Here is a 72,089-nt window from a genome sequence, read left to right as displayed (position 1 = left end):
ACAAAGCCATTGTGTCTGGTGGAGCCATGTCTACTACAAAAGAACAGGGATCTAACAGCAAAAGTTAAATCTTTTCTTTCTTCTTCCTTACACTTCTGGAACAATGTCAGCAATATGCTGTTTTGTTCAACTGCTCTGAAAATGTACATTCAAGGCAGAAAGCTTAAAATTGTGTTTCCTTGACAGCTGGCTCATCATGCATATGCTGCTGTGGAAAAAAAAAAAAAAAAGTGGGCTTTTGGTTTTTTAGGAAGTAAAAAGCTGACATATGTGCTCTTCGTATGTGTCGCATAAGGGGCATGTCCCCTATGGCTGGCAGCATTTAGGACCAGGGAGATGCCATTTTTAGATGGCTCAGACAAAGAGAGCCTTCTGTGAAGCTAAGCACATGATACGGTGTCAAGCAAGTAAGAATGCTGAGGCATGAATGGGGCTATATGTGTTGGAGAACAAGAATAGTTAAAAAAAGTGCCTTCCTGGCCTGGAAGGGGTTCCTATAGACTTCCCCATGCCCGGCATATTGGGGGAAGTCTCATAGCTTTATGTAGTCTGTAAGATAAGATATGGGAAGCCTCAGTCCTGGTGTTTCTATCAAAAACTTGATTTAGCTCTCAACAGTCTTGTGAAGTGTTTATTAGCTCCAGAGGCACTGCCTGATGCAGTCCACTGTGGTCAGGGTGTTTCTGATCAGATGTGTTTAAAAAACCCCCACCCAACACAGACACCATCACACCCAACAACTCCCCCCACCCCACTCCAGTAGTACAGGGGCATTATGGCCAGTCTGTAACCTCCCTGCGGTAGCTGCTCCAGGGACCCATGTCATCCCTGAACATAAATTGTTTTGACATTTGTATTTCAGCAGTTCTTAGGCGTTTGTAGAGATGGAGGGTGTACCAGATGCTGTCTTTAGATCCAGGTATAGGCTTTATAGGTGACCTGAGACACAAGACTTCATTCTGCCTATTTAAGCCAAACACTCAAATCAGGGCCTCCAAGGACTGTTTCATATATAGGGATAATAAAATACACAGTAGAAGTTACAATACAGAATAATAACACAGGCAAAAGTGAGAAATATTTGCTGGATTTCTTATAGCTGATAAAATTTTGACATATTATCAGGTGAAGGCAAAGGCGGTGATTGCTCTTTTACATGGTACTAGGGCTGGAGCTGGGGACAGACAGTGACTTGTAAACCTCCAGAGTTTTTACAAGTACATGAGCAGTTTGGTTTACTGTTTGTGCTAGTGAGTCTTGAGATAGGGGATAAAACCACCTATGTGGCTAGGGTGCAAAGAAGGTCCTGTAACATGGGTGGGTTGGTGAGCTTGGTGGGGTTTCTGTGGGGCTGTGAACTTCTTGGGTGCAACTGGTGAAGAGGGGGGTATGTTACCTCCGTTATTTATGTACCCACTTTGGGGTTCTCTGCATTTTGGAAAGGAGATTCTCTTTCATCTCAGCTTACCCTTTTTATACTCGGTAGCTGCTGCAGGACAATACTGGGATCTCCTGCAGAGCTCTTTTCTCCAAGAGGGAAATAATTTATAGCCATATCTTGCCTGTTCTAGATGTATCTCCACTGTGTAGTTCAACCTCATTGCCGGACATAGGCTGAGAAATGGAAGTTAGCATTGTTATGGGAGATGGGAGACGACAGACCTCTTGGAATAGATCATGCTTAGCAGTAACAACTCCAGCAAAATGGTGACTGGGTGCAAAGGAAGATCACTTACAGATAAAGAAATAAACTTAGGCTGCAGCTCCCAGCACTGAGAAAAAGTCAAGAACAGAACAGGACTCCCAAACTAAGTAGCAAAAGCAGGCCAGTAATTTCCACAGGGAGCTGCATCTCTGTTTTATGTTTCCATGCTGTGTAGTTTACTGCTAGTGTTAAACTTAAGCTAAATTTCTTTATGCTAGATATTAAACTTTTCAGTTACTTTCCTAATTAAGTATTGTATATAAGCACAACCTCCTCTGTACATGTCCTGGGTTAAATGAGTACAGTCATGTGAGTACCTGAACTAATATGTCCTTAGCTGTTATATCTACATAAGGTGACTGACTCAGTGTCTGCACTTCCATGTGATGGTACGAGTATCATTCTGTAGTTAGCTGATTTTATTTTGGCATCAGCTCCATATTGGTCTCTGAAATCTTAAATTACATTTCTGTGTGTGATACTCTGATGCACTGACACTAGTATTTTGCTTAGCACCATATCATCGCTGACTGAGTGACATAACTGTGGGCATTTACAGAAGTACGGTTATGAACACCAATTTGAGCAGGCTGTTGTGGAGCCTGCAACACTTGAGCTTGAAAACATAGTTCCAGAACTGATATTGTTTATCCTTGTATCAGGGCAACGGTGGAACAAACCTGAAGCCTGGTGTCTTGCTGCGTGGTAGTGAACTCGTGTACACAGCAGAGTTTTCCCTGACCTGGTGCCTGTGGCCACTCGTTTGGGTGGTAATAAAAATGGCTGTCAGATATAAAGCAGTGAGCAGTGCTCTGTGCCAAATCCTTCTGCTTTTTGTTCGTTTCCGGTGAACTGACAATGTTTTTTGGTAGCAAAGAGCTTCTGTAAAATAGAGGAAGAAGCTACCCTGAATTGCCCTTGCAAAACAAAGGAAGTCGCTGTGACCCAGGGTGGCGAAACTCTTTAAGTCACCTTTGGGCATTTTCTTCCAAAGGCTTCAAACCATTTCTTGCACCTGTGAATTGCTGATGCCGTTTATGAAGATTATTTTCATGTTCGAGGCTTCAGAAATAGCATGTCTGAAAACCGGGGGAGTCTACACAATTATTTCTGGCATTAATGCTTCTGTGCAAAACCATCTGGTGGAAAGCTTGGAGTGCTGAATGAAAGGTGTAAACCTGGATTAGCATTGATATGGTTTTCTATTGCATTTGGCTCATTCACATCTCACTGGATGTTATCCAGGTTCCCTTAGAAGAGCCAAGATTGCCATCATACAGCGTAATGCCATATGTTAAGATTCATATGACATATTACCTAAAAGTCATAAATTATTATACTGTGTCTCTTTACAGGGCTGTGATTAGAAATGTTTATGTAAATGCACCTTCCAAAGAAAAATGGCACATGATGTTAAACAACAGTATGCATGGCAGCTCTAATGAGATACTTTGACTCAGTCAGGATGTTGCCTTGAAAACAATCTTATCCCAGTATAATGAGAAATTAATGTCCTTTTTTAAATGCACTGATCTTAGATGAGTTTTTTTCTGAGGCTGGCATCACTGGGGAAAATACTCTGCACTCTCTAATAACAAGAGGGAAAGAAGTGATTCAAACACATAACTGCAGAGCGTACCATTCGGTGAATTAGAAATACCTGGTCTTAGAGTTGTGGTATATCTCATTGTAGTGCATTATCATAAGCTGCTGTGGACTGGACTTGGGGCATGCGTTCCACCCCTCATATTTTTAATTGCTAGGTTTCACGAAGACCACTTATGCAACAACAGCCAACAGTTGCTTTGAATTATTCAAGTCACTTGGAGGAGAAACTGCCTCTGTGTAAATCCAGCTTTACCAGAGCTTCCCAATGTTTGCCTTACGGCTGTGGACCTCTCTAGAAGTAGGCGTCTCTTACCCAGTCCTTGCCAGTGGGATTTCCCTGGACGTGCAAGTTTTTGGTCCTGGCTTTCTGTTTGTGTCACTTGACAGAAGTCCCATGTGCACAGGTGTATGTACAGACACATGCAACTTTCTCTTATATGACTGTAAGACAATGCTTTCACTTTGGCTTTTAAAATGTTTCCATAAAAGTGCAAGTTATCCCACCGTTTAACTCCTATTTTTCTTGTGTAACATAACACATTATGAATTCAGCCAGTGATAGGTGTAACATGCCCAATTCAGTTAGTTGTAGATTTTCTTAATTGCGGCTTCAAAGCAGATACAGAAATCAAGTGAGCAAGTATGAGGAAGCTTAGTTAGAAAGCTAACCGAACTGAGCTAGATGTTTGTGTATTGGAAAAAAACCCCACCATAAATAATGAATTAGATCGTTCTTTTAAGTCTCAAAACAGAAGACATATCACAATTCAGACTAGACATTGGATTAAAACAAAAACAACCACAAAACCCAGGAACCCATTTAATGCTACAAATAATGTGGGATTTTTTTGTCCGACAACAATAGATTTTTTTCAAATCAGATGAAAGGATCCAATCATTCTAATTATCACTAAGTCACTTTCTCTCTCTGAGAGATTACATCTGTGCCCTGTAGTGGGTATAACTGTACTGTGGCTTCTCCTGTAATCTGTTGCAATATTTGATAAGACTAATATAATGTAAAACAGTGAAGATGTAAAAGGAGGTGTTGTATCACTTTTGAGTCGAAGCATTCAAAGCAGCAGGCAAAACAGAGGAAACCATTGGTTCGTTCTGAAGCGCACATGAACTTGCACAGCGTTCACGTAAGCTATTTATCAGATTATGATTTATACTCGTCCTTCACATTGGGCATCTCTACAGTGGGTGCCCTCCGATGTGTCTGCAGACCATGGTGGCTGCTCTGCCTTTATGTTCTCTGATACCTGTGCGAATGCACAGAGGTGCCGCATGCGCGCTGGCATATTTTATTACATGCATGTGTTGCACATAGGTGTCTGTATCTGCCTTTTCTTGTCATCCTCACATCAGCATCAACGGATGCATTCCCAGGGCTCAGCGTCGCCACAGGATCAGCTCTCACATGATTATGTGAAGGATCAGCATGATCGGCTGTCACTGATTTCACTGACATCTGTCCCCACAGTGAGACAAGCTGCAACATGAATTATTGAAGACGTACACATGCAGATCTGTGTCATGATTACGCCAAACAATAGCTTTGCCACACTCCAGAGAGCTGAGGAGAGCCATGTGGACAGCTGCTTTAACCCTTTTTGACAATCTGTTACCATCTTTCAAGCACAGGAACTTTCTGGGGCTCTGTAAAACTTGGGTAGCCCAAGTCTTTGCTCCCTGTTCTCAACTGCTATTGCATATTTATTGTCCGACAAAGTTTTCCTCTCTGCAAGGCTTTGTAAAACAAGTCATTTGAATCTTGATAGGAGGACTTGATCTTACAACAGGCTGAAAACACTGAACCTGATGCAGCAAAGAAAGTAAGGGCCTGATTATGTGCGAGCGAAGGAGTACTTAAATGCCTAGCATGAGGCACGACGCTGAAGATTTGAAAAGCTTTGGGGCTATGAGTGCTTGGATCACTGCCTGATTGACTAAGTGGGTTAGGAATCAATCTTGAAAAACAGTAATAAACTTGTTGACTTCCGTCATTGGGCAGATTTAAAACCCATGCTGTATGATCACAACACTGCAGCTATTTGTATTTTATTGTCTTAATAGTGTGTAGGATGGCTCACAACTCACAAAAAGAAATTGCAACTATGTGTATGTATGTGCCAGCAGTTACCAGCTTTGGAGGTGCTGCAGCAGGAATAAAATGGGCAGAGGTTTGAAAAAGTCGTTCTGTAAGACAATTCTTTATGCTTGTTCTGTGCATTGAGTTTAAGGCAGAAGAAAGCACAAAGGCAATAATACCTGAAAGAGAAAAATGCTACATAATTCAAAATAAAATACAAATTATAAATAGAAAATAATTGAAGTTATCTTTTGGATGACTAGAAGCCAAATAAGGCACAAACCAGGAAGGTGTTGCATGTGAATAACTTGTTCTCAGTATTGGTGAAGATGTGGAAGTACTTGGCATTTGAATAGATAGTAATCTGTTGCAAAGGACAGGACGGTTTGGGTGGGCTGCTTCAGCAGCTGTGCCTTGCATGCAGAGGAAAAAAAGGGCTTGTTATCGATATATCAGGCAAACAAGTGTGGTTTGATCAGAAAAGGTCACTCATCGGCTATCGGTAAAGACGTAGCTAGGTTACAGTTTGACTGGCTGTGTGGGGTGGGAGAAGCTGTAATCACTGGGGTGAGGAGCCTGGTGTCAGCAAAGGGCACAGCGGTGGTACTGCAGGAGGATTCTCTCAGGATGCTGGCTGTGGATCTTGTCCTGTTGAATGTCAGTCTGGCCCTTGCGTGCCGTTGCCGTACGGTGTGCGTGGTGCTACTTCCTTCCTCATGGAAACACTAATTCACATTTTTAATGCTGTTCTCAATAACTTCCTTAACCTTTAGTGATGAGTGAGGAATTCTGACCTCATCCTGTCATTAGTCATGCTGTGACTTGAGCGCCTATGTGCAAGAGGATACACTTTAGGGATCTGTAATTTTGCACAAAATGTTTTTCCCAGTGCAGTTGAACTGTTAGCCGAGGCGATTATAGCAGTTTAAGATGCTTGTATACCCCTTCTCTCCCTGTTGCCAGATCTCCCCTGCAATTCCACTGGATGCAGAATGGCTCTCTGTAATAACAGCGGTTAAAAATGACTTCTCATAACTTAGAAGGGAATAATATCATCTGGGGAGTTTGGCAATGTTTTGCCAACTTCATGTCAGTACAATTAGAGGGGCTGGTGGAGAGAGATGGGAAAACGTTCAGAAGTTCACGAGCTGATGTTGCTGGCGGGCTATTAGTGATACCATTAGTACACTGTAAAGAGGCTGTTTTAAAGTCCAGAAATTTGGAAACTTACTCATCTAGATAATGATGTGCTTAATCTCATAATGTGGTGATAGGCATGTCTGACTTTGATATCTCAAGTCGTTTTTCCAAGGATAAGCTGATAGAATCATTTCAATATCAAACCACCTATACTGTGAAATATGCTAGAGTAAAGCTTGCTTTTTTTAACCCCTAGTTAAGTAAGCCGCTTCTGAGCCTGTGTAACTTCATGTGTAAGATTAAGCTTTGTTTCTGTTTCAGTGCAACTTAAGCATATATTTAAGTGAAGCAGATGGGTACGGGCCCGCTTCCATGACCGTGGAAGTCTGTGGGAGGCTTTGTGTTAATTTGCAATGGGTCCCTTTGTGCTTTTTGAGTGCCTCTGAATCACTAAACCTCTACACTGGGTTCATAATTAAAGGATTATTTAGAGCCGTGTGTGGCTCTGTGAGAAATTGACTCCACAGAGAGCTGTGGATAACCAAGGAGAAGCAAACAGTAGCCCTTACACTATTAAACAAACTTCCTATGATTATAACAGTTTTCCCCAGCATATCCAATGAACCTTTTATCCGCTGGTTTAGTTTACAGAAGTGAACAGTATTGGTGGATTTTGCTTCTTGCTCAGTGTAGGTGATGGGTTATGCTGTGTTGGTTGGTAAGGAGTGGACTGCTTTGTATGGTGTTTTTGTTTTTTTTTTTAATCTCACCATTTTCTGTTCCCACACAATAGATACTGATTCAACCAAAGACTTAATATGTCTCAAACACTGTCAAAAGGAGAGGATGAGCACCCTTAAAGGGCTTAGCAGGAGTCAGATGTGGCCTTCCACCTTGTTGCAGATGTAATTATAGTCCAGACCCTTGGACACAGTGTCGTGCATCAGAAGCTATGAATATTTGAGCTTTGCAGGAATGGATTATTCGCTCTAAATATACTCAGAGTAATTGTATAGCTCATATCCAGCAGGTCAGGATTACAGATTTCATTACAGATTTCAGAGATTGGAAGCCTTTATACAATTACCGTAAATCCAACTAAGAGGTAAAATCATTTCCTCAGGATGGAATAGGAGAGGATCCTGATCTGACATGACTTTCTCTGGGCTTCAATTTCATTAAGGAAAATAAGAACCCTTCTTCATTTTCATCTGGGTTTGATGTATCCTTAGACATATGGCTTATCAGGTGTGATATATGCTTGGGTCCTCCTTCCCTACATCTCTTAAAGATGTAGAGATCAATATTCCTTGGGCCTATGCTTGCTTGATTTCCACAAGATTCTGCAAACTGTTTTCTTTTGGACTGGTATCTAATGGCACATTTCTTGCAGATTCATTCTACAAGGAACCCTACCCTGACACCTTTGATTCAGCTTAGTTGCAACACAGAATGGAAAAAAAAATATTTAAGAAACACTGTGGGAAGGGATTATGCATGCTTTTTGTTTTGATTTTCACTTAATGTTTTAGCAGGTTTTTTAACATTTACAGTAAAAACAAACAAACAACAAAAGTCTTAAAAAATAATATTGTTTAATAATTAATTGGGAAGTTCTACAGTCAAGGTGCTTCGGTCACATGTCAAAAAATCCTTTTGCCCCATTCTGTTTCCAAAGTGAACTTCAGCTGAAGCTTATGTGATGCTATCAGAATGGCTTCTCTGAAGTTGCCAGGAAGATTTTTCTGAAGGGGATGAAAATTCTCACTGGAAAACTTACATCCATCTCTGGCTGGCTCTGCTGACACTAGTGGGCCTCTTGATTCATTGAGGTGCTGCTAAGTAGGAATTAAGGCATCAATCTCTCTAAGACCTTGTATTATCTTCCTTGGGGAAGAACAGTAGGGCTGTTGTGTGAGTTCAGTGGGCTACCGCTATGAAATAAGGGGAACTTCAGTTTCAGATGATCTAGTTTCCAGGCTTGCTGTGTGCATGGAGGAGAAACCATGAGACTGTAAGAGATTTTCCTAAACTTAGTGAACACTGGGAAAGAGGGTCGTTTGCTAAAAGCCTTATGAGCAGGGGCAAAATTACAGCCAAGTCGAAGAAGAATGCCTGCATGTTCATGAGAGCAAATTGTCTCGGAACAACCTATTGCTCTACATTAGAAAGTTTTGATAGTAGAGCAGATGTTTCTGGAACGACAAGGCCAGTGGAACTGGGTCTAAGAACTCTTTAACTACTAACAAATGTAGTAGTGGACAAATACATAGTGGGATTAAGTGACACTGTTTGCAGAAGACGACTGAATCAAAGAGCTTCTTCCTTTCATAATTTCACAAGAGTCTGCCTTAAAGTTGAGCATGTTCCTGAATTGCCTTTATAAATAGAAATATATTTTTAGAGGACAGGGAAAACAGGCTGGGTTGGTTTGGGTTTTTTTTCCAGTAGCTAGTTGGCAAATATTCTTTGTGTGATCTAGCAAATGAAATTTAACCCAAAAAAGGAAGAAGTCCTCAAGAAGGTATCAGGATTACAAAGAACAGAGGTAACTCTAGGGGTCACAGAAAGGAATAATGTACTGATCATACTTACTTAACAAAGTGCAGATACACAAATGTTAGACAGGTTGCTTGCGATGGCTCTGCACAGGCACCGCTGCTATGCACAGAGATTTAAACAAAACAAAACCAAAACCACAACACTTGAAAGGGCTTAGAGTTACACAAGTGCTCAACTGCTGGGTGCCTGAACGTAGGCAAACGTGACAGCGGTGCCAGAACACAGGAATATCTTTCATGCATGTGTGAATGTTTGCTGGTGACAGTTCATATTAGATAATATGATGTAAGAACACACAGAAGATGTTGTTGGACAGATCTCCAGGCCCATTGTTGTCTCCTTGTATGAAGAGTAGTGTGGGGCTTGTGCACAATTGCAAAGAAAGTGCCAGAGGAATGGCTGTGTGTCTCTAAATGTATGTCTCCATAGGTCTTTCTGTTGGACAGCTCAGTAATATTTTTCAGGTAGATGGCACTGTTCTGGGAGAATGAGCTGAAAAAATGAGGGATAATACTTGGGTAAAGAAAATTTTCTTATGGACTTGACGGTTTTTTCCTTGAAGATTTGTGCAAAGCAGATGCTTTGCATAGCTTTCCTGCTGGCATCCTCCACGTGTAGTATGAACCAGGCCTGTGCTGGGTTCTTCTGGTACATGCTCATCTGTGTTACTGTTGGCTGGTTTTGATGGCTTGTGTATTCCTTAAAAACATTAAAAATCACTTGAAGGACCCACTCCCCTGTGCTTACCAACATGAGTCTCTCAAAGAAAGGTGTGTATTCTGTCCATAACAGAACCAAGAACAGGTAACCCTTTAGGACCAGGAGTGTCAGTCAATAGGTTGTCTTCTATTCCACATGAAATAGATGGAATCCAGATTTTTATGGTAAGTGGCCTGAATTTGCCACTGAAGTGGATGCAAACCCTGGTAACTGTGGCTGAGAGATGGAACTTAGAGAAACGGGGTTGATTTTGGTTATGAAAACAATGATGGCACAGGAGCTGCATGATCCTGAAATTCTAGCCAATACCTGGTGGCACTCAAAGGCTGAAGAAGATATTTGGGGAGGCAGAATTTGCCATATTTTTGAAGTGATTTTGCCAATGTACAGTGTTTCAGTAAATTGGTCCTTCAGCAAATTCCTCAGCAGTAGCTTCTGTAAAAGTTTTCAGCCGTAGAAGCTCCTCAGATCAGTGAAGGCTCTTGCAGAGCTTTACATGATCCTGCCTGAGTGAAAGGACCTGGAAACATCAGTGCAGCCTAGTAGGCTGAAGGTTGATAGAACAGGGTATTAAATACTGATGCCAAGCCAGAAATAACTGCTTTTACCTATACATAGGTCAGTCAGTGTTTATATCTGTGCAGCAAGATATTGATTTTCTGCTTGTCAAAAAGGAAATATGCTCACGTAAAAGCTCATTAGGCTTAATGTTAAGATTGAAGATGCAGAAAGATGGTAGAGACAAATCGTGAACTCTGTTACTGTGTGTTACCTACAGACTATAGAGATGTGAGCAGAAGGTAACTCACGCTTCTCTTTGTAAGCATATGACTTTAGCGGACTGCTCGGATGCTTCAAGATTAGCATATGTCCAAGTGCTTTGTTGAATCAGGTCTTACTTAGGTGTGAATCTGAGAGGGCAGAGTATTCAGAGTGGTTTCTAAGTAGCCATGGGTATGAGCTGACTGGCACATGGGGTTTAAGATATAGGAGAGACCTCGCTGCTGCACAATGTCGTCTTATCCACATCTGTGGTACTGATCTTCCCTTCATGTGGAGTAGCGGTGGATGGTGAAAATTAATTCCATAAGGTGAATGAACAGGATTGTATGTTTCCCATCAAAAGAGCAGCATCTGTTGTTTTTAGCACTTCCCGGAATCACGAGTGTCTTAAATCAAACTAACAGTACGTTAAGGTCGTTTGAGGTATTAATACTCCATATTTCCATATTTCTTTCTTTTTTTTTTTTTCAAAAAGGACCTTATATTTAGTTTTTCAGGCTTCCTTATAGCTGGTGTTCTTTTCCATAGCAGCGATTTATTAATGTTTTTCATACTCCCTTGCCTGTGTCAAGCGGACATTTCTTTAAAAGCAGAACTCCAATGTCATAAAAGTTTGTGTGTGTATGTGAGTGTGAATGGACATACGCAGTACCTGCAGGTCAAATTCAGTGTTCCTGGCTGCTGTAGTAAATTCAGCCTTAAACATGTTATTAGCCTTTGGCTTTGGAAAGCCATATGGCCAACAAATCTGGCCAGAAGCAGACTGAATCCAATTCACAGAAAGCTGGTAAACCTGGATTTGTTGCTAAGAGTGTCCAAATGTTGACTTTAGTCAGCCAAGAAAATACTAGCAGCCAAAAACTATTATGATAAAGTAAGACTGATTGCTGTGTTTTCACCTGACAAACACAGGTGATGAATGTAAGGAGTGACAGAAATCTCCAGCATCTCTTTCGAGTAGTACAGGCTTACAGCTCCAAAGAGCACATCTAATTCTAGTGTTCTGTCGGTCTTGTGCCAGTAAGGCTTTTAACTGCCATCCTCTTTCTTCTGGTATCTTCCAGAGCAGAGGGAGACTCGGCTCAAACTTTGTTCTTAGCATCTGCACGAGCAAATGAAGAAGGCACTCAATCCCTGCTAAACGGAGTGGGACTTTGGCATCTAGTCTATTAATATTTATGGCACTGTTGACCAGTGGGGATTGAATTCATGGAACTGGCTGGAATCAGAATGCTTTTGTTTTCTCAGTTTTTTAATGAAGGAGATAGAGCTTTAGTTGTCATTATGTGTAAATTCGTTCCGTTTAGCTTCATGAAAGAGGGGGGTGATTTTTATCTTTCACTAGTAAGAGTTACTCTCTTAAGAAGCTTTCAAAATATTAACCAGTCGCTGAAGGTTCTTTGAAGAAAAATATGACTGCTCGTGTAAACAATTAATGGTTGTTAAGCATGGCAGTGTATATTATGACAAACAACACATGCTACATTATGCCAGCTGGTGTAATGATGTGATAATGTCTGACTCATTAACTCTGGCACACAGTTTACGATGCCCTTCTATGACAGGATTAATTGATTCACACATACATTAAAACAAAAATAACTAAACTGAAATTCAGCTGGAAGCCTGGCTTCTCATTTGTCATCGGCCCTGTTGGTGGTTGAAGCCAATTTGGGCCCGGTGCAGAGGGAGTCGGGGTTTGTCCGCTGACCTTTGTTTGGCTGCCTGGATCCATGTCCTGCAAGGAGGAAAGAAGTAACATGAGCAGCGATTTGACTGAAGGGTCCCTACCTTGGCTTTTGGTGCTTCTACAGATCTTCGGATCAAATAGGGAAGTTGGAAGGTACAAATATCAAAGAATTGCAAAGCCATGTTTTCCTGAGTAAGGACATAAATGCACAGCTAGTTGTTTACAGTACTTATGGAGCAAAAGCTAATTAAATATATGTTTATCAGAGGATTGATTAGATGTTTTGTTGCTAGTGGGGAATCTTCCCTCAAACCTGAACCTAAAACACACACAAGAAGAAAACCCTGAAGGATATCTCAAAGATGTTCAGGCAGTGGGAAAACTGAATTTGAGACAATTTGTTAAAGGTGAAACAAAACCAATGATTTTAAAAATGGAAATTAAAAAAGGCGTGGTGAAGTGACCTATGACTTACCTGTCTTGATGCTCCCTGACAGGGAGAAACCCAGTGTATTTCTGTTTTTAGCCTGTGTCAGTGATCAGCCTGTAGCTGATGTGATGAAACCCAGCTTTCATATACCCTTAGAGTATTTCAGACTGCTCCGCCTGTGGTGTGTGCCTGCTCTAGAAGCCACGGCAGAAGCGAAGGTGCTGGGAGTTGTGAGCAGGACTGCATTCTCAGTTTCGCTCCCACTGTAACATTGGGTTGCTGAATATCTGGCAGTCCAACAAATACAACAAGCTATATAATTTCTGTGAGTTTAGTGTGTAGAACCAGGCTGTCAGAATGTCACTTGTAGCAATTGGCAGATAAAAGAGTGTAGATTTCTCAAACTCCAAAGAGGTTTCTAAAGGTGAAATTGGAAAATGTCTTGCTGTTGTTATACAATGTTGTCGATTTTCTTTCTGCTGTATGTTGCTCATGAAGACATAAGTAACTAGGCTTGGAGTAATCATGTAATCTACATGTTTGCATTTGACAGATCCCTTAAAGAATGGCAGAAGGGAAAGAACAATATGTTTATTCATACTAAGTAATATTTTCATTTGTCCTGAGTAACAGTTTGTAGCAAAAGGAAAAGTACCAGGGCTTACCTCTGAGTTAGGAGCTGCTGGCAAATGGACACGAAGGGGAGAAAGCAGTGGGTGAGCACAGAAACTGGTCACTTGATTGAAGCTGCAGGTCTGACCGAAGGTTTAACTTAACCTATGCCTTCTTCCTGACTTTCCAGAAAATGGAAGGTGCTGCTAAAGTAAATGTGATCTAAGAAAAGAGACTAATCAAACTGCAAACAACAAAAAAATTCTAAGAAAGAAGCAGCATTATCCAGTAAGCTTTGAAATAAATGCAGAATCTTAATGTTCAGCATGTACTTAATTTAAATTTTTTAGAAGAGTTTCTCCTTGTTTATGGTATGATTTCCTGAAGAGGTTTGTTCCTGCAGTGTGAAGCAGGGTGTTCAGTTGCTCTGTTTCTGCAGAGAGAGAAACGACAAAGGGGGTGCATCCCAGTGCAGTCATGCAGAATGGATGCTTGAGCTTTACTACTGGGAGCTGGGATGTGGGTGAGACCTGGCTTCCCAGTTGCATGTTTTCTGACTTAAACAGTTTCACAAAAAGGGTCCCCCTTCCACTGAATATTCAGTGTTTGTGTACCTACCACCCCACACACACACCCCCAGTCTATGGATAATAGATGTTTTACACTTCTGCCATCTCCCCTGCCTCCAATTTGCTCAGAAAATTAAGTATTTTGATTGGGGTAGGTTAATTTATATTCCTGTGCTTTTTTTCAGCTGGGATCCAAGCACAGCAGTGTTCTTGACGATGCACTACTTGCTTAAGTATAACAGGGCAGGCAGTATTACTTACAGAGTTTTTCAGCCAGGTTTCTGACCTTGCAGAGGTGGTTGGTAGCATAGAGCCATCAAGTTCCGTTTGAAATGCAGTACTGTCATGGTGTGTTTGAATAGAGTTACCTCAGGTTTCGCCCAGTGTATTTCCACTTAGGCTTTGTGCATTAAGGAACTGTCAGAGCATCCTCCAAGCGCTGAAGCAGCCTTAGCCATAAGGCTAAGGTCCTGCAGTTCTGATGTCTTTTGTTGTTGTTGTTGTTCATCTTGCTTAATAATAGTGGGAAATGGCTGGCTTGTGATGGTTTCAACATCCTCGAATATGATGGCCTGAAAAAATCTTTGCGTTTTGATCTGTGGCGAATTCTTCATGCAAGTTTTGACTGAGTGTTATATTGATGAGATTTATTCTGACCCTAATATCTACTTGTACTAGGTCACTGAATAGGAAACCAGGTTACTCACTGTCCCTTGCTTATTTCTCTATATTGGCTCTTCTGTCTTTGAGTTTGCATTGGGTTTACATTAGTGGTGATTTGTCAACAATTGGGCAATATGCCAACACGAAGGATAATCTCTGTTTATGATGGTGAAGATAAGTGTGATTGTAATTATAGGCAATGCTTTGGCTATTTGAAGTATATTGGGCACGGAATGGTTTTAGCAGTACAGTTTCCCATGTACTAACTTTCCCTGCTAATGGCTTCTGATACCTGAGGTGGTACAGGTATTCCTACTGTATGCTCTGGCCTGAACTGTAGACAAGTCCACAGGGAGGTAAAATCCCTAGTTAAACATGAAATCCTTTCCTATGGCTTTAAGTCTTGCTACTCTCTCTGCAGTAATTTTTTTCTTTAAAAGGCTCTCATCTGTAAGTGTGTCTCAGGTTTAGATGTACATCTAAACGCAGAGAGAACCCTGAATAGCCCTTGGGTGGGCTCATGTTAATTTTGTTGGAATTTCTGCAGGCAACTGGAGCACTGAGCTACTGGTGAGTTTTCATCTTGCACTTATCTGAGCTGAAAGCTGAGGCTAATGCATTAACCTGGTGTCCCAGTGACTTGTCACGGTTACTTGATGTGATGTGGCTGACCACTACAGATGTATCTTACTCTTTCACTCAAAACATTCTTTTGGAGACTTCACACTTCCTGTACTGAACTGACAGGTCAGTGCGCAAGGAATAAATTGCAGCTCAGCATGGATTTGTGAACTTCAGCCACTGTGCAGGACAGTAGCTGCTCTCCTCTCTCTTAGAAGTTAAATGCTCCCGATAAGGGTGTCACTGTTCTGCTCATTTTCTTTTCTTTGAGGATGTTACTCTGTGACGAGGCATGGTTTATCGGGGACATTTTTTGACTAGATGATGTTAACAGTCTGACCTGAAAACCCAGTTGAGATAAAGGGCTTACAATTTTTGAGTGCACAAGGAAAACTGTTTCTGCCTGAAAGAGCTAACAGTCTTAAACAGTTAGGAGAAAAAGGAAAATAGGGTATTTCATCCCAAATAATTCCTGGGAGTCTGGCAGAGACAGATCCAAGATACTCCCTGTAACTGATGTACCTTGAACTGGTATTTAAGAAAATATTTCAAGTGTTTGCCCAGAAAAACATTGCGTTATTGTCTGTGTGGACCTTCACTGTAAGTATTTGCAATTTGGTGTATCATGGGATGCATCAGTTTTACTGGGCTTATAAATTGGGTGATATGCTTCAGTTCAGGGTTCAGATGACCGTGATTCTTTGAACTGGGTTTTCAGAAGAAACAAGAAACTATGATTACAAAAAAAGAAGTTATAAGTAGTGCCTAGCCCTCAAGTGAGAAGGCTTATTTCCCTGGAAATTTGTTGGACAAAGCAACCAGCGGGATGTTGGCAGAGTGCTTTCACAAGGCTATTTTAACTATTTACTATGTAACTATTTGCTTTTTTGCTGATTCTAATACTGATGTTAATGGACTAGAGAGAAATGACTGTTAAACAGATCAGAACAGGTCTCGGAAATGTGAACCTTGAGGTCTCCTTTGGCTTTTCACACCTTTCCTGTTATGGATGAGATGGAGTCTCTTGAAATTGTTGCATTGTCTCCTTTAGGGCTCTGCAAATTAGAGACATTTGAGGATACATTTTTTACTGCTCACCTGAGTAGTCATGAACTACCCATCTTCTTCTGGCGTTAGATGTAAATAAACACAATGCCCCATTGCTGCACCACGTGGCTATACTGAGGATAAGCAAACTTGTTTGTGCATGTATGTGGAGAGTCATCTGAGGCACCAAAGTCATGAGATGTTTTTCCTCCTGGAGACAAGAGTTTCTGGTTCGTTGAGAGCTCCTGAGGTTTTTACTGTGAACTGGACTGACCTTGCTCATTGCAAACTTGGGGGTCCTGATTGTTGTGGTTTGTAAAGGTGGTGATCCGGGAGCAGATTATGCCCTACAGCATGTCCAGTGGAAATCTGGGCAGCTGTGTGCCACCAGAGCACCTGTAAGGAGCAATGAAACACAAATCGATGCTCAATGATCTAGAAATACATCTTAATCAGGATTTCTGGTTAGGTATATGTTTGCAGCTGAAAACAAGCGCTGTTTTCATAGCTAGGAAACAGTTACACAGGGTGTAATTGCAGGCTGGAATGGGTGTGTTTGTACATGCGTACACACATACCTGTATGGTTTTGTTAGCATATCGGTATAGTATTACTAGTAATGGGAGTGTGTATTCTGCATCATGCAATATGCTAATGACTGAGGATGTTTTAATGGCAACTTTAAATAAAATACGCCCCTTGTACTTAGAGTTTGTCTCTTAGACCCTGCAGTGTGCGCGTGAGGGTCTGAGGTGGCGCTTGTTATCAACTAGTGCCAAAGGAAAACTGTTTCTAGAGCCTTGTGGTAATGATTGAGAAAAAGATTAGTTTCAGCTAAAGGATATGTCTGAGGATGATGGAAAGATGACCATCACCTATGGAGGGATAATGGATCACATAATTACTTGCTTACTGCGCTAGGAAAGGGTGATCCTTGGGCTGTAGGAAAGCACAGACAGGTTTGCGAAACCTGAAATGGTTGTGGGGTTGGGGTTTTGGTTTTTTTGAACCTTCTGCAGTGCTACTGAAGAGCAGTCCTCTGTCAGGGCTCCGCAATGTGGAGCTCGGTGTGCTGGCTGAAAGGAGGGAGTCAGTGGCATGCCCTTGCGAAGGAGGACATCTCTGCATGGGAGTAAGGGGCTGTCTGGGCATTAAGACAAAATGGTTAAGGCCACAGGAAACTGGCGGAAAGACTTGAGGGAAATTGTGTACTGCCACTTCCTTACAACATAGCACTGCTAGAAGGGTGAAACTGTGCTTGTGTTTGTTATACTCACATGGGTTTATAACAAGAGACACTGGATGACACTGTAGGTACATAGCATAGTACTGCCAGCCCTTCTTTTGAAGCACAGGAGCTAGTTTTCAGTCCTTTAACTCATTGATGTTAGTTTAATTGTGCAGTAGACACTTGAGAATGATTTGTACCCAGGCTTTGCTTCATCCTGATGTGAAGTTAATGCTACAGGTAGAGTTGCTCTAAGAAAAATTGACAGCTCTGAGAGCTTGAAATTTGTCAGAGAGGTTTCTGTATTGTTTGTGTGCTGGTTAACTGGGTGTGTTAATAGTAACTTAGGCCAGAACCAGCTTCATGTGATCCATATGATATATTTGGAATGCAGAGTCATATCTGGGCCCTGCCATTTCTCCTACTGCTGCCCAAATGCTGTAGGAAGGGTTGATTTGCCGTGTGAGGAGGGGACACAGCTTTCTGCATATTGCTGCGCGGGCAAGGAAACAAGAGGTGGAAAAAAAGAGGAGTGGGAAATACCAGAACATTTTTCTCATTGAAGTGGTGGTAGGAGCCGAGGCTGGTGACACATGACCAGCTGAACTGGTTTGTTTAAGACACACCACACCTGAAGGGTGGAACTCTAAGAGTTACCCTCTCCCTTTGCCTCCAATGACTTTGGAAGATGTTCAGGTGTCTAGATAGGTTTCCTAATAAGTCTTAGTTCTCACCAGCCCAATAGTAAGATATGCTTACCGATCCACCAGTGGCAAACACTGCTTTAGAGCTAAAATATGTATATATGTGTGTGTGAAAAATAAAAAATAGCATCTGGAGCTGCTAGGGTAGTAATGGACTATAATGTATGCTAAACACAGAGGCCAAGCACTGCAGGCAATTTCTCCAGTGCTCGTATAAATCACATGGTAAAGGTTTTACTGGAAAGTGAAGTGGATATTTAAATATTCCCCAGGTTAAGTTTATTCATTTTGTTTTGATTGAAACAATCAGAAAAGATTGTGTGGCTGTAATTTCAACAGGAGGTTAAAGTAGGTGACTGACCGAGTTGCGATCGTATTTGCTTTAGACCTCAGTAGAGAGATTACTCATAGGGATCTTATTAGGCTGCATGATTAAAAAAAAAAAAAAAAAGCAGCAACAAATTTTCAATATCTAACACATATAGTGGCTGCATAATGTTGTATCTAGATGGATGATAGTTTAATTTAATGTTTAGTCTTATGCATGGGCTTACTCAGACAAACAATTGCTTACTCCCAGGGGATTATGTGCATTAATATCAAAATGATAACACAAGCATCAGAGCCATGCTCAGAGAGCTGGAGGATTCAAAGCAGCCTGGTCCTCACAGGAGCTGATTTATTTGGTTGATCTCACAGTAACTTTTACTTCTTGAGAGAAGAGAGAGGCTGTAACAGCTGTAGTATTCCCTGTGCCTGTAGGTGAAACCAAAGACTCAAGCTAGGCTCCTGCAGAAATTCCTAATGAGATTTGCACAGTACACCTTGTCCTTCAGTTCAGCTAACAAGCTGTGGGCTCTGCTTGTGCTCCCACACCTAACCTGTATTTCAGTTAGCGTTCATCTTTTTTCCACACTAACCCTTGTGACCCTTCTTTCTCCATCCACCGAGTTTGACTTTGAAAAAAATTGAAAGAGCAGCCCAGGAGAATGTGACAGGGGAAAAGCGTGGTCCTGCCTAGTGATCAGCACACATGCAGACAACACGCACTGACATTAAATGATCACTTGGTGTCTCGGAATGTGCATGTAATGAGGCACCATCATCATAATTTAACTGTAGTTCTGCTTAGTGGCAATATAGAGAAATTATTAATTAACCAATTTTATAATAGAATATACAGAGGCAATGTAGTTGCCTAAAGGAGGAAGAGAGGGCTGTAATTTGCTGGTATCAGATGAGTTATATTATGAAAATGAGCTTCAAAAACTGCAGGAATTGAGAGGAAAAAAATATGCCTGTAATGGTTTTGGGTTGTTTTTTAGTTGCTGTGTTTTTCTGATTTGCTAATGATTATTGTATGTCCATCCTTAAGGTCATTTGTGATGTGTCCCATGCTGAGAATTATGACCAGCAGCAAGAAATGAGAAATTAATTTGTTTTAAATGATACTACACATTATCAGGAGAGAGACTGCATTTTCAGCCACCAAAATGACTCCTAATGACAAGCTTAATCCTTCTATCAGACACAGATGCACAGAGTGCCATGCAGTTTTGAGAATCAGCTACTGATAAAACACAAGTTGGGCGGGGGGGGGGGGGAAGTCATGCAATTCCCAACTCCTGTCCAACCATCCCTTTTTAACTTTGAATGTCAGGCCATGTTAGTGTATAGCTGTACACTGTGTTCAGCCACAGATGATGTGAATGCAACTCCAAGGAGTTGCCTTTATTTGCAGCAATCTATAACTTGCTTGCTAGCTTCAGCTGGTTGAAGAGGTGGGTACCATGCCTGTAAAAGGCAGGGGCAGGATCCCTCCTTGGGCGATGGTGGCAGGACCAGCTGCAACCCTGGCCTGAGTGCTGGGGAGCTGCTCCCAGCCTTAAGCATGTGCTTGGTTATCTTGTTGAATCACTGCCATCAAAGAAAAGAAAGTGAATGCTTTTGTTCTTGTGGACTGGTGGCAAATTCACGGCTGTGTAGTATTAGTTGAAATTGTGAGGTATGTCATAGCTAGCACTTTGTCATAATTGAAGAAGCTGGTTTCTTGGAAGGGCAATGTGCATACAGTCATGCTACTAGGAAGAGAATGCTAGTGTGCTATCTTTAGCCATAGTTTTATTTCGGATATATTTGAGATTTCCTTTTTTTTTTTTTTTTTGTTGCTCCGCATCTTTTTGATAGCAAAACCTAATGGCTCTGCTCGTCCACACGATGGAGTGGAAAAGCTGTGCATTCAGAAGCTCGGTTTTTTGCTTGGTTGAGTATGGCTGTGTGCCATTCAGTTAATGAAGGCCAGTGTGTTCTTCATCACATGAACTCTTTCAAGTATGACGAGATATTACTTTCTAACACGTGCTCCATTCCTACTATAGATTCTTGCTTGTCTTTCAGGAGTCGCTAGGTGTAATCCCATTGTTCGTGCTGCTTATATTCAGGTAAAGTGAATGTGGTGCTCCAGCACATCTTAAAGTCTCCTCATCTTAGGAAGCAAGTAGAAAAGCTGCAGACAGGTGAATTTAAACTATTTGGGAGTTTAATTAAATGGGTTTTTTCTGATCCTTTGTGTTGGATTTCACACATTATAAATTGAAAACTGTTGTGACTCAAGAGGACCAAAAATTCCAGAGTAAAGCTCCCTATTGAGTTCATTCGGTTGTGTGGTGAGACACAGGTAGGGGAAGATTGAAAAGCACCTAAGCTACAGACTTTGGGTGAGTGGTATGAATATTCTCTGTGGAACACAGTGACTGTGAAAGGTTCAAGTCCCTTGGTTTGGATTCCTGTTAGATAGACCCAGAGGAGCTGTGAAGGGGAAAGCAAGGTGAGTTCTAGGGTGCTGCTGCTTTGATTCTCTCCCAGAAAGGTAAATGAGCTGTGAGAAATCAACAATTTCAAGAGCTTTACCCTTGTGCTTCTATATTGAAAGGATTAATGGAGTCAGTGTCTTAGGTAAAAACACTACTCTAGAATGAAATTGAGCCAGATTAATTTGATGAAAAATCTCATTGAGTCATTTTTTAGACTTTTACTGTAAGAAGAGGATGCAACTTGGAAAGCAATGTGGGGATATAAATTAAAGGATCTGGTTTTCAGATAGTTTATCAGGGGAAAGTGGGATGTTCGATTACTTCTTTCTCAAATACTAGAAAGAAAATTCTCTTCTGTTGCGTTTTCCTTTCTGGGTGCTTGCTCTGAGTATTTAGTCACAAAGTGCTGATGATATTTTACGACTTACCATGTTGGTCCCATCACACAATGATGCGTTCCTAGCTACGGCTGGGAAGGGAGTAAGGATCAAGGGGATCTCACAAAGGCGTTTTGTTTTGTCCTGACTAAATGAAAGTTGCATTCAAGGCAAGCAATGTGTTAGTATGTCAAAATGAAGATAAAATATAAGGAAAGCCTAAACCGCCATGTATTTTAAAATTTAAGACCAAAACATTATCAAATAGTTTCAGATTTTTTTTTATTTTATTTTATTTTTTGTAAGGAGTACTGAGAATAGAGGGTGGCTTACTGATGCTCAGTTGTTTGAATCGCTAAAGAGACAATACTGCAGCATGAAGACACTCTAAATGATAGAGGACTCCTGCTGTGAACCCAGTGAAGAGGGAAATACAGAGGTCAAGCCGTATGATTATGAAAGGTACCTGTGTCTGATGGGAGTTCATTAGGGGGTAAAAAAAGACTGTCGTTTTCACGAGTCATGCAGTGAAGGAACGAAAGCCCCACCAGCGACTGTTCATGGCATTCCTTCCATGTGCCTTTTGTCAGGAGGCAAGGCAGTGCAGGAAGTTAGTGTCAGTCCATCATATCAGCTGAGACCTGCCAAGCCATGCTGTTGGGGCTGACTGGGTGCAATAGCATCGATTGCACCAGGCAACGCTAATACGGAGTCTAAAATCTCATTATTCCTCCCAAAATCTTCACGCATCAGTGATGGGCAATATAAGGTTGTTGGAGTGCTCTGCCTCACACATTTTCATAGCCAAGAGCCAACAAGTCTCATCAGGTCTTTTAACATGGATGACTTCCAGGGAGGGAGCTTGTCTGCTCTGGTGGCCTAGGTTGACATGGGCTGACTGAAGACAAAGCTTTCAGTTCTTCCTAATGACTTGTTAAAGCAGCAGGTGGGAGCAGGAAGCTTAGCTTTATGAGAGGAGACAAAATGAACAGGAGATGAGACAGGAGGGTGGCTCAAAAAACAAGAAAGATTTTTGTACGTAAAACATGTTTTATTGGAAGTTTCTGGTAACATGTAAGATTATTATTTTTTTTTTTAGGAAATGGAAGAAGAGGGAATGTTTTTCCCCTTGTACAGCAGATGTAATTGCCAATGAATAACTAATGGGGTTGATGTTTCTTTTATTCTGTTGACTTAGTTTCAATGGTAGCCCCTTCCTAATGTTGAAGATGAGGAACATTTTTTGTGTAAAAACAACAAACCCAAGCAACAAAAGAAAACAACAAACAAACCAAAACAAACACACACACACCCAAACTATAGAAACACCAACAAAACCAAACATGAAACCCCAACAAAACCAAAAAACTGAAACTAACTTCCTTGCAATTCAGTGGTTGAATGAAGGAACATGTAACGAAACACACACTTAGCGATATGCAAGCATTTCTGTAACTATGTGATGCGAAAGGCCTATCTTACTATAAGTTTCATGGCTGCTTTTTGTGGCGTAGAGTTAAGTGTTTTCTTTTCTACATTTTACTCCACAGAATAACTTCTTATCCCAGTTTTTACTCAGCTTGGGCTTTGAGCAGTACAGGGACCTACCAGTTGAACTGTTTTAAATCTGTCACACTGATTGCATAGTAGTTGCACACTGCTGATTGCGTAATAGTAATTACTCATGAATTATTATGTATAGGATGATGGAATAGACAGTCTGTTACAAAATACAGTTTGTCTATTTTTGGAGGTAAACAGATCAGAGGAAAAAGTTGTTTTCTAGGTGTAAGTAGTACTGAATAACAGATGCCTGGCTACTGATAGAGCAGCTACAGCTGCGAACTGCAGTTACGAGTATGCAGATGTTAAGCAGAAGAATCAACGATTTGCAAGCATTAGTGAAGTCCTCACTGACTGTTGTTTTACCACAGTTTTCATTAAGATGTCCAAGTGTTTTTTGTCATTACAGCACATTTGAACAGCTCTGGACCTGTAACAACTCTTGGGTGCAGCTCTTAAGTTTTTAAGTTGGAAATAATGAGGTACTCCAGAGGATTTGTCTTAATTTTTGCTCCTGTATGTCATGGAGCACATAAATACTGAAGGAAATACACGAGTGGTGTTTCTTAGGCAAGCCGTTCCTAGCATTCATTCTGTGCAAGGGCTGCTTCAAAGTAGAGTTGTTTGTCTTTGCTGTGAAATGTTGAGTGACTTAAGCGTGGTGTTTTCAGAAAGACCTGCCTCATCAGTTGTTGAAACGATTCTTCAGAATTGCCCGGTGTCCAGTACTTTGCTGTTCCTAAAGCAGTCAAAGCAAGATACATATTGGAAAAATGGGCTGTTTATACAGGTGTCCAAACATGGGTTTACTAAATTTTCTGCTTTTGGCTCTGAGTATCTTCATCTGAATCACATACTGCTTTGTTTCCAGCAGTGTGTGGAGAAATGGAGATGGGCTACAATAGCTTATCAGACTCGTATTGTTTATTTATTGTAAACCACAGCTGTCTGTTGAGTGCTGGCTCGTGACTGACAAACAAATGAGTTTACCCTTCATCTATTTGAAAGTGATACTGAGAACCTCCGCATCCAGTATTTTAATTTTTGTGTCCTTCTTTGTCATTTTCCCAATGAAAATTACCCCGGCACTGATCTCAATGTTAATGTATTCCTGCTTACATTTGACTTCTGAATATGTTATGGCTAATTATCATTACACAGGATGAGAGATCAGAGCCCTGACTGAGGTGCTTGGTATGGGAACAAAAGGAGGCCAACTCTGCATCTTGGCACGGGGCCCAAAAATTGTGACTGAGCATCTTGAAACTGGTGGAGTCCGGGGAGGGGAGGGGGCTAGCTGTCTTCCCCCCCACCCCCGGCCCCCAGTTTCATTTTATTATTTTTTATGAAATGGGGGTGGGGCCAGGATGGGGCTAAAATTTCCCCTTGAACATGATGTCAATATGTTGGCATGTCTCCTTTTATTAAGATGCCATCCAACTGATAACAAGTCCTGCTGTGTTTTACCAACATAAAAAATTAGACTGGAGACCAGGGAGCGGCAGGTGGCTTTTGGCACCAAGAAATAATCACACTTGATGTGGAAAGTAAAGTAAAAGGAGCCATCTGTTCACTGCAGGAGGACGTGAAAAATCACATTAACATATTGTCACTAACATCATGAAATACACAGTTAATAATAAATTTAGTTATCATGGCAAGCTGCATTGGATGCTTCCTTAGAAAAAGTATTGTGTGGAAGATGTGCTTGTTCACATCCTCCTATTGAGATATATCCTTTTTTGTGCTGGAGTCCGAACCCCGCCATTTGTCACTGCCTGCGTGAGCGGACACGCGTCTTCTCTGCTGGGAGTGCAAATGGCTTTTCAGAGTCCCTCTTCTGCCTTTGCCCTTTCATCTGCTGTGCTTGTATCCATCCTCGTTTCCTGACTGCCAGGCAAGCACACTAAATGGTTGAGAAGGGAGGAACTGGAAATCCAATGGAAGGAAGGGAATGAAAAGCCTAGAAAAAAAGGCATCTTGGGTTAGGTGTGCTTGCAGGGAGTGCTGACGGGCTGCTGTAATGTCTGCTTATGTTCTTGCAAAGCTTTTCTGGTGCTTCAGTTGCCATTGGATTAGACTTGTGGTATCAAAGGCAGTTTTGATGGGAGCTCGTTCCTTCTTTTTGTTGCAGGCGTGTTTGTTATCTGTTCCATTAGAGATGCATGTAGGCTCCAAAACCACCTGTCAGGTTGGGAAATCTTTTGGCCTCTTTTCCCTTTTCCACGTACTAGGGTCTGCAAACTCCCTGTGCTGAGCGTGCCTGTGAGGGCTTTGTGCTGAACTAGGAACCAACCGTCCCATGGATGGTTTTCTGCCAAAATGACTTCAGGAAGGTAGTGCTGATATAAATCAAGACAGCTGAAAATCTGAAACAAGGTGTAACAAGGATGTCCTCTTGTTACTCTTAAGAAACGCTTTTGGTAAAAATGTACTTAAATAGCGTCATTCTACTCTGTGTATAGTGTACCTCAAATTTCTGTCTGGGGTGCGTTTGACCACTTGGATTCATTTTTTCAAATCATCTCTGCAAAAACTCACAGTCTCTGAGGATGAAACCCGTTCCTCCTTTCCTGTACGTTGATACTAATAAAAGAAGATTTTAACTGTGTCCCCTTCAACCTCTGTTATTCTGTTTTCAGATTGGAATGAGAATTGAAATAGCACACGGTTATCAAAGGAGTTAGCAATAATAGTGTGCAGTTGATGGTAGCAATCGCAGTGTGTAGTTGAAGGAGAGAGACCAAATGAACTGCATTGGATCATACAGTGCAGGTATCTATTGTTTAACTACTTAATGAGATTTGTACCTAGATGAACATTACAGAAGCTTGTGGGATTGATATATATATATCTTTAAATATATATATATATATCTATATATATATCTCTATCTAAGGAGAAGTCTTCTTAACCCAATGATAGCATCTCAGAGAGGAGGCTAGGTTAATTTCAGATATTTGTAAAGCTTTTTTCCCTTCAGAGTGATAGTCCTCCTCCCATGGCTTTGTTGTCACTAGTGAAAAAAACAGAGACAGAAATCAACTAATTTCACAGTCTGTTTTCTTGCCTACATTGGAGATGAGTTGTCTGTCACTATTTACCTGTGTCACTGACTAATTCAACAGGTGTCTCAACACGGGACCACATTATAGCCAAGTCTCTCGGTCAGAAACAGTATGTCACACAAAAGTAAAGAAAATGATTTTCAAAGATTAGATTGTGAGATTGAACATCCTAAGTACCTGAAACAGAACTGGGGCAATGGGGTTTAGGCTTTTTTCAGGAGACTTCTCATTCTTGCTTGTGATCTCAGGCCAGATGTGGTTTTGTGACTTAAAATGGCTTACCTCACAGTGTGAGAAAGTTGACTCTGTTTCCTGTCCACCTAATCAAGACTTCAGCCAACAGTGTACTCAGCAATTCATTAATTAACATCTTCGTGAAGCAGCATTGTCTTCTCACTTGCAAAGCATGCTTGATATTGTAGTGGCAATGGTTAGTAGCTCTTCAAAAAATGTCTGCAGTGTCTTTGATGTGTGTGCGGCCCAGAGCACTTAAGCTTAAAGGAGGCAAGAACTACTTGATTGGGAATACCCAGAGCTCTTTAAGGAAAACATGCATTTTGGAAAGACTATAGATCTGCAGGTGTCAAGGCCTGAACTGTGACGAATTAATATGACGTCCTCTTAGCTGCCTGTAGTTAAGCTTCTTCCAGCAGTTTTTGGATCACTCGGTTTGTTGGGCATTTTGAGATGGGGCACCAGGTTAGCTGGATACCAGTGCAGCCCGCTTTCCTTGCTGCTGCTCCCTGGCAGCATTGTCAGAAGGCTCGCTGCTTTGCTTTCTGCAAGGGTCGCCATGGCATTCGAGGGATTTGCAAGCACTAATAGATACGTCCTCGCAACCTCCTGTGAAGTAGGACATAGTGATACGCTCATTTAAAAAGATGAAGATTGAAGCCTGGAAAGAGCAAGCAACACCCACTCGCAGGCAGTCTGGGGCAGAAACAAGTATTGAATATAATTAATGTCAATCAACCTGGCCTTATGGAAAATAGATCTTGTCAAATGAACTTGATATCTTTTTTGATGAGATTATGAGTCTGGCTGATAGACTTCTCTTGGTACTGAATGATATTTTGATTAAGAAACTGAAACGATGCAAATTTATCGCACAACACATTATTAAATGGATTAAAAACTTGCTAAGTGTGAAGCCTTAAAATGTAACTGTAACCAGGTTATCGGTGTTGAGCAGTTGTGACTCTTATGGTACCCTGCAGGAACAGCTTTTTAGTTCTGCACTGCTATACCTCAGTATTCTTTATTACTGACATAAGAAGAAGAGACACTGCAACTCTTAGCGATGGCACAAAGGTGTCTGGAATGGTCAGTGCTGATGCAGAGCCACATGAGCTTTATGATGGGATGAAACAGTTTCCTTCTTCGTGTGGCAAAGTACAAAGCTGCACGTCAGAAAGCAAAGAGTGCAGGCCCTGCCTGTGCTGTGGGAGAGTCTTTCTGAAAAGCAGTGACTTGGAAAAAGAATCGGCACTCACAGTAAGCATTAGCTAGAGGTGAGCAATGCTCTGGCTAAAGATGCTATTAGAGTTCTTGCAAGGCACTATGGAATTAACAGCTAGAGGGTTTCTTTATTTCTGTGCCTAAAAAGGTTTGTGACTGCTTTTTTTAAAGGATACGTGTGGTTCTGGGACTAGCTCTTCTAGTAGTCACATGAAACTTAAGAGAAGTTGAAGAAAACTGTGGAAAAGACCAAAAAACCAAATGAGATTGCTCCTGGGTAAGCTGCATGCTCGCTCTGTTGAAATTAAGGAGGGAGAAAGCTGAGGAGAGGTTGGAATAGCAGCCAGATGCATTGGGACTTGGGTAATAAAAAGCTCTTCAGTAAAGATACATAAACCTGCGATAAAATGATTGTATACAAGGCTGTGTCCGGAAGCTGAAGCTGAAACAATTTTACACTTGCAGGTGCAAGTTTTTGCAGTAAAATGTAGGCTCAGATTTTCATGGCTTGAGATCTCGCTAGAAAAAACAACTAAGGGATGTTTTCAGTAAGGAAACAATACTTGGAAACTAGACTTGAATATCCTTGTTTTAATTGATAATCCATGCTGTACCTCTGATGGTAAAGCCATCCTTCCTCTCTAAAGCCCCTGAGCAGAAAACCCTTTCTTGTTATGAAGGTGAGTTGCTTGAAGTAAAGTGAAGTCATTAAAATGGCAGAATGTTTGGCCGCTGACAGTTCATTTTGCAAGTAAAATGTCACATGTGGGGGAAAAGCTGTATATCTTGACAGCCTTTTTGTGTTCTGACAGGCCTTTCTAGTTTGTTAGCTACTTCATTTTGTACACTATGGACCTCTGTGTGGCGGTGGAAATCCAAGGCAGATGGGCTCCGCACTCAGCCTGAGGGGACATGAGGAAGGCAATTTCAGAACTCTCAAGTACCCTGAATTTTCTGCCTTTCATCACAGCGGTGAAGGGACCCACAGAGACTGACAGTGCTGCGGGAGCTCCAGGAGGATCTTAATGGGTGGCCGGGACTGAAGCAAGTGGGCAATGCCCACTTGCACAGGGAGAGAAGGGAGAGCCTCCTGTGAGGCGCAGTGGCATGGGCAGAGGGACAATGGGAAGGTTGGCTTATGACCATGTGCAAATGCCGTGTGATGGATTCCAGTCTTCTATTCCCTGGCTTTCTTGTCACCTTTCCCTACTTGTCTTTATCATTTTTTCGTTTATGGACATCCTTCTGCCTGCGGGGCAGGGTGTAGAGGTCCCATCTGTTTACCAGCAGGCAAGGAGTTACCTCCTTCCAGCTGATGGCACCTTACAAAAGAAGACACTTGTGGCTGTTGTAACAAATGTAAGCTGCAAGTTCCATTAGCTGCTGGCTGTAGGGCTGAGGTTGTTTGTTGCTTAGAAGTGCTGAAAGAAATGGGTGTTGTATGCAAAAAAGGTTTGTGAAACTTAATGGCTTGGCAAGTTTTTGTATGTGTCTTGGCCACGTACAGTTTGCATTGGGCCACTGTTGGAGATGTCAGCCAGCTCACTGGGAATATGCTTCTTGGCAGGGTGCTGCACCAAAGGAGAAGACAGACCTCCTCCTGACAGCGTAACTGGGCCACAGTCAGGTGGGTGAGCGAGCCTGGTGAAACAGCGCAGCGGCAGGGTGCGTGGTGGCAACGCAAGATGCTTCTCCCTCTGAAACGTATTAAGTGTTGGGTGCTTTTTCCTTTTCTATCAATCTAGTGTTCATTTGCTTTGAGGATTTGCCTACACTTGCAGGACTGCTTGTGGAGAAACAGGCAGGAAAAGACTTTAATTTCATCTGCTGGTGCTCACTTTTAGCTATTTTGGATAATTTCACTGCAGAATTTTAATTAGAGACCAGATACTCAACGGTTCATGTCTCTAGATGCAACAAGGCTCTTTCACAGCACATCCTGGTGTGGAAGACGTCAAACGGGACAGTCTCGTGCCAGCGCTTCAGTGGAAGTATTGCAGAATGGGGACTCACTCAAATGGGAGAGGATATCAGAGCACTTTTCTATTTATAATTAGAGGAGTTGTGCCAGTATTAAGGGAAGAGAAAGTTTTCATTTATTTTCAAAAACACAGTGAAAGCAGAAACAAAGCCCATTCAAGACTCATTCTCCTATCAAATGGAAATGGAGTTACAAGGGAGCATTGCCATACGTATCCCAGCATGTTTATACACATTCGGATCCTTGGAATAATAAAAGCATGCTATTGTATGCTCTCATTTACATAACTAATTGGAGCATGGTCCTTATTATTTTGATGATGAGTCGGCATAATAGAAATCTCCTTATAGCCCAGTAGGAGACTGGGGAGATAAATACCTTTGGGGTCCAGTCTTCTGCTTCCTTCAGTACTGTAGCATGCTTGAAGTGGTACTAAAGATTTGCAGAACATCTGGCAGGAGCAGGTGGCAGTTTACCTTGCAATATGTTATTTAAATGACAATTTAGTTAAGCCTGCAAATAATAATAGTAATAAAAACAGTCTCACATATATTCATGTCTTACAGTAAAGGAGCTTTCTGAGCTGAGTTATTGAGGCTTTTTCTTTCTAGATTCAGCTTGTGCTCTTTCTTTCTTGGTCTACCTACTGTTTATGCACTGAATGCAGGAATGCATACCCTGGCCCAGATAGGAGGGTGGAGACCCTCTTTTACTGCTGAACTCACAGCTGCTGAGGAGTTTTCCTAAGCAAGGTTTGTGCTGGAGCTTGGTGTTATTTACCCTTATGGCTAAAATGAAACATGGTATTGCATCACCGATACATTGATGGTGAGAGATCAAAGCCAATTTGAGTTGCCATCCAGGAGTTTGGTGCTGTGTTTGAGTATTTTGTAACTCTTTTTGTATCCCATCTGCAGAGAGAACGTCTTGTGCTTCTGACAGTGACTTAGTCTGAGTTAGTCGCTACCTGCATCCGAGCTGTAAGTCAGCAGCCTATATGACTTTTTGCAAGCGGTACTCCTTTAAAGTTCACCTCTGATAAAACGCTTTCAGACCAGGAGCAGGGATAGCACCTTTATCTGTTTCTGTGCTGTGTGTGGTATCCCACCTGTTCTTCTGACAGTCATTCACTTCATTGGCATAAACAGTATGACTGCTTGGTGTGGACAGCATTAAGTGGTAATGAGAATGTGATTAGTACAAAAGAGGCTATGCTTTCTTACACTATTAGTTGACTAATGAAATTAGAGGTCTTATTTACAGTTGGAAAACTGAGTGTAGCTGTAAACATGCTGATAGTGTGTTTAGACCACAAAAGATGCAAGACAAGACAGAGAAGGTGGTGAATAAGATGCATTTTCTGTTGGAAAAACTGGAGGAATGTGTGTTAATATGTTTGACCCAGTAGGGTGATGGTTGCGATTTTCCTTGTTCAAGAAATGATTTTCACTCCGTATTAATGCATGAATATAATTTGGTGGATTATTATTGGAGATAGCGCTTTCTCTTGGCTGAGGCTGATGATTTTGAAAAACAGACTTGTTTGCAGAAGAGAGAGATGGACGCAAAAATAAAAACCTAAGAATACAGTCACTCTTCTATCCTTAGCGATGGTTGTGTGTGTAAGTGCAGCTTTGGAAAGGGTTGCCTTTGCACTTTGACCATTTGGAGAGGGTATTTAAAAAAAAAAAAAAACCAAAAAACAAGAAAGGAGCCGCAGCTGTGTGTTGAAATTGGTTTGGTTTGGAAGGCTGATGAATGTCTTTGGTATAACTGGGGTTTTGTTCTGGAAGTCTGCATCAGGCAAGGTAGGGAATTGGGAGAGGGGTGAGGAACAGAAGTGAAAAGATGTGGTTGGATTTTTTTTAGAAGTTGTGCTACATTCAGGGACAGTTTTTTCCAGAGGTGATGAAGAGATATTATGATCTGTCTCTGGTACTGCTTGATGCAGTTGGTGGTGGTGCCTGGGTCACCCTGACACACCAGTAGTGCTTATACAGTCTCAGCTTGCTTTCCAGTTATTTCACTTGTTCCTATTTCACCCAGTGTAGTAGAAGTTTCCAAGGAAAAACAGTGAATGGCCTTTCTCATTTAGCTTTTATATCTCATTTCAGGGTTCTTTGGGATCTTTTGTCCCACTTGTAGCAGGACCATAGTGAAACCGTGCTCAGGAGAGTGAGCCTGTGGGCAGAAATAGGTTGGTTGAGATCTGGCCAGGTAGGGCAGCCTTCCCACAGATAGAAAGTCAGTTGTTCTATTCTCATGCAGGATTTCTCTAAGGAAGGGGAAAAACCAGACCCAGAAATCCTACTCTCCATATTTTTAGTAAAAGGTAGGAGGTCTGAACTGTTTGCTCTTTTAGGGTACATTCATGGTCATCGCAGTGAGACTACACACCCACTGAGAGATGTAAGGAAATTGGTATTGTGAAGTATTTACTTTTTGGTACTGCTTCATTACCTGCTCTTTATAATTTATGGTGCCATATGGAACAAGGTTGATAACTACCCGTCTTTATGAACACACTGGTTTCATTTACCTGAAGCAGGCTTTTCAGTTTTGAATGGAATCAGAGATACATTGTTGCCTCATTACAGTCCAATTAAAACGCGGTTTTAACCTAACGCTAGGTTGATTATTAATTGTCTGGAAGGCCTTTTTCCTTCTGTGCCTTTAATTAGGATTTCCCATTACAGCTTCATCCAGAAGCGCAGAGTGCTGAAAAGTCTGAGCAATGTTACGGTGCTGCGTGGAGGGTGGATGGGGCCAGACCTGCTGCAGAAAGCTGGTGTTGTGCAGATGCTCTCGAGTCCATCTTCCCAGAGTGACAGGAGACTTGCGCGCATCACAGCTGTAGTTTCTCATCTTGGACCTTCAGCTAAATGTCTTTGAGGTTTGAGCCCATTGTTTGATCGGGGCTTGTTTTGCCATAAAGTGGGAGAGGATTTTAGGGACCACCATGAAAAAGCCAAAAACAACGCCACCCCCCGCCACGCCCCCACCCCAGCTGCTGGCTGTCTCTGGCAGGGAATAGCATGGCTGTAAGAGTATGTCTGTGGATTCAGTTTTACCAGCAGCCATATTTGTAGATGAACTCAGGGCAAAAGTGACATGTTGCCTTTTCCTGATATTGTTTCTATCCTCTTTTCAGTTATTCCTGCAATAACAAAGCGGAGGTCTGGGCAGCCTTGGACAAGGGTCAATTAAGGCAGGGGTACTGATTTACTTTAGTGAGTAAACGGGTTCCTGCTGCTGAGCATCATTCAGGGGTAAGCGGTCTCCCCTATATGCCTGACAACTGACCTTGCAGTTGCTTTGAAAAATAACGGATGTGAAAGGGTTTTTTCTCGCTGGTAGCAAAACAACTCCTTTTTATAAAATTTATTTATTTTGTGATGGAAATTCTTAAAAAGTGCAGGCTTACAGCGACCCTCAAAGAACACAGTTACTGTGGTTTTGGGTGTCCAGTGCGAACAGGACTGGAAATTTTTGGGCTTTCTTGCTTTCCAGTACTTTTTTAAATCTCTTTAGCGCTTAATCAATGGGAAGAAAACTGACTGGAAAGGAATTTAGAGGAAGATGTTGTTACATGGAACTACATGTGGCAAGATATTTCATTTCACTTGGCTGGCATGGTACTATATGGAATATCTTGTAAAGGTATTGCTTAGGGCCAAAGGTTTCCCAGCTGGGGTTTGTTCTGGGAGGGAATGGCTTATTCTTGCATATTGCACAGTAGGAAACCTTCTGCCTTGCAGCTCTCCAGTGATTTATTTTAGGTGTTTAGCCAAGGACTTAAGTGGGTTAGTAGACTAGCACCTTCAGGGAAGTTGCTCTTTATAATTTAACTTTCAGAGAGCAGGTTATAGTGCTCTCAAACAGTTGTGTCAAAGACCCAGCAAAAATTAATGGCTCAGAACTAATGGCAAGCTTTCCAGGATGTTGCTCTGATTTATTGAGTGGTGCTAAGCTCCAGCATCCTTGTTTGGAGAGCACTTGTCTTCATATGAAGGGGGCTAATATTACCTCAATCTGTTGTTAGTTGACTTGGTGAAATTGCTTAGATGCTACTCTGGGTGTAGCTAGCTGGTAGTGATTACTCTTAAGTATTCAAAAAGCAGAAACCCTGGGGAAAGGCTGATTAGCTGCCCAGGAGGATGATGTTCCAGCCATGTAAACAAACTCCTGAAGTCTCCTGGTCATAATGAGGACCAGGCCCCAGTGACAAAGCCCACTCTGCTCTGTGATGCTGCATTGAAGTTGAGCAATTTGCGAGGGGAAAGTGATTGGAGTCAGTCCCTGAGATGCACGTAATCCACTAATCACCACTCTGAGACTTCTGGTGCTCAGAAACAGCAGGAGGGAATTGGCTTTTATGAGCTGAAGGAGACACTGGCATATGTTGTTGAGGAGAGGGGGAGGAGGGACTACTTAAATATTTATAGATTAAGGGTATACTGGGATCCCTTCTGTCTTTTGTGTGCCTGGTTCCCCCACTTCCTCTTGGGGATAATGAGATGTAACATCTCCTCAGCCTCACCTGTGTTTTAACTCGGAAGCATCCAGTCTGAACTTCCTTCCAGCCTCTGTGCTTGCACTAATGGACTGGGTGGATAGGAGGCCATTGCAAAACGTGTCTTGTCACAAGCCTGTCTTGCTGGGCTGTCTCGGTCTTCCTCCAAAAACATCACAACTGAAAAATATATGGGTGTCGCAGCTTGGACGCTTACAGAAAGTGAGTTTGGAAGTGAAATGAAACTCAAAGGCAGATTAGTGGTAGGCAGGTAGCAGCATCTTACAGAAAGCTGTGACTCTGTGCTGTATCCCAGCCCTGATAGCCTCCAGGTACACAAGGGCAGAACAGGTAGCACCGGCCAGGAGGAGCTCCTATGTTCCTTCCTGCATCTAATTTTAATAAAGGTATGTCTTCCTGCAGACAAAAAGGTGACTTTTTCATTGGATTGCTCCCTCTTTCAGTGGCTACTTTGCATGTGTAAATTCACCCTCCCTTTCATAAAGGAGGACATGTTTAATATTGTGCACCATCACAGAGAAGTAGTTGACGTCTGCAAACAAAACACTTTCCTATGCAGAGGGCTCTGCTTGATCTTATGTACAGAACCTATGAAAGAGACAAACAAGGTTGGGAATGAAGTAGACCTCGAGCTGCATCATCCTGTTGAGTCAGAGCAGCTCATTGTGGTGAGAGTAATAGAGTAACAGTGCCCCACGTAGCAGCGGGAGGCTGGAGGAGATGCCTGGTGCCACCAAACCCTCTCTGCTGTCACAGGCAGGTGTATTACTGACAGGCATGCAGCAGGGAAAATGACATTTGTAAGCAAGACAGGAAGATAACTGCAATATTGAAACTGAGGAACAGTGTGCGTTCCCTTGCTCCAGCCAGGCAAAAGCTGTAGAATTTTGTGGGGGTTTTTTTCCCCTGCTTTTGATTTGCTGTAGTAAATCAGTTTCTCGACAAGACGCCTGTTTTTCTCAAGTGCTGCTCACTCACTTCATCAATGCTGCTGAAGTATTTGATAGGGGATACAAATATCACAGTAGCCATTTTAGGCACCAAACTGGCTGCAGGATATGAAGAGAATCATTCAAAGCTACCTAATATGTCAATAGTGAAGCCGAGAGCTGAACCCCATGTGCTCAGAGCCCAAGTGCAGGGTATTATCCTGTTGCTCACCTTCTCCACTACATGTAAAACAGTGAGAGAGAGGCCGTGAGAAATTTTGCCGATTACCTTTTTTTTTTTTTTTTTTTTTTTTCCAAAAAAGACCATGCAAAGCTTTTGATAACATGTAGTTGCTACTTGCACTACAAGGTAAGTTTTTATATTCGTACATGTCCTCAAATAGCTTTGCTTCCATGATCCATCTATTTCCACATGCTGTTCTGCTCTTAATTTTTAAAAGTTTTGATGTGGCATCAAGTCAGTCCCAAGTCTGTTCTTATTTTGCTGGAAAGGGTGCATAGCTCTCTTTTGTCCTATTCAGGTTAACGGCTCTTTTAAGACCTATTAAAATCCATACTTATATAAATCACATATTAAATGGTTTAATATTGGGCATTAAAATTTCATAAATCAGTTCTAATTAGTTAAAACTGTTGCTGTAATGAAGATCTGCCCCTCAAATCCAGTATAGTGCAACAGTCCTTGAAAGTCATTGTAGAGCCTGCCTGAACGCTTTCAAACAGCTCAGGTGATGTGCTGATGGTTCTGTTGGAAAAAACAAACCAAACTTGGCATTGAAAGTGCTCCAAAACAGTCCCCACAGCTTGAAAGTGTGTCCATGACAAAATGCAGCACTTTGAAGATGTTAAAGTCAGCAACAGAAGCTGGGATTGTTCTTGTGGCTGTCATGTCTTTGGTTAATCATCATGCTCTGTGTGATGCTGTGTGTTGCAGGGACTGGATCTTCTGCTTTGTAAGTAAGGTTGAAAGGGCTGTTGCTGGGGTGACTCAGGTCCTTTGTTTCAGGGCACTACAGAGTTATAGAGTGAGTAGGTTAAGGAGTACTTCTGTCCAACCACAGCATAAATCTGTCATAAATCAGTCTTAAGCCAACTGCAGCTTTGATACTGTGTTGAAGATAATTATTTCCAGTCCAGCCTCTAAGCTTCGGTCAGAATTAATGGTGTATCTGTGACGTAGGTTCCGGCACGTACCGGCTTGAGTCGCTTCACTGGCTGGAAATGTGTGCAGCTGTTGCCTGTGATCTGGAAAGAGCTTCACCATTCAGCCCTCAAGTCACCAAGGTAAACGTCAAGCCATGTGTAGCTGCTACTTCACTGAAAGTGTGCCACTTTGGTTTTGCAAGTGTTTACGTCATAATCTCTCTGCAACTCGTGGCCACTGCACTTCTTTTATTTTGCCAATGGTGTCACTGCTGCACCACAAGATTTGTGTTTTCCTGTAGACTTGAAGAAACAGCAGTCAGAGCTGTGTTCGGCATTTCAAAGGCTGGCTGTGAAGCCATGGACAAGCGGCACGTTGCTGCTGCGCTCCCGAGAGCGGAGGCTGAGCGGACGCTGGTGGTGCAGGCACCCTTTGCGTCCTCCGGTCCCGCCTCTTGCTTCGCTCCGTGCCGCACTTGAACCGGAGTGGGACCGCAGCTCCAAAAGCGGCACCTGGCCATAGCTGAGGACATTAGGCTGGGCCTGTGTTGTGCCTGTAAGATCTACAGCCAGACAGGGACGGGGGGCGAGAAGCGTGTGCCTGCTGCCAGCCTCACCGCTCTCCCCGCCGCTGGCAGCCCGAAGGGGCTGTGCCTGTTCTCCAGCTGTCTCCCCTCTCGGGTCCACAGCCTGAAGAACTGGGAGGACAGTGGATGTTTTGTCATTGCTGTGCTTACGTGGGGATTCCCTGCAGGCTTCCGAACGGGCTTTGAGGCTGGATGTGGTGGGTTTACTTAAAACGGTGAATATGACATCCTTAGTTATGCTGGAGCTTCCAGCCGCTGCCGCAATGTAAATAGAAACGCATTCAAGGAAGCCCTCGGACTTCATTAATGAATCTGTTAGATTCAAAGCCTCAAGCTGGCTCTGTCCCAGTTTGCTGGTGCTAGTTTCCTGCCTAGGCGGAAGCTGCTGGGTTTTTTAAGTTGTTATTACTATTTTTTAAATCAGGTATACTGTGTTTCTCCTGACAAAGAACTGACAGTGTTTATCAGCAGCAGATGTGCCTGCTTTGACAGAATTGTCAACACATGCATTTAATCTTTTTATAGATGTCAGGCTATAGTTTCAACAATAGGATAGAGCCTGATAGTGAGACCTGAAGCTGAAGAGAAAACACGAATAGACTTTTGTTGTTGTTGGGGGGAGAAAGGGGAAATCCTGTAAACTAATTAGCTCATTTGGCTCAGATGTCATTTCTGATCAAACCACTTACTGCTGCTTTCAGTGGCAGATCAGATGTCTTTTGCATTAAATGCCATTCAGCAAAACCAAAAAGTGTCTAGGGCACTGCTCTATGGGGATGCTGGGTACACAATTAACGACTGCATATAAAAACTGCACTGGATTTATTTCAGACATTAGAGTTTGATTTTGTTCTGCCAAAGGGCATTTCTAGGGGGTTGACCAGATGTCATGAGCTTCAAGTTTTTTGTCTTCTGCCTGGTGACTGGGAATTCCCAGGGAGCAGCTTTTGTCTAAGAGGCAGAACCTACCAAAGACCCTCAGGGTACAGTGTTACCTGTGCTGGTGGGCCTCTGCCTCTTTTATTAGACATATGCAGGAGTCAGGAAGCAGCCACGTCAGTGGGGGGCAAGGAAGCTACATAGATCAGGATTGGGCGTAAGTTCCTAAAATTATAGTGAGTATTAGAGGAACTGATAAATAAGAAGGGCTAGCTTTGAACAATTGATCAGTATCATAAGCACCAATGACTCATAGAAGAGTCAGGGTGTTTGTGGGATTAACATCTATTGGCATTTGACTCGTATTGACGTTACCAGAAAGCACACGGTTCAATTTTTGCTTTTTACTTGCCTTAAGATACTTGGTAACCATTTCTTCCTCCAGTATTTTTTCTCTGTTACCAGTGAAAAAGGTCAAGAGAATAGGCAAAAATAAACCAACAAGTGAGAAAAGAGCTGTTACTTTTAGATGATTGATTTTCATTTAGCTAATTCTTGGGGATTGCAATTAAGTTGGCTTGTGTGCTTAAAAAAGCGCATGTAAGCCATGGGTATCTGCTTGTAGCTCTACAAAGAATTGGTAGGCATTTTATGTTGACACAGGAGCAATTTGTAAAGAATAGCACACAGATTATTTTATCAGAGGGATGATGAGCAGGAGAAAAACTGCAGAAAGATGTAGTGCTTGCTTAACCTAGAGCCGCTATTCCCACATTGCTTCCGAGACCAGGACAGCAGCAGCAGGATGGAGAAGGCCTGCAATGATGACATCCAGTGGAAGGCACGGGAGTCCCTGCAGAAATGGGTCAAAATCCGGGCAGCTGCTCCTGCACCGCTGTTGTACTTGAGTGCCCTTAAGCTCTCCCAAAGCTTTCTCAGAAAACTGAGAAAACTACTCAATTTGCTTTTCTAGAGGGAAAGATGTCTGTAAAATAGCTCCACTCTCATCAAGTCTTGCATGTTCAATCGACACTGTGGTATGATAGCAAGAGCAGGCAATCGTGCAAGGGAAGAGAGGGACGAGTTCTTAACTGGTGTAAATCTGGCATCTTTCCAGTTATGTCAGTGGTGTTATGTTAGTTTACACCAGCTGAAAATACAGTCCAGATGGTCTTCATGAGAAAGAAATATCATGAGCCTGGTGCTTTCTATTGTATTGCACTTTATATAATGATTTCACACCTGTGAAAATTGGTACAGGATCAAAATGGGCATTTGTAGAGATGTAGAGACACAAAAAGTGCAAGGCACCTGAGAAATGCCTGTATATTTTTCCCAGAGATAGCTGCACAGTGGAAATACAGATTCCTGGGGTGTCGAAGCATGAGTTCATAGTTTTGTGTGTTCTTTATCTGTCTGTCTTAGGATATTACAGTAAAAGCATCTTGCATACAAAAGAAGGTAATGTAATGGGAATAGCATTAGCAGGAGTGGTTAAGTATAAATATGAAGAGAACATGATTGCTTGAATGACAAACTTAGTGAGCTTTGTTTGACAGTGTTGTGTCAGATCCCACACTAGGATAAAGTATGTATAACTTCTGTCTTCATAAACATATGGTAAGTGTAGTGGTGAAGGTAATTTTTTGACAGGTCTACCTGCGGTGTGCTTTGGTAATGCATTGTTGAAAGTCATTGAAAATTACATGCTCATACTCTCTTCAGAATTCTAAAAGATAAATGCCTTTTCTCTATCTCTTGTCTTATTCAGATTGTGGAAGTAGAGGAATGAGATTATTTTGCCGTCAGCAAGTTCTAAGTTCTGCCTCTACCTGTGGTTGTCCTGATCCTCCATTGATGAAATTCCTCGCGATAGGCCTGCTGAGGTTATTGGAATTAAACGAGTGCTGGTCAGCTGAGGGTAGGATTCATTATAACAGAGGAAAGCACTTTTCACTTAATTTGATCATTACAACTGCAATGTGTTGGTCTAGAAGTTTAGAAGATGTCATTTGACAATAAGGGCCAGGTCAGCTGATACCAGCATAGTTCACGTGGAGCTGTGTTTGTGCAGGATAGCCAGAGAGCTGACTGCAAAATAGTCAATAGCAGGCAGCACCTCCTTAACTCATCAGAAATAACGGTACTAGCTGTCCAGACACCTGAGCATGGCTTTTTGGAACCGGTTGCAATCAGCAACCTTCAGCATCTGTAGGGCTGCGCAGACAGGATCTGCTATCAACCAGCAAGACCTAACCTCTGGCAATTACTGGACAGTGTTTCTTTTTTTTTTTTTTTTCTAAAATTAAGAGGGAGGCTTGCATCTCAGTATTTTAGCAGTCGAGCGTAATACAGTAAGAAAGGTGTCAGGATGCATTTTATCTAATACAACAGTATGCTGTAGGCAACAGTGTTTGAAATTTGTTGAAAAGCAGGTGACAGCCACCCATGTAAAGAGTCTCACTTCCCTGAAGTGTGTTATGCTGTGCTGTTGCTATTAATTTCACAAGCTTTGCTTGCGAGTGGGGAAGCGAATGAGTGATGCAGTACTGGTATACAAAGCCGCCTTGGCCTCGGAGGTTCCTAGGCTATTTAAACGTGTTCCGTGTAATCCACTTAATTGCATGCGTAAGCTTGTCAGGAGAACTTCCAGCATAACACACTCAGAAGTGGCGGGGGGAGGGGGGCGGGGGGGAGGAGGGACACACCACTCTGAATGCTGAATTGCTATGGTGCGTTACTGTCTTTCCTGAGTTGAGAGGCAGATTTAATTCCAAGTCAATAATTAGAGCAGTTGCTGCTGGATCTTAATATAGAACGAGTCAGGTGTGGCCACCGTATAGGGCTGACAGCAGGTGTAGCAGAAAGCATTCTGCTGGAACGATAAGCTGTAGGGTAGTGTTAACACTTGAGATCGTATAGGGTTGACAGCCTTGCCTGTCAGATCTGGTCGGGTTTTTGTTGAGGGAAGTCACATGGCAACCGTCCACGCTTGGGCTGGGTCCTGCTTGGTTCTACCTGGACTTGGAATCCTTTGTGTTTCTGGTGGGTGAGGGAAAACACACGGGCAGCGGTCGGTACTGACACGCTGCTTGCAGTACTTCGCTGCAGAAATCGGGGCTTCTTTATCGAGAGCTGTGCCAAAGCTAAGGGTTCTACAGTTAGGCACTTAAGTAATTTAGAATTAGAGATCGTCAGGCAGGACACTGATTTCTTCTTCCGTTGTTTGTTTTTCTATCTGTAACTCTGAAATAGATATAAAGGCAGAATTACTGGTACTGCTTAGGTCCTGACCCTGCCGAGGGCTGTGCCTCAGGTAAATCATGTGCGCACACGTTCTTTCCTTGTTGTCAGTATCTTAGCAGGACTGTGGCGTATCTGGTGACAAAAACTGTGTGGAACGGTGTACTGTGTGGTATGTCAGCTTCTCTTTTATGGGCTAAACATAGTGACTGTTACTTAACAGGCCTCAGAATTGACTGTCCTAGGACTCAAGAGGCCCAGCGAAGCTCGGAATCTAATACACAGTAGATTGCCCTGGGCTTTGAGAAGCCATTTCTCTTAGAATACTGTGCATGCCTACCTTAAATACAGCAGGGCATTTGACCAGTCTTGTTCCTGTGAACTGACCGCTGACACCAGCTTTTACAAAGTTAGAATTGTTTTTTTAATTACTTTCAGAGTATTTATTCAAATGTATGCCAGGCTAATATTATGCTGCATGGGCTAAATTAAGAAAATTGGTAGAGTAAAGTTCATATATTATAAATACAGAATTCATATTTGTATAAATATAGAGTTTATATTTATACATCTTTCCTGTACCTTATTACAGTTTACTGGACCTGTATGTAAGTGGGGTCATGCTTGTGTAGCAGCAGGAAGCACACCCTATCATCACATTCAAAGCAGGAAATAACACTAATATAACATAGAAAGGAAGTTTTAAGTATTGTGCTTCTACATTTATAGTCCAGAACCTGGGGGAATCTGTCCTTGCTTAATTCTGGAGAGCGTTATTTTATACACAACAAAGACTTCATTGTAAATACCCACCTGGCATGCAAGCTAAGAAGTGTTTGCGGGGAAGTGTTGTGTTCCCTTTAATCATCTTGGAGATGAAGACTGTGAGGACTAATGCTCTTCAGCAGATGATGATTTGCTGCTATTAATTGTTTCATCAAGTTATTGAAACAAACACGGGGAAAGGGAGGGTTTGTATTATCCCCATATTACACCTTTGTGTTGGCAGACAGGATGTAAAATAAGATAATTTTCTTTTATTACTTTTTTCCCCCCAAAGAACAGTGAAGGTTCTCTTTGCAAATCTAAAATTCTCTCTTAGAGACTCATTGTTGAGCTGAAATTCTGACCTCCTGTATGCGAACTCAGAAGCAGAAATAAATTCAAACGTGAAGGATATGGCTAAGAAAGAAGTTGTGTGTTTTCAGCTGCACCAGTTTCTTGTCTGGTCATGGGTATAACCCTTCTGCTTTCTCTTGTCTTACTATTGAGTCTGGAGGGGTCAGGGTAGTTTATTTACAGTGTTGGCAAAATATCCTTACTAGAGGTGAGCTGTGTTCAATTTGTAGTGGCTCTTCTAATTGACATACACAGCCACAAGAGTGTCAGCCCTGCAGAAAGAAAATTGGGTTTGTAGTCAATTTCAGAGGCCTTTGAAGCCCCCCTTTAAGCTATTGGCATATCAGACATTAGCTACAGCATAAAAATGTCAGAGATGCTTGTCAGCTTTGTCAGCTACCTCAATAGTCCTCCATGTCTTGACTGTTTGTCTATACCAACTGGAAAACAAATTCCTGTAGTGGTTGGTGGGGTGGGTGAGCCATGTGTCACACCTGCAGCTGCTGCTTTTCCCCTTCTGCTCTCTGGGTGCTCACAGTGGCTAGTTTCGCACCCTCTTGATCTTGAATTTTGTGTATGAGTGAAAACTATCAGACAAGCTGACACCTCGCTTAATCACACATTGAAACCTGGAACAACTCGTGTGTTGGAAAACTTCTGCCACTTAGCGATGTTTGTAATCCAGGTAACGAAACAACCCCCCATCGCTGCATTTGAAACCATGCTAGGAAGTGTCCATCACTCAGAATCTTCCTGCACTGCATCAACTCCCAGTGCCAGGAGCAAAGTTCTAGCTTTCTGCAGAGCAAGGTGATTTTTTTCCTCTGTGGCTCTGTTGTGTGATTTCTCCCTCATTTCTCTCTCATCCCTTCTATGTGGGAGACCATGCCGAGACCCAAGCTGATGTGTATGCAAAATGCTATCCTTCAAGTGCTCTAGGAGTGAAATGCAGCTGTCACTCTCCAGTGTGAATAACAGGAAATTTAATTTGTTGGGTGGAAAGAGTTAAATGAACTTTAACTGAAAAGCTCTATCTCTCCCTCTCAGGGTAGAAAATAGCCAAGGGCAACAGCGGATGACTAATGTGTAGAATATTGCAATTAGTATAGCAAGGTACTTACAGGGATCAAATTAAAAAATTCATTAACGTACGCACTTAATTAAGAAACACTTTTCGGTTTACATGATAAATTATGACACCTATTAAATCTTCTAGTACAAGCTGTAATGGCTTCTTTGCTCCTGGGCAGAGAACTATTGCCTTTGAGGTCCTTCGAACTTCCCCAAGGACCAGCAGCATCAGTTACAAGTGTGTTAAAAACAATGCTTTTTCTCTTGTGAGGGACAAGCCCTGCTTTACTGGAAACTAATTTAAAGTTAAGAAACCAGCCTGGGGATTAAGAGACCTATGAGACTTCAAGCACAATGGATGAATAAATAAACAAGAAATGACCTTGAGAATAAAGAAAGAATAAAGTTAGCAAAACGCCGAGGTGGGTCCCCATGAGGCAGCAGGACGGACTCCATCCGATGGGTCTGGTAGCATCAAGAGTCTTAGAGAGTTTTGCAAGGCAGGACCCTCAGCTGCAGCTTTTCCTGCATGTTTTGGGGGTTTTTTTGGAGGAAGCCCAAGCACTTAAAGGGATTGTAGCATTTGGAGATCCTGAGCCCTGTTGTAGCATTTGGAGATCCTGAGCCCTGTCTCAGCAGGCACTGTGGGGTGGGAATCGGGCTGCTCATTCTGCTGCACTGGGAACATGATGGATCCAAAGTAGGATTTGGTGAAGTTTCTTATGTTCTAAAACAGACCAAAGTTGCAGTTTCCAAAGTACCCGTTATTGCAGTTTGGTTGTTCGGTATTTTATTTTATTTTATTTTTCTGGGGGGGTAGTGGGGGGTGGGGAGTGCGGGAGGATTTCCAACTGATGAGAACTCTTTACCTTTATTTTGGCTTGATTGTTAGAGAAGAGAGAGTTTTGAAGCATAAAATTCAGACTACCAGTTTAAAATGGACTACTAGAGAGTGTTCTGGCCTTTAGGAGAATGCTTTCTTTGACTTCATTTTGGTAAATCTGCTAGGCTTTTATTTAGGATTAATATACAATTTGCTCATCAAAAAAGTTCTCTGTATCATTGACAAGAGGTAAGTATGGGGTCAGCAACATGGGCTGACCTCAGCAACATCAGAGGGTGGTACCGAGTTCTGCGTGACCCTATCAGAATTGTCAGGTGATGGTCTGTGCTAAACACAGATGTCCTTCATACTTTTTTCTCAGTTATTCCAAAACCTGCCAAATAGACATAGTTGTTCCCTGATTTCTGTTATTATTTTTTTTTATTTTAATGTCATCTGGCCTGTAATCTACTCCTGTCTTCAAAGAGCCCCTGATCTGGCTTAGTACTGTAGCTAGCCAGGAACACTTTTGCAGCCAAGTGAGTTTGAAACATGGTCCAGACATGAAATTCCACATACCCTTACACAAGCAGAAGTGACAGCATGAAACGCGAGCAGAGAAAGATCAAATCTTTAAGTGGTAAAGAGGGACTTGTAGCATACAAGTGCTGTAATCCTGTGGAGAATCATTTTGTCTGGACTCATTCCTGTGTAAATTCTGCAAGAGCTTAAGCTGCCTTCAGTGTTCTACTTCTAAACACCTCGTACCACTTAAATGCACCTCAAAAGTGCATGGCATCTAGCATCCCTCTAGCACTTCAGGCACCTAAAGTTCCCACATTACAATTTTAGTCTAGAGTGCTTTCTGAAATCCATGTGTTTAATTTTATGTTTCTAAAATGAAGATCTTGAAACTCTGATTCTGCTTACTGTCCTAACTGTTTCTGTCAGTCTGAACCCACTGAACAGCCTGAACAGTTACGCTGCCAAGGCCTTCATAGGAGTTGAATAATTTTTCTCTCAGACCGATGTGGATTTTTTCATAAATGAGTTTGAGTTTTGAATAATGTTGATGAAACGCACACAGTTTATTAAACGGAGCAATTCTAAGTAGTCTAAAGATTTACTGTTCATTAGCAAATGTTTGAATGAACTTTAAATGAGAATAACCCAGGAGAAGCAGGAATGATGACTTCATTGTAACAGGTACATAAATATAGTTCAAAATGGAGATTTTTTTCCAGACACCAGTGCCTTCTGCTTTGATGTAGAGCTATGCAGTGTGTACAGCCACTTGGGAAATGTTTTGCACATGCACCTGTTTATTTGAAGCTCAGTGAGTTTAGTGGAAGCAGTTGCCTTTCTGGTGCTCTTTGTGTCAGTAGGGTTTTTCTGTTATTAGTTGGGGGTTGGGTTTTTTTGTTGACCCTGGTAAGCTGGTAGTTGGTGGTAGGTTTCTCCACTTGCATCTTTTGTCTGGCACCCCTGGAGACTGATCTTGACCTGAAACACCACGAAGCTCTGAGGAGCTGCAGGGACTGTTCCAGGTCAGCAGCAGGGGGACAGGGCTCTGCTGCCCTCAGGAGCATCTCTCCACCCCTCCCTTCACCCCTTCTGCCTGGTCAGGATCAGAATTCTGTGGAGCACTTCCACAAAGGTCTGGCCTTTCATTTAATTATATGGAGTGCAAGTAATATCTAGCATCCACAGTATTTTATCGACACTGACAGGCCTGCATAAATAAATAAAAATCTTATTTTATGCAGTGAAATATCTTGTTGCTTTTTAATAAATCAATAACTGGAGGTGACGTGGGGAAAGTGTCTTGAAAACGATTTTTGAGGTGATGTAGAAGACACTAGATTATCCTTATTAGTGATTTTCTTTGCAGATTGTTTGGTTTGAAATAAGTCCCCTGATGAATTCTCCAGAACAGTCTAGAATGACTGCTAATCACTGTTTTTGTCAGCATTTACAGCTTTATGTCTTACAGTGTATGAGGTGCCTTACTTTTTCAAGAACTGCTACTAAAAATCACTCCAAATAAATATTCCAGTCCCATTTCAACTAACTGCACATTTCTATTTATGACAGAGGAGAAGAGTTGTTCTGAGTTGAGAAGAAATAGCTTGGTTTTCTGTCTTCAGTTCTGCACTCCCAAAGGGTGGTTTTTTTCTGGACAGTACTACTAGGGTACCCACACTTCTGTGCATGTAGTCTTTGATAATGCTGAAGAGCCATAGTACAAGGTGTATGTGGGAGTCCTGTGTTAGCAAACAGTTCACACTCTGCACAAAAATAAGGGGTGTCTTAAAATGCCTGTAGCTGTAAGGCTGAAAAGGCAGACCCAGAATGGTAAAATGAAGAATCTTACGGCATAGCGATTTGGAAGCTGTGCGTACACCTGGTTCTCCTCCAGTAACTGGAGGCCTTTCCTCTCTGCCATGCACAAACTTCGGTCGAGGTGGGCATGCTCAATCACATCGGTTAGTTCATCAGCTGCTATAGGAAGGCAGTAAGCATTCTCAGGCAAAGTGCAGTGAGCTGGGACCAGGGCTATCAGTTTGTTTTCAAATTTATATCACAAGTCGTACCCCTCAGAAAAGGTACAGAGCAAATAGTTGGTTGCATGGAGACAGGCACTTGATCTAGCTTAGCCTGGCTTAAATGTAGAGATCTGTCTTAAACTTGTATTTGCACTACAGTGTATGCTTCCTTCTGCATTTATGAAACCAGTTGTATGTCAGAGTGGGTTTCTGCCAGAGTACTGATAGAAAGCTCCTGGTCAGTGGGAAACTTGCTATTAATTGTAGAGTGCCTTGGGCTGGCGGCTCATAGCCTGTGTGCTTTTCTGTTGGAAGCAGTCATTAGGTGTCCCAGTGGTGCTGAGCCAGAGGCAGTGCCTGTTCAAGGAGTTAATTTCACTATTGGTAATGGAAACTTCTGTCATTATGAATGTTCACGGAGCACATGGACATCTTAAAAAGTCTTTGTATGTGATGGCATGCAGTGATTGTTCAGCTGGGAATGACAGGAATCCATTTAATATTCAGTGTGTACAATCATAAAAATTGAGCGCATGTTGCTGAAGTTGCCATTCTGCACCCAGCGATGTGTAGTGCTGGGTGTTCAAAGCCTCGTTTATGCTCGTGTGAAAAGTTTCTGTCACCTTGACTATTGAAAAAGAGGTTTTATGAAGGTCTGACCAGCTCCTTCAAAACAGAGGACCTGAAAAACAGGGAGTTCCTTTGGAAGCATTGTACTCAAGTGCGGTGACTATTCTTCCCCCAGCTGTTATGGTCCAAGTGTGACTTATCCCCTCCTCGCTCTAACAGCCACTGGAAATCTGCATGAAGCTCTGATCTGGAGGAAAACTTGAGGCCTCTGAGCTTTCCAGTTCCCACTAATGGCCGTGACTCCCTTCCTCAATGGAAATGGCTGCGTGTGCATGCTGCACAGCCCTGCCCATGGGCAGTGTCACATGTGAAAAAAGAAAAACGTTCTGTACAAACACTTGGAAACCATTTCTTCTTGTTTCTCTATTGCTTTAATCTCTTTCTAACCTTTGTAGGATTTCTCTCTCTCCTCTCTGGTTTATTTCCTTCATCTTGTAGGCACTGGCTTTGAATACTGATGAGGAAATATTTGGTCTAAAGCCAGCTAGTCAATTTTGGTTAATTAATTGGAATGGTGATTGGCAAAAGCCCAGCCCAAATTTTTGTAGGTAATTTATAGCATAGGTAATCGTTTACTCGTGGATAATTATCTCTACCTGTAGGTAGCAGAAGGTAATGGTTATTGAGATCCAGATGCATCACTAACAAACGCTGTTTTAGGAAATTGCAAATACTTAAGACTGAGTTATTTGTTTAATTACTGAGACTGTAACTAGACCTGTGCAGTAAACCCACCCTTTCTTCTAATTTGATTCCCTGTACCTTAAGCCAGGTGAACAGAAATAAGGGAGAAATCAGTTATTCTTACTGGGAAGCCAGTGTTCCATCTCTGTTTATGTGTTAGCTAGCACAGATGCGCTAGACTTCTGGGATGTCGTAATTTGCTTAATATCAGCCAGCAATAAATTGCTACTGCTTCAAAGCAAGCAGGAAGCAATTGGTAGAAGGGTGATTGAGGAGAGCACTTTTGGATTGTAACCTGTCGTGGGGTTGCAGCTTGTATTCTTAGCTAAGACAGATGTTTGCATGTGGCAGCCTTTGGGCAAATACCTTACTCCTCCGAAGGTAATGAGCTCATCAAGTAGGGTAATGGGGCACCTTTTTAATATCACTCTGGTTTTGCCAGAGTGCCAGTCTTGACAAATATTCCTACAGTGCTTACGACCTGAGGAACGCTGTTCCTTGGCGTAGCATCATCCTTTTGCCTGTTTTCAAACATCGGATTCTTGCCTCGTGAGTGGAAGGCAAAGGTTGTAACAGCTAGTCCCAGGGAGTAACCGAGGTGCCCCTTCACAAATGTTGTTCTCTTCAAGCAAAGATAGAGGGGAAAGTAAGAGAGATTGTGGCAAGAGGAGGATGTGGTGCGTCTAATCATTCTGCTATTCATTTGTTCCCACAAGAACTGAGGAAATGATGGCTCTGCACTTCAGGCATTAGGACAGGCAGCTCTTGAGGAGATAAATGGCTGGGTGAGACGGTGGGAAGGTGCAGGCCTGATAATTAGGGTTGGCAGAGGAGATTTGTCAGAATCAAGGATTCGTGAGGAGGACTGGAAACAAACTGCAAGTCTGACCCATATACCTCTCTTCTGCCAACAAACCAGAGGGTTGAGAACACCAGCTTTTCAGCGATGCGGTGGATGGCTTACTCTCCTCTCTGGATTAAAGATGGACACATAGTCCTTTAGTCCTTATTGTGCTTTGTAACTGAAGCAGCAGCATTACAGTAGGTTGACAGTAGTAGTAGGAACAAAGCAAATTACTTACTCCTACCACAGATGTAGAAGGTTTATTTTGGAGGGTGATGCCAGTTTGAAATCACTCCTTACAGGACATTTCTATCTTCTGTTATAAATGGCAATGCTGTGCTCTCGCTTGCAGACTAGGGACTGATACGCATTATCTCAAGCTCTGGCACTATTGGAAAATTCCTGTTGATGTGTTCAAGCATTTGAACTCCCTCTCTGCTATAAAATATATCAGTCAAGAGTTTTGAACAAAAGAGCAACATACCCCAGTGTATGTTCAACACTCTTAAAAGTGACAGATATATGAGTGGAAGACCAACAAATTGATGGGCTTCTAGACAGCCGTTCCCTTCTTCTGTGAATGGACTGGACCCATTTTTTTGTTCGCCTAAAAGCTGTTTGTTTTTCCCATGGAATCTGCTGAAGTTTCCATCATTTTGTCCTTCTTCAAGTGCAAACTGTAAAAAAACAAAAGCAGAGCCCCTGACATCATCCTATTGCAGAAGTGGGGTGATGTTTTGGTTTGGGGTTTTTTTGGTGTTTGGGGTTTTTTGGTTTGTTTTTTGGTTTTTTTTTTTTGTTTCTTGTGAAATACTTTGTGAGTACATGGTGTTATTTCCAAAAGGGAACAGGCTGGAGACATGCCTTGGAATAAGAAGCAGGTCTGTATGCTGTCATTCTAATTTTGCATTAGTGACAATATGAAATTCAGCTCTGCCCCTCAAGAAGAGAGCAGAGGCTTCTCCAAAAAGATGAGGAAAAAAAAAAACAACCCTTACGTTTTGCTTAGCAACAGAGCAATATCTCATTTCTGAAAACCAGCTTGAAGTCCCGTTGGTTTTCTGGCACGGTGACTTTTCTGTTTGCCTTCTCTACTGATTGGGGCGAAGGGATGCAGGGCAGCCCCAAAGGCTCTGTGGGCAGGTACGGGGTGGTGGCTTGTGCTGCCTTCTGAGCCATCTGACCTGCCAGGTTTCCTTTAGTGTGCCTAGGGGAGACCACCCTCCAGCAGCTTTAGGCCTGGTGTAAGGGGCAGGGAGGGGCGGGATGCTTTGCAAGCAGTAACCCACCTTGCTACCTGGCGCCTATAGCTCATGTGATCACACATTCATGATCTCAGAAAAGCTGATTAAACACCATGAAGTCTTCTGCACAAATTGGTTTACAATCACAGCGTTTGTCATAGTTGATATGGTTTATACGTTAAAAAAAGCAGCAAGTTGCATATATAAGAAAGCTGATAGTTTGGGTGGATTGCATATGGCCCAGGAGAGGCAAGTAGAATAGGAAACATATGTTTGGCACCCACAGGTACTGCGGAATCAAGCGAGTGTGAATTGCTAAAATGTAGTTTACATAATATGGTCAATAATATGCAGCAGATGGAGTCTGAATGTATCGCTTAAATCATGAAATTTCTGAACACTGTAAGGGATTGCACAACAGCAAACTTTAACTTTGAAGGTAAATTGATAAATTATTTTCTATTTACTATAGCAGGTGTGAGCAAAACCAATGGAATTAGAAGGTTGGGTTTTTTTTTACCCTGGACAGTAGTGATGGCTGCTAATGTACATCAAATCGGTCACATTGGGAAATACTGATGTGAAAAAACAGTTTAGCTGGGTGGTATGCATGACCTGGTCTGCTGACTTCCCTTATACTGCCTCTAGACTCAAGTTGTGAGGTTTTTAATCAACCAAAATGGTGATTGTATGGGTGGATTGGATCCAAATTTTGGATGAAAATTTGGATTGAAGGGAATTCTTCTGTCCCTTTATTTCCCAGTCAATTTTTGTAAACCTGAGTCAAAGCAAAGCCCAGTGCCCTGGTATTTTTGATCCCAAGTTAGCTTTGCTGAGCTTGAAAGTGTTTCTTTTCAGGATTGGCCTGCAGCATCACCTGGGTTCTTTTGTCTGTAAGGGCATGGCCATGAAATAAGATTCCAAATACTGGCTGCAATCTGTGTACGTGCAAATGACTAGCTCATAACCTTACTGTTCAAGTATTGCTTAATATTACAGGTTACAGAGTCCGGGAGTGGGGCTGGACCCAACATTTCTGAAAAAGCCACTTGAGCATATGTTTTGAGAGTTTTTGACTAAGGCCATAACGAAAAAAGGTTTCAAAGATTTCTTCATAATAACTAATGGGTTTGTACAATGTTGAACCTAGGCCTTTATTACTGTGCATGAGCCTTGACTACAGATTCGCTAAAGCAAGTAGAAGTCACAAATCTGTTCACACTGCGAGAGGAAAAGCTTTTCTGAATTGGCACCTGGCCTCTTAACTCAAAGATGATAGGGTCTATCTTCATTCAGCTAGTGATTCTGTTCTTGATCTGTGCCGAGTGATGCTTTAGCAGCTGTATCGGGGCTCTCTCCCAAATTAATCATTAGTGTCTGCTTGTACATAGTCTGCCTAGTAACACTGGGAGCAGCGTGTTCCTTGTGGTGCTTACAGGTGCTTGACATAGGCTTTTACCAATATAATATTCAGATCCCTGCTGGACAAATGGAGGGTGCTTCTGGGGTACAGTATTTTTAACTCAAGCAGCATTTTGCCGCCTGCTCTGTTAGTGATTCGCAGGAAGTCACACTGGTGTGGAGTAACACGGACCAGCTCCAGCGCGGTCGATGGAGAGGACTGGCAGTCCCCAGCATAGGAATGGCTGGTGTGTTCATAGCACATAAAGGGTCAGGTGTCCATAAGAAATTTAAGTAGGAAACTTTGTGTGTGTAAATCCTTGCTAACGTCTTAGCAGAGATGAAAGTTGGCACATATATAGTCTTTGCTTGGATCTTTTGTTGTTATGTACTTTGCCAAAATTTAGTTTGGCTATTTTCATTTTATGCAAGTGTGAAAAATGTTATCTAAGTTGCTTCTTTGCACTTCTATGAATAAAAAATGGCTTTAATTAAATTAAGAAAGAGCTTTGACAAGTGATTTGTCTATAATACGTACTTATGGTTTGTGGCATTTCAAAGAATAAATAACCAAGATGCTGAAGCTTAAACATTGGCTGCTGCACATGTTCTGTCAATTCCTTCGTTGAAAGAGAAATGTTTGAGTGTGGATCTGGGTCCAGATCCTGCATATTCAGAACTCACACCACCTTCAGAGGTAGGGGAAGATGCCTGTTATTGATGTCGTGAATGAACTGACCTGGAAGCAACCCAGGAAGTTTCTGTAGAAGTCAGCTGTAGTTTCAGAAGGCAAGGAAAAGCAATGCTCTGATTTCAGCTCTACAGACATGCAGGAGAATCAGAGATAGCAGGAAGCTTGTTAAAATCACATGCAGATAAAACCAAGTAAGCTGCAGCAGGTTAGAAAGAATTGAGATGTCGGAGACACTTTGCTTCAGTCCCAGCAACACACCAGCTGCAGGGAGAAGAACCAGTAGTTGATTGTGGGTAAAAAAATCAGAAAAAGAGGTGATCTGTTAACAAGTTACCAGCTCAAAAAGGAGAGGTTTTGAAGCAAAATGCTTTCCAGAATTATTCACGGTGAAGTGATTTTGGCTTTGCCTTCTTTAGCATTGGAGATGACTCAAAAATGGAAATAGAAGCATGGAGAAAATCCTTAAAACAGTGAATCTTGTGTTTTAAAATGTTCAGAGCATACCTTAGTTTGATTTTGAGTTTTTCGTAAGTCACTTATCCTTTTGACCTGCCAAATTTTATGCACAAGATGTAACTGAAATGGAACCTAAGTTTCATTTCTTGAAAAACCCAACAGCCCCCTTTTCTTCTTCCACTGGGTAAAAATAACAGCAAAAGCCTTGAGTTAAAAAAAAAAACAAACCAATACAAAACAAAAACCACCACAAAACCCCCCTACCAAACAAAATCCCAAACTTTACACTTTTTTGCCTCATTCAAACTTAGTCACTTAACTTCACAAGCAATGTCCCACTGTCAAATGGCAAAAAAATCTTGATTTCTTTTGAGTTTGGCATCAGTAGCTATAAACCTGCAAACTTTAACCACGGTGAACCCAGTGCATTCCTTGCTCGTGGGACAGGAAATACTCACCTGAACTGTGGAGTCGCCATAGGCCCAGTTGTACAGTTTTCGCTTACAGACACAATCTGACTGGGGAAATCCTTCCCTGCCAGCTTTAAGCATGGATGCATTGCACTGGTGAATTTTGTCTGACAGTTGTGAGCTGGCACTGGTGCAAAATGGAAAGTTTGGAAAAGTGCTGTCAAAATAAGCAATTAAATGGAAGCACTTCACTTTCTCTTTGGAAAGTAGAGCAGGCTTGAGAAGGAGGAGTAGACCAGAGGTTTTCCTGTGAGGCAGGAGAGCAACTGGTTTTACAGTATGTCTATACTGAGACTTCTTCCAGTTTAGCAAATCCTGACCAATGTACATATGGTGGAAAAAAGGTTTTGGTTACAAGTGTAACACACATGAGTTTGTGGCACTGGTGGGTTTTTTTTGATGTTGTGGTTTTTGGGTGGGTTTTTTTGTCCAGAGAAGGAAAAAATGGTCTGACAGAGAAGGAAAAAATAGAAGTTACTTACTCCTAATTCATAACGCTGCTAGCTAATGCACAATAAATGCTGTTCAAAATCTTGTTAGCACCTTCTGGAGACAAGCCTTAACACCATTAAAGTTAGACTGGTTGATTTTTGTTGAATGCCAAGGGCTGCATGCATGGGATGAAGAGGAACAGCAATAGCATTCGTCCTGTGTGACCATGGAATGTGGAGCATTTTTTCTGTGCACTGAGAAGGGAAGGACTTGGGGACTTTGTGGGTTGCAGGAGGGAGGACCTTCACAGTGATGCTGTTGACATTCAACATATGGGCTCAGGGTTTACTGTGGGTAAAATAACCTGAATTGGGAAATTGAGTACTGGTGTGCTAAGCCCTGAATGCTTAAGACAAAGATTACATTTCTTCAAAATATTTACTAATGTAAAGATAGTACGGGAAGAACGGCACTTCCTGGCCATCTTGCACATCACCTTGAAAATACCAAGCAGTGAAACACATTTTCACAGCCCATCTCGATGGCCAGGGAAGAGGAGCAGTTTCATGACATTCTCTGCTGCTCCTTGCACCCTGGTTGGTGGGCTTTGCAAGGGTTCTGCTCCAGGCAGTGGCAGCAAGATGCTTCATAACTAACACAGTGCACAGGCAGATGGGTAGTTTGAACAACTGAAGAGATGAACAAACAGGAAAAAAACCTGGCTGTTCAGTCTCTGCAGGCAGAAAGTGACTGTAATTGCTCACATAGTTCTTAACTGCGGTTGAGACAGGTTTGATTTTTTTTTTTTTTTTTAATCCTTCTCCCCCCAAGCCTGTTTTTAAACACAAAGGAACATAATGTAAACAGCCTGTGATTAAGCAAGGGGCTGTTTAATTCAATTCTCCCCTCATTAGCAAGTGATTTGGTGCTGGTGGGGGCAGATAAGAGCAGCTGGTGCAGAGGTCTCTACCTGCACTGTGCCGGCTGGGTTCTGCTTACGGCTTCCCTTAGTCCAGACACGTGGATGGAGGGCTCTTGCCCCGCGTTAAGTGCACCTGAAAAAAACAAGTCACCAGTCAAAGCTCATCTTGTTTTAATTTCCCTCCCTGTATGAGTTGGATTCCATTTAGTGCACACACAGAACAGGTTTTGCGTTAGTTCTTCCCATAATGTTTCTAGTTAGTCTGTGTCAAAATGGCTCTGTGAATTGAAGCAATGCACAGTAAGCGGTGACACTTGCAAAATTTACTTGAAAACATTTTTATTTTGCACTAGAACTCTAATAGATACGAAGCTTTCTTAACCCCCAAGTTGTGCACCTTTACAGCTGCTTGGGGCTGAGACACAGATAAAGCTCTACCGTTTCAGGGACCGGACCCAGTTGTACCAAGGCTTGGCCAGGCAGGAAAAAGCACCCACGGGCTGCCAGGGAGGATGCACGTTCAGAGGTTTCTCTGCATTACTTTGGGTTATGCCAGCCTGTGCTGTCAGAGCACGCGCTGGTCCTGAAGGAGGTGATTGAGCTTTGGAGGGGTGCTTTGCCCCTAAGTTGCAAGACACAGATGAGCAGCGGGCAACCACCGGAGCTCAGCTGAAGCTGGATGAGAGCCTGAGGCTGCCTGGTCTCAGCTGCTGTGTGTGCCGAGGGCAGCGCGTCTTTGCTGCTCCCACTGAAGGGCCCTGCGTGGCACACTGCTGAGGCTGGTCAGAGGGGAGCTCGGAGCCTGCTCAGGAAAAATTCTGTAGCTGTTGTTGCCATGTATTGTTTGTGTCCGCATAGTCACTATGGATAGCTACCATCAAACAGTAGTTGTCAACATTATATTGTAAAGAGAAGGTTAGTCAATAATTCCAAGAAGGAACTAAAACAAAATATCTTCTGGCGAAGCCAGATCTGAAACCAAACCTGCCAAAAGAAGTTGAAATGTAGTCAAGATAAGTCCATACGCTGAAAGCAAACTGAGGTTCAGTTCTCAGTCAGCTGTAACTAGAAGGCTGACTATTGTTTAAGACCCCCAGAAGACGCTATGCGTAAGGAGAATGTACAATGTTTAATTAACATAGTACCACCTATTCTTGGAAAATGAACGAGTATGTATGACTCTTCCAAGAAATGTAATGCATAAACATATGTATGGTCTATATAATCTTGCTTAAATGTAACATACGGCATGCACGTTAGGTGGAACAACCCCCCGTGCATCCAGCGCTGCAATGAAGGAATGTCTGCTTCTTAATGCCGTGTTGGTGTTAAGGAGTTTTCTTATTCCCCGTTTCGGTGACTCTGTCAAGAAGCGTGAGATCTGCTCAGCTGCGAGCTTGGCTGAGCTTTGGGCTTGCTTTGGTTTTGCTTTGAAAAGGCAACGCACGTTAGCAGCCAGGAGGCAACCAAGAGCGAAGGTATCAGCGTGCCTCAGCCTGCCATTTTTAGTGGCTGCGCTGAAGTCACAGACGTTGGCTGCCTTGCTGTTTAATAAGCCTAGCTGTCACTGTAACTGCCTCCAGAAAGTTACAGCTATGGGTGGAGAGGCAGGCGATGCCGCTATTAGCGTGTGAAACCCTGCTCCTGAAGAGCCAGGGCAGTGATATGTGTTAAGCAGAGCGTGGGTTTGGGGTTGGCTGGTTGCCTCTGCTCCTTGCTAGTGGTGAACTTTGCACAGGGCTTGCTCTGAGAGCGACTGTGCTTTGTTCTGCAAGTCAGCTGCAGTCTGTCTTGTGTGGTACAGCCTACCTTTTTATTTATTTATATTTTTTTTCTCACTGAGTCTTTGACACCCACCACCTCCCTGCCAGCCTGGTGTGGCTGATCAAGCTGTTCAAACAACTGGAAGACATCAGAAGTTAAACACTCATTATTTTAATTTGATGCTAATCATGTGTTAATGAGACTAATCCTTGCAATGATTCAGGTAATTTGCTTAATGGCTGCCCAGAGTACAGATTACAGCAATCAGTCACATCTGATAAGATGTCTGTTGTGGAGGAGGTTGTCAGGTGAATGAGGTGGGAAAAGACTTAAGGAGTAGGGTCTGATCTCCTCTAAGTCAGGAGCCTTCCCTTTCAGAAGCCGGAGGGGAAAAAGGAGTCCTGTTGCACAACCTTGCACTTCCCAACCAGGTTTGAGGCTTCCAGCAGCCAGGGAAAAGCAGTTCAAACGACTGTACTTAGAGGCTGTGCTTTCAGGGGGATCTGATCCTCTCCTGCCTTGAGAAGGAGTGATGTGTGAGGACTTAGACCAGCATCTGAACTGGACACTCAATTTTCTTGTGGTCATATGGGTCACAGCAAAGCCCTCAGGTATAAAAGACATCTGAATCTGATATAATGTGATAGATACTGGTTCTGATCCTTTGCCAGTATGAAATGGTACAATATTGCTGGAATTGGTGGGATTCCACCATTCTGTATGAGGAAGGCCATTGTGAGCCAGTTGGAGTCGCTTTCAGCTTCCAGTTGTGTTCCTGCTTCCCTGTTTTGCCTTCCCAGTCCCCTTCGAGAGTTGTTCATTGGAGGAATGTAACACAATGCCTATGTAGGGTCACTGGGGTTATCCTTGGCAGCTGGAGATGTTCGCATGAGTGGTCCGTGTGGTGCCAGTACATGAACAACAGGGCTACATTCTGGAACTGGACCCAGAGCGTGTTATGCTCAACTTAATTCTGAACATGGTATAGTGGTACATACTTATCTCTGGATCTCCTCACAGCACTGCTTCTCCAGCTGCCTGTCTTTTTCAGTTGTAAGCCCTTCAGAGTAAAGACAAACCCATTTAAGCACGTAGTTCATAACAAATACTGCGCTAAGGATATGTCAAAAGCTATGTGTGCGTAGCTAATGGTTAGGGAGATTGAGAGGAAAATCCAGCAACGCTAGCAACGGAGGGGCAAATAGGTCTGTATATTTCAGTCACCACAACTCATGCGCTACTTTGTTGTAGGTTTTGACCATTACTGTGAGTAATCATAGGAGGGAACAGTTTGGAATTTAAAAACCTATGTTAATTTCTTTATTATTGTTACTTGTTTCAGAAAAACACCAATAATCCAAGAATTTCTCAGAAAGGCAGTCGGGGAGCATTAGACTGCTGGATCTGTGCTGCATTACTAGCTGGCCTACCGTCTGCCCTAAGGTGAGACACTTGACTCTGGTTTTGCTTAGATTCCTTTCCAGCTCTTAGTAGATCATGCTTTTCTAGTTTAAAAGCTTTCCAATATAGGTATCTCTGTTTACACGTTTCATAACTTGTGAAGGCAAAACATCAGTAATGGCTTCTCTCTGCTGAAACTGTATAAGAAAACCCCACCCGAATTACATCCTTGTTTACCTGCACAAGATGGGCAAAACAGGTAAGGAGGTAAGTCTTAATGTTTTTTCTACAGGTGAGGAAATGAGACGTAGAGGAACTTGGTCACAATGGGCAGACTGGGAATGAAACTGGAGTCCTGTACTGTAATTAGGAGGCTGTGTCTTGATTATTGTCTTCGTGGCGTTATCACTTACACTGGAAATCTGTATCACTTCTGTTAGTGGTTAAACTTGTGATATTGCTTTGAAGCTGCACATATACATGCTGTATTCCAGCAGATCTTTGTTGGATGAAGTGAGGTTCCCCTTTCAAGTTCAACAGAAATACTAATCCAGTATGAAAAAACACTTCTCTCTTACAGTGAACCAAGCCTAGATTAAAGTGAGAAGATGTAGGTACCCAGGTATTACCATAGGTAAGATGGTAATGTTTGGGTGCTTGTGAACACAGACCCGGCACCTATCACTGTAAGCACATACACTAAACCTCTACATGCTGAGCCTCAGCATCGGTATGTTCCAGAGCTGCATTGGCTATCTCTAAACCCGCAGAAACCACCGCGGGAGAAAACTTCTTTCATGTGGGAGAAGTGTAGCACAACAACTCTGTGTGAGCTAGGGGTTGTGTTTCACCTTATCACCTGCAAGAGTTGGGTATTTTTTTTGAGTCCTCCTTCAGAGACTGATGCATTGGATGGATGCGTGTTTGTGGGGAGAAAGCAACATCTTATTTTCCTCAAGATACATGTAAACAAAACCAATAATCTTACAATTTTGGAAAAATAAGCTTAATCTACAGAAGGGTAATCAAAGCTGGGCTGTCTGGTGTCAGTATCTAAATCCCTGAGGAAGAGGAAAGCAAATCACCACCACTACTGTTCTCCTCCTAGCTTCTTGTAACTTAGGCCGATCCTGTTAGGTGACTCCAGTTGTGTCGGGAGCTGCACAACCCTTGCACACCCAGGGTGTAAGCATATACTGTTGGGAAAAACATTGCAAGGGAGGAGGAAGAGGCAGAACAGATCAGGTCAGTGCTAGTGATGCCAGGCAACTAAAACGTGATCTTGAAGATAAAGGAGAGCACTGTTTTAATAGCCATCTCCAAGCACCTGGCGAATTGTCAGCCGCCAAGGGCTGCTAACCATTGTTGGAAGTATGGTGAGCAGAGCTGCAAGGCACAGAGAACTGGGTGTCCTAGCGCTGCAGGAGAGCAGACAAGGGATGTTCAGCCTCATTTTCCCAGACTGGGGTGTAGGTACATGAGCTGGGGTTTGGGATTCCTACAATAAAAAGTACAGTGGCTTTTTAAAACCTGGATTAGAAGAAAGCCACTAATCATGTTCCTGTCTGCAAATTCAGCAAATGGACAACATCTTCTGCTTGTCTTTATGATGTGTGGCAGAAGTTGCTGTATGTTCAATGATATTTTGATTCAGCCATTTGTGGCAAAATATGCTTGGATTTAATCAATTTGCATTTCTGCTTAAGGCCCAAATTGTTATAGGCTTTAGGGGGATGACATTGTCCTAAAGCACTCATTTAATGATTTAGAGTAAACAGATGGTTTTATTTTTTCCCATTAGAACCTTTCAGCTCTTCTAGTTACATAGAGATAATAATTATATCTCTCACTTTGATTAAAATGCACAGTATTAATGTCTTACTCTGTCTGGTTTCAATTGCATTATTTCTCTGTGGGTTTTATTAAGTACTGTGGAGTTACCAATCACATACCATAAGCTGTGCTATGCAAGTCTTGGTATCAGCTGACACTGAATGCAAGGCAGTTGTTACCTTAACAGGGCTAACAGTATATAAGTGCATATTTGGTGTTCTTAAAGACGACTGCTGTGCTGTGCTTGCTTGAATAACTGAGCTTTTTTCTTGTACAGTGTCTGTTAGATGATATTTGGCCAAATAGTAGACAGCAGTAGCTGTTAGATATTGTTATGTTCTTGACTAATGGGCTTGGAAAATTGCATTGAAACTCGGGAAAGACACAGCTGCTCCTTGGGAGCTTGGGGAATGACTTGGAATGTGCATCTTAATAAGGAAGTTGGGAAATACAGGGGTCAATTCAAGGAAAGTCAGTTCAGAGATATCAGAACAGTAGTTACAAAAGAAGGTCATGGAAGAGATATCCTCTTCTGGATTTAGGCTGTGATCTTCTTGTGCCTGAAGACTGACCGTTCTTAGGGGCTTTCTGTTGATCATCTGAGGAAGGATGCACCAGCATCACTGCAGTAATTGTTGACTTAGCCTGACATGGATGAGGAAGTGCTCTTGCCAACCCTTTCTAGCACCAGAGCTGTGGGGAAGCGGCTTGAGTTTCTAGAGGATGGTCAGTAACAGACAGATGGAGAATGCTGTTGACCCTCAGCCAGAGTAGCTGGGACCTAAGCTGGCAATCAGCTGATCAGGGACTCTTGCGAACAGGATAGTCGGACAGCTAGGTGCCACCTGAAATTAGTGCAACAGATATCAGAGATCTGTGTGTCCGCGGGGAAGCAGAGGATATCTCAGAGAGCCAGTAACTTGGTGATAGATAGCTGGAGCTTTGGAAGGTAGATGGAATATCGTGATGTGATTGCTGATTTGATGTAGTTGTGTGTAGCCTCACTTGGAAGCTATAAGAAACTATCTCGTTTTAAACTCTCAAGATAGCTGGTCTTCCAGAGGCTCAACGACAAGATCTTGAGCACATAGAATTTGGGGTTGGAATGAAGCAAGATCTTGTTACAGCCTTCTTTTTTTTATTATTATTTTTTATTTTAAGTGATTACTGATCAAAAATGTTAATCCTATGTCTGAGTCAGTGGATCAAGCTGAAGGTTGAGAATGTTTTGCAACAGATAAAAGGGTCTGTTTTAGAAATGCTGTCCAGGAACATCAGCATTGAAACTAAAAAAAAAAACCAAAACCAAAAAAAACCCACACACAAAACAAGCAAGCCCATATGGTTTATTTACAGTTTGAGATAAAGTGAGTGGCAGTCCCAGTTTATATGTTTTATGTTTTGTGCTGGTTAGTTTTATATGTTGGTCACTCAGTGATCACTTGACCTGTCATTTTTGCAATTATTTGTGAGCACTTTAGGATTATCGATTACTTTTCCAGGCTGTAAGTTACCTATTTTGAGAGCATAATTTGTTTATAATGCATGTTTTAACACCATGATTTGTTTCATGTTTGTAATTAATTTTGAGCTTTGAGTCTAAAATCGCATAACAAATTATTATGGAGCAAACTATTACCTTGAATATTGCTGCTCAAGACTTCTAATATACTGGAACTTAGTCTCTTTTATTACGGAGTTCATTTTAACAGTCTTGTGACTGGGATTTAGGGAAATTATTGACAGAAGAAACATAGGGTGCTGTGACATTCCTACACTAGAACCCACGGAGTTAGCACTCGCATCTCTCTACACGCTTTGCTAGCATGCAAAGTGAACCTGAAGTAGGGCAATGTGTGTGAGAAATGCTCTATCACCAGTGGCATGAAATTTGGGGAAGAGTTGGAGAATGGATGTAGAGGCTGGAGATGGAGAGACTTGGCACTCAAATCTGTCCGTTTCATCCTATGGAAGCAGGGTTTGGTTTGCAAGTACCTTTGCAGTGAGGAAATAAGTTCTAACGGGCTGTTGCGCTGTACGTTGTCCTCTTCTGTGCACAGGGGAGAAGGTGGGAAACACAAGTGGTAAGTTGCATTTAATGAAAAGATCAGACAGCAGGTTTGAATCCATAAGAAGGATGTATTTAATTACATGATGTTTAAATCAGTTGAATGCCTTATTGCAGGACTACCAGACTTGATAAAAAAGTTCATGCAGTGGAAAAAATGAGATTGAGAGAAAGTCCTGGTATCATGCTGTTGGTGCTGTGAGTGTAGGCTGTGTTTAATGTAAGAGTACTCTGCTGGGTTATGAACTGTCCTCTGCACAGGTGAAGTCTGGCATTGATCTCGTCATTTTAGCCAGACAAATTCAAATCAGGGGACAGAATACTGAGAGCACTGTCACACAAACTCTGTTCAGGCCTGACTGATTAGTATTTTGCAAGGAAACAGAGCAGATGATGTCAAGCATCCTTCTGGTGCTAAAGTAGAAAGCGAACTTCTTGGTCTGCTCATTGAGAGTGCTGTTAATTTTGTTGCCTACTGCTGAGCCAGGCAGTTGGCAGTTAGGGTTTGTTTTCAGTCTAGAAATTCATGGGCTGGTCCTCTGCTACCTCAGAAATACTGAGCAGAAATTGGAGGATCAAAATTATCTCCCCTCAGAAATTCAGTTGAAGGATGCTGCTACGGTGCCAATGGTTTGTCTTCCTGAAAACTATTGCAGTGTGTCTCAGTAAAGTTTTAGCCACTGGGCTGCCTTTGGTAAGATCCCACAAAAAATGTTACTCTTGAAGCTATTATGTAGCTATAGGGCTTTTCTAGTCGTTTGAAAGTGGTGTATTGTTATGCAAAACAAAATCATCTGAAACAGAGCTGGGAAATTTGTGGCCAGGTAGCGTACCTTCAGGTGAGAAGAGAAGCTGATTCCAGTCCAACTCTTGGTGAACAGGGATTCTGTAGTCTCAGTGGAAAAACTTCTCACTAGGGCTTCTCATTTCCCGTTGAAACTGTACCTTCTCACTGGAATCTTGTTCTCAATCTAGAATTACTGTGCCATGTTCAAGAAGATTCTGGTTGTTCTCTGCCTTGAAAAAGTTGATGTAGATGGAGAGTGACATTTTCCAGTCTCTGTGCAGAGCCGTGGTGTGCCTTCTGAGATTTTAAGGCGGATTTATGTACATGCTAGAAACAAGCCTATACTATTTAGGTTGTGCACAGCTGAAGTAAAAAAATGAATGTGAACAAACCCATAAATGAAGGAGTACAAAGAACAAGAAGGACTTCGTAAATTATGCTGTGCAGCATTTTGGCCCAGTAAATCAGACTTACTTCAAAATGGCAAATGAGCTGCTCTTTATGACAACTTTTTAACATATCTGGTTCCTAGACAGTTGAGCAAAGCACCTCAAAACAATAACAAACAATGCAGAAATGGGAAATAGTGATTTTTTCCATTAAAAGCAAATTTTATCTCTGTGCATTTTCTCTTATCAGAGTGCTAGATTGAGAAAAAATAACTTTCCCTGAAATGACTGAGGGTTTCTTCTTCCTGTAAAGACAAAGTTTCTTCTTTTTTTTTTTTTTAAATACTGTGCAATCCAGTAAGCCAAAGGAAACATTGAAAATTTCAGTTTGAAACATTTGTTGGATGTACCCAGAAATGTGTAATTTCTCAATGAAACTACATGAGGCCAAAAGCCATCTTGAAAAATGGGTGGTTCTGTGATAAGGATGATTTGATGGAGACTCATAGTTATAAATGGCTATTGAAGGACTTTGTGAATAGGGTGAGACAACAAAATTCAGTTCAAGGTTGTTTAAGCGTTTAAAAATGTGGCAGTGTTTTCTACTTGAAAACAGAAAAAGTTTTTAGGCAGAACTGGATGAAAAGCTGTACTTCACGTGACATTCTTATAAAGTTCTGCCCAATAAGTGGCTTTTTAGAATGAATATGTACATTGTTAAATGTACATGCCTAGAGATAGCAATCAGTATCTCTAAATAAAAGTTTAAGATAGGTAGCTCAATAAAAAAAGAATATATAGGTATATATTTTGGTTTTAATATTCTCAGCAGTGCTATACATAGGCATGTGCAGCTTAAAGAGCCAGAGAATCTGGTGTATTCTACTTCTGTGCATGAAGATATGTGTTTCTGCCTCTCCTAAATGAAGGTACCTTTAGGAGTAGAACTTCTAATTTAAAACACTTCAGTTTTTTGTTAAAAACTGTTAGGGGAAACCATTAACTTAGCTTTGTATTTAGGCAACGTGTGGTATTACTCAACTTCCCTGGCCATTGGCTAATAGACATGGCAAATATATATTCTTCCAGCTCTTGAGGAGGACCTGGTTGAGAAGATGCATAAGGGCTGAAGCAGGCAGTGGTACTTGTGATGCTAGCAGTAGCTTGGAATGGTGCACAGGTCAGTCTTACTTGCTGTGTTGTGAACTTGCTTGCTTATGTGCTTGCTTATGAACCCTGCGATGAGCAACAGTCATTGGTGACAAGCCTTTTTTCTTTCTTTATCAAGCTGAGCAAAAAATGCAGGAGGGCTGGTGGAAAATACTGTTTTCAAGTAGATCCCTTTTGTCCTCCCTAAACTTTAAAAGTTCATGGCTTCTGTTTTTAGAAGAACCTTAATTTGCTGGGATCATTTCTATAGGCTGGTGGGAACACATGAAAATGGAAACTGCAGAAACGTTATGGTTTGTACTCTAGTTCTAACCAATTTTCCAATAACTTGTGTTTGGAAAAGCACACATTTGGAACATTCTTATAATGTAGACTATTATCCCTCTAATTCCCTGTCCATCTGTAGGATAAACGTTTAGACTGTGTGTAAACTATACCAAGTCTATATCATACATAATGTATGACTGTATATGATAATGTGCCACGAATGTCAAATTTTATTTTATTAAATATAAGCTGCTCTTCCATCTGCGCATTAGAGACCCCATATATTGTTTGCCAAAAAAAAAGCACAATTTCCAAGCATTACATGATTTCACATGGAACGATGTGAAATACCTCAGTTTCTTCTCTCCCTTAAATTGTTACAGCTCCATTAGTTTTAATTCCTCATTCATGGTTTCTTCTTGCTGTGTAAAAGCAGTGTCAGACTGACAATTTAACAGCATTTCAGGCTCAGCTGAGTTTGTCTGCCAAACATACTGATGGCCAGATCCTTGACTGCCATAACTCCACTGGCTTCAGAGGTGTAGCAACAGTTTGCATGGGTGAAGCTCTGCCCTCCCTCCCAGCCTTTTCCTGCAGCGATCCAGCACTCCAGCAATGATGAGGCCTTCAAATGAGCAAGGAGACAAATGTTTGTCATAGCTTTGTAAGCTTTGGCAGACAAGCTGCTAGGACCTTTAGTTGGCACCTATGTGTGGTTCCAAAAAAGCCAACCTTGTCATGGCTGCCTTCCCCCCCTCCCCCCACACCCCCACCCCCTTTGCAGAGATTTCACTTTGTATATGTGTGTGCGAGTCTGTATGTCTGTGTGTCTCATGATGCTCTGCAATAGAGATTGACAGGAACCAGAAGCCAGGTTCATCAAAGCCACAGATTTCTGATCCAGAATTACAGTGACTGATTTGTGCCAACACAGACCTAGACTGTCCAGATAGACTGAACAGGAGGAAAATGTAATGCCAAAAAGAAAGAAGCTGAAACCTAATTAATCAGAAACAAATAAGTCATCTTAATAGCAGCACAGAAGTAGTACCAATTTAATTTGAGAGTACCCTATGTTCCGTAAGGATGACATTGTGCAGTAATTCTACTGCCAGTTACTGCTGTCGGAATTGCTGAATGGTAAGAAACAAATGAGTTACTGCATCACATGGTCTGTGTTTTGTACATGTAAAGCTCCCTGGTATTTTAAGTTCAAATTCTGCTTATGACTTTTTGCATCTCCCTTGGCATATCTTTGAAACCATGATGGATTTTTTGCTTTGTTTTTCAGGGTGGTAGGGTAAGCCAGCCTCGCAAATAGTGCAGCTGATGTTTAGGTCAGTAGAAGCCACCAGACTGGGCAGTGATTGCTGGGGTTGTGTTGCATTGGGTAGTATTAGGCTTAATATTAGAGAATTCCTTAATATTAGAGAAAAAAGCCTTTCTGTTCTGTCACTGGGGCTGCCTCTTTGTCTTAGAAAAAAGATTCAGTCCCAGGAGCAAAGGCGGGGAAGTAAGAAGAATAGCCAGAGCTATGATTATTTCCTGCTCTGTGCTGGAGTAAGTTGAAGTAGCTGGCCATGGAGATTTTGCATTTCCAGTTTGTCAGCAAGGGCCTTTGGAAGGAGACCTTGCTGGCAGTCACAGCCTCTCCTGGGGCTTTTGCACAGCACGCTTTGCTTCAGATCACGGCAAGGCAGTGCTGCTCAGCACTTAGGGGAACACAATGCGCAATTATCTCATTTTGTTCCTGTATGAAGCTGGGCTACTGAACAGGATCAAGCACTGGGTGTTCCTGGCTTCCCCGTCAGTTGCAGAAGCAGACAAATCTTACCTGCCCAGAAAAGACTCCCTCTCTTGAATTACCTTACACTGAAGAACCCATCCTGTTCGCATTGTGAAGAAGCAGATGCCATGCCTTTTTAGAAAGGTTGCTTTAGCTCCCAGACTTTCTCCCCACGGGCTGCTAGGAAAGGTGCTCAGTTTTCTCTGGTCTTTCTTTTCCCCTTCTGTAATAGAGCACTCCCACCCCTTCATCACTTCTCTGCCTTGTTCTCTGGGCCAAGAAGTTTTGTCTGTGTGTCTATGCACAGCATCCTGCCTGCGGGGCCTCTTGAACCTTGCTTGCTTGCATGAAATACCAATAGTAGAGTTAAATGTTGCAGGCTTTGCATACCTTTATGCCTAGAATAGAGGGAGGGAGAATTAAGAAAATGAAATGGATGTGATGATGCAATAGTGTGGTATGTTCATCAAGAAGGCAGGCAAGGAGGCAGCAAGTTGTCTGAGGTAGACCTAGGAAGTTTGGTGCATGATGTGAACTGCAAATGGGTTGTTTTTCACACCAGAAGTGGTGACGGTGTATGAATCGTGATGTTAAGTTACCAAGGGTCCCACAGAATAGGAAAGGGAGGGAATGAGGGAAAGAGCTGCAGCCCAGGAGATCATCCCCACCAAGGACTTGAAGAACACTAAAAAAGAGAGGGTACCATAAAGCAGTGTCACAGCTGGTGTTTTAGGTCAGTGGAGTTAAACTGCTTGGCGTGAGTAGAGCCAGGCTGAGACAAGATAGCAGGACTTTTACCTCTGTTACCGCTCAGTTTACTGTGAGCCCTATTGCACTGCCGTATAGAAATGCATTTGAAGGGATAGAGCCCTTCTTAACAACTCCATGCAGCCATCACTACTAGGAGGGCAGTAACCAACTCCATTGTAGAGGAATGAAGGCAGTGAGCTGATTAACATTGATAATATGCAGCTGTGGCCTTGCTTCAAAGGCAGTGGGTTGATTGACATGATGTGCAGCTGTAGCTTGTTCCTGCTACAGAGTGGTTAAACAGCTCTGAGGAGCATGGGAGAGGGAGGCCGGATGGAGGAGGAGATGCTCGGAGAAGGAAGAACCCATGTGTAGCAGTGACAAGAAGCAGTGTGGTCTGGCCTCTGGAGGATGGAAAACCAGCACGGACAGTAGAATCTGACGCACAGTAAAGCTTTGTTGCAGCCTTCTAGTTTTGCTGGTGCTGGGACAATTGGTGCCCTGTGTGAGGAAAACTGATTTGGACTCAAACTGCAACAGTCCATGACTACCAGGTAGGCAGTTAATGGACGTGCATGAGCAATTCCACGTTTGGGTTAGCCTGAGTGACTCTGACAGTGTGTCTTACCATTTGAGACAGGTGCACTGTTATGTTGGGGCCAACAGATAATGAAAGGCTACTTGCTGGAAAAGCCTGTACTTCAAATACTCAAGATAGGTAAGATAGGAGAGGACCATCCTAGGTGCTGGGAGCTCTAGGGATACAGGTAATGAAAGAAATGAGACTTTCGTCCTGATTCTGTGTCTGAAATGCTGACCTTCTTTGGATGTAATTTGGCATTCAGTTTTAAACAACTGTTAGACCCTACAGATTAAAAAACCCCAACCCTGAAGAGCAAATGTTGGATGAGAGAAAAAAACTCCTTCTGTTTCCTTGGTTACAGAAGAAAATGAATAAATTATATGGGGGAAAAAAAACCAACCCTCAGTATGTTCTGAGTGGTCATTTACAACAACTAGTCCTTTTAGGTGTTTACACTGGGGGGAAACAGCAAGAGCTCATCGTCTCTGAAAATGCCCTGCACCACCTGTGTAAAAGGCTTGAAAGCCCGTGGTAATGGGCAGCCCAAGGCACGTGGATTTCAGTGTGGGGGCTGGGACTTGCTGGAGCTGCATGGTGACTGCTACCAGACTGCCTGCTGCCACTGTGGGGCTCAGGGAAAGGAAGAGTGGTTGTGGGGTTCCATACCACACCTTAGCTATATGTTAAGCTAACCCCCTGCTTATGGCAGTCTCAAAATTTAAATGAGTTTAGGTCTAGAGCCTAATTTTCTTCTAACTGGGCTTGCAAAGCTTAAGTGTGACTTTGAGTATTTCCATATGGAGCTGTTTTACCAGGATGAGGTGTGAATTTAAAGTTCCTTCTCTTTAGGAACATTATTTTGTGGACTACTGTATTTTCACTTAAAAAATATTTTCTTTCTGATTTAGTTGATGTCATTTTAGAAATTGTTTGAACTGAACAAGCAAGCTATTCTTAGTGTGGAATAAGTAGATCCTTCTGGATAGCTATGCCATTTTAATTACGTGTGTTTATTATGTAAATGTACCAGTGACACTCATTCAATCCAGCAAGACTATGGATGCCTAGGTACCAAATTTGCCTTTGAAATGGATCTTGCAAAAGTTACCCTTCTCATAATCCCTAGTCTTGTCTCTGTTCTAGAGACCACTGCAGCTATTCCACCACAAACTCAGATCTGATTTCTAGCTGGATTGCCTTCTGAGTCTTGTGGACAGAAGCTTTTGGCAGCGCTACTTCGCTTGTACAAAGTACTTTTCATCCAAGGTACAGAGAGGAGAGTTTATGGTGGGTCTGTGGCATAGCAGGAATGGAACAAAGGTTTTCAAAGTGCTGGTTTGCCACCTTGATTACAAAAGAACTATCAGAGAGACTTCATAAAGCATGTACACGAACCACCAGATAAGACCCCAGCAGACTGGTTCATTCAGGGAAAACAACAGAAGGAAATTTTTGCTTGCAGGCAAAAAAGGGGTAAGGAATGGTGACTCCACTGCTGTGGAAGCTGGGATGCAGGTCATCTTATCAAGGATGATGATTTCAGGTGTGGCATGTGTAGAGGATTGCTTTACCACAGCTCATGAAGGGATCCCACAAACAATTTTGGATTGTTGGATGTATTGTCTAAAATGGGGTTCTTTAGAGCTGGTGCACTAAGGTGTTCAGCAAGCCAAAGAGCCATCAGACAAGCAATAGAAGCAAAGGCTAGGAGATAGCTTGCTTTTAACTACATTCAGGATGGAGAATGAGGGGTCACAGCTGTTACTGAGAACAGAATCATACAGGATTCTTTCCAGAAAGAGACAATCCTTTAGTGTCACACTAAAGTGTAAAACAGAGTGTGCTGTCCTCTACAGTGGCCTTGGGATTCTTTCTTTCTAAGCAAGAAACTGCTGGGGAGAGTAGGATGCACTCCAACAGCAATAGACTGTCCTTTCAGGATCTGCTGCTGTGGAGCTGGTGAACTTTTTGGAGCTCTTCAGGGAAGCGGTGGAGCTAGTGTACACATAGGCTCGACACAGCAGATTACAGCATTCCTGTAAAACTGTAAATGAAGACCTACTGTCATGTGCAAGTTCAACAACATTCCTTAATCACACATGGGTATTTTTAACAGTTGCAAGGCTGCAGCACACAGGCAAATATTACTGCTAGGATTGTTTCTCGAAACAAGGGGCTTTGAGGATCATTTTGTTAATTTTTGCCATTTACAATTCTCAGACACGGAAAGTTAACACAGTTTGGAAGACTTTTTTTTTTTTTTTTTTTTTTCCTGGCACTTACAAGTTCAGAATGCTTTTGTGCATTCCAAGCAGTCCTGCCCAGATCTACCACCTGTTCCATAATTCTGGGTATAGTCAGGGTATAGTTCTTTTCCATATGGGCAGCGTAATTCCATTAAGTAGCAATCCAGCACTCTTTTTTTTAACATTAAACCTCGAGAGTTAATCATCCATCTGTGTGTAATCATTGATTCCATTAAGCCTTATGGCCTTGTCAGATTATCAAACATTTTAAACAGCACTTTTTTCTTTTCTCCTTACTCGACAGCAAAAGCATTTGTTAGGGGCATGGTTAGATCGAAGTTTTCAAGACATACTCCAATCTCATAGAGACATTTACATTTTCCAGACCTCCTCCCTGTTCAGAAATACAAAGCTTGCCTACATAGTGTATGACATAAATGACCCTAAGTCATTCAGGTATTTCTTGACAGGCAATGCTGAGACATTTACTTGATGTTAACAGCACCCCTGCCTCCAAACACCTCCACCCCACCCCACCCCCTTTTTTTCTTTTTCTGATGATTCAACACTTGGATGCTTACTCACATTTTCAATTCAGTTTGGGGGAATTACGGTAGTTTGGTTGAAGTAAGAACAGACTCAGATCTTCAGACTGATTGATGCAACCAACCTTTAATCTTGTAAAAATAAGGGAAACCTGGTTGTGAGAAAAGCATTCAGAATTTTTCATGTGAAAACAGAACCAAGAAAGTTGTTTCTCCCACATAGAATTTAGAGAGTAATGGCATGGTATTCCTGAAATGAACCATGTTCTCAACTGATTTCCTAAGTGTGACAGTAAAATTTTGCATAAGCATATAATTCCAGCCTTATTTTTGTCCAGAAATCCCTGAGATCAGAGTCAAGGGGTGGTATCTACTTGATGAAAAGGAAGGAAGTATCTTCAGAATTGCTGAGCAAATCCCCAGTGGTTCCAAACAGAGGGAACAGGGGGTTACTATTGCTGGTAACAGGGCAATGGTTGCTAATGGCAAGTTACTGCTTTTTTCCTCTAGACTTCTTTTCCTCTCCTACATATCCTTCCCCATGTTAACTTCCTTAATTGTATTCAGTGTTAACGCAAAGATAACAATGTATACTACATGGGGAAGAAACAGTGATATTCAGGGTGAGCGAGGCAGCCCCTTTACCATTACAAATATCTATCAGAAGTGGTCAACATGGTTCTTTCAGTGATGAATGCCACAACAGAGCTATGAAATGCAAATGAAGAACCTTGCCTAGTAATGGATGAATGGTAGGAGGCCCTCACCCAACTAGTGTTTGTGCTACAGTCTTGTGCTGGAGAGAAGGAAGGGTACAAAAGAGGACTGTTGCTTAAAAATGGATTACAAAATGCTGGTATCAGCTTGCGGTGGGGCTAGGAAGGGATGTGCTACAGCTGGGAGCTCAGGTTCCTGGACTACCTCTGAGATGGGAATCCAGGCATACCAGCTCATGCACCAGATGTCTATGTTTTGCCCAGCAGAAAATGCTAAGGGCTTCTGTATGGCTGAGGACAAGTCTCTTGCAGTTGAAATATCTCCTCAAATCTTTACATTTGATAAAGGGGCTACTGGAACAGAGGGAAAGCTAACAGAAATAGGAGCCATGATGGTATTTTTTTGTTTTGGATCTGTGTAATAGTAGACATATTGATCTTTAGTTGTACTAATAGTAGTTCTAATAGTAGACAAGTAGTCTCAAACAGCAAACAAAGCATGTTCTTTCTCATCTGGTGGTGTGCTGTTTCTTGTGCAAAAGAGCAGACAATACAGCCAGCTAAAGTCCTCAGTAGATGGAAACTTGTGCTGTGAAGATTGGTTGCAATATAATCTCAATCCACAACAGTTTGTAGATTTTAAGGTAAACGCAAAATTGGGGCAAAAATGGACTCAAGACCTGTAGGCAAATCCAGAGCCAGTCTTGAGCAGAACTAACATTCTGAAATGTCAGTCATTTAGTCCACTTGTGATGCATTACCTCAGAAGAAGCTCATAATTTATTTCTACTGCATTTGTGGTTCAACTTTGAAAACATAAAACCTAAAACTCAAAATTAGATCCTAGACTAGAAACATATTTGAATGGGAAGACACTGTTTTGCACAGATGTTGGGAAATGCACCCTAAGGAATATGCATAGCTTCAAGCCCTTAGATTGTGTATGTGTACAATAGTAATGTATGCTCTTGGATTGATCTTTAGCCTCCTGAAGCTAGCTGAAGTCTCTTCACTGCCTTCTGCTGCCTTTCTCTCTAGTTGTGCATACCTGAAGTTCCCCTTCTGTGCCCACCAAAAATACAGTTTCCTATGGGCCTGGATTAGATTTGCCATGTGCTTATTTCAGATCATTTGTCCTATGAAAAGTAGACATTTTAGCTTGATTTTTGATGAACACTGTTTACTCAAAATCTTTTGTGATGAAGAAACTTAGAAGATAGTAAGATTACTTGAGGGGTGAGGAGGAAAAGTGACCAGAAAAATGGTAAAGATTTTATTTTGAAAGATTTAATGGATTTCAGAATCTATTAAGTACTGGCAAAGAATCAAACTATCACATTTTATTCCAACCACTGTGATGACTACTGAACCTGATTAAAAAAAAAAAAAGCAGGGGAGGAGAGCTTGTTTCTTATTTCCTTGTTAATTACACTAATTTTTTTTTCCTGAAAAATATTAGAGTGATAATTAGGCCACACATCATGTGTGGTTGGATAAATACTACTTACATGTTGAGAAAGGGGGCAGAAGAATTGTATCTAATGAAAGGAACTGGTGCCAAATAGTAGATTTGTGTTTGTCTTACAGAAATCAAATTCATTCACCTCAGCTGAACTAGGATATCTTAAAATGCACTCCTATAAGCATGATGGCATTCTGCATCCGTGTGCATCTG

This window comes from Falco rusticolus, chromosome 1, assembly GCF_015220075.1.
Source record: "Falco rusticolus isolate bFalRus1 chromosome 1, bFalRus1.pri, whole genome shotgun sequence".
In the NCBI taxonomy this organism is placed as follows: Eukaryota; Metazoa; Chordata; class Aves; order Falconiformes; family Falconidae; genus Falco; species Falco rusticolus.
The sequence above is the reverse complement of the archived record's forward strand: the minus strand, read 5'-3'. Positions refer to the sequence as shown.